Source organism: Gracilinanus agilis, chromosome 5 (assembly GCF_016433145.1).
Source record: "Gracilinanus agilis isolate LMUSP501 chromosome 5, AgileGrace, whole genome shotgun sequence".
Classification (NCBI taxonomy): Eukaryota; Metazoa; Chordata; class Mammalia; order Didelphimorphia; family Didelphidae; genus Gracilinanus; species Gracilinanus agilis.
The window spans coordinates 44,375,614-44,447,702 of record NC_058134.1 but is presented as its reverse complement, the minus strand read 5'-3'; the positions used below and the strand labels follow the sequence as shown (position 1 = coordinate 44,447,702).

The 72,089-nt window shown below is 40.1% G+C and overlaps 1 protein-coding gene across 1 annotated transcript; it reads right to left on the bottom strand.

The window, feature by feature from the left end:
• Positions 1 to 20,876: 20,876 nt before the first annotated feature.
• On the bottom strand, positions 20,877 to 67,876 carry CDCP1 (CUB domain containing protein 1). The gene is made up of 9 exons (XM_044678904.1): positions 67,798 to 67,876; positions 59,511 to 59,705; positions 55,856 to 56,212; positions 54,297 to 54,665; positions 43,041 to 43,262; positions 38,223 to 38,603; positions 37,131 to 37,496; positions 25,365 to 25,455; positions 20,877 to 21,312 (listed from the first exon to the last, which is right to left on the bottom strand). Exons 1-9 carry the CDS (start codon positions 67,874 to 67,876, stop codon positions 20,877 to 20,879), a joined length of 2,496 nt encoding a protein of 831 aa, XP_044534839.1.
• Between the last annotated feature and the right edge of the window lie 4,213 nt (positions 67,877 to 72,089).

The window sequence follows — 72,089 nt, the reverse complement described above, 5'->3', positions numbered from 1 at the left end:
CTGTAAAGAACTTTACAATATTCAATTAGGGATAAAGGAGATCTCCACTCCTGTCCTCCTTTGTGTCTTACTTTCTGCAAGAAGTCTTATCTAGTTTTTAATCTTAGTGCCTTCTCTCTGTTGATTATGTCTATATCTTGTTTGCCTGTTGTTGCCCGAATTAGACTGTAAGCTCCTTCAGGGCAGGGGAATTTTGTTTTCGTATCTTAAGACTTAGCACCATGCCTGGCACAAAATGGTCACTTCAAAGCTACGTGATTGACTGATAGGTGATCTAGAAGAAGTGAGAGGGACTTAAAGAGAAAATGCATGTCTGACTTTGGGTCACCCATCAATCTATTAAGTTTTTATTATTTATTTATTAAATTTATTAAGAATTTATTAAGTGCATTTACTACACCTCATTAAGAGTATTAGAATTCCTTGGAAGATGGAACAACATAAAAAATGCTCTTTTTAATAAATCTTTGATAATGAGCATCAAGAGAGGAGTAAAAAGGGAAATGTATACGTAATACCATTGTGAAGGAGATCCAGGGGATTTTTTTGTGGACAGTGAGATCTTCCAAATTCTTCTGTTTGGTGATGATGAGCTAGTTGCATCAAACTTCTGGCCATCGCAGAACCTCCTGAAAGAGATCTGTAATTATTTTAGGTATTTAGCCTGTCCATCTAAAGATTGAGTAGATGAAGAAATGCCCAGACCACCATGAACTTCAATAGGTAGGCATCCAATAATGCTTGTCCAATAGCACACATAGGACAGAAGCTACAGATGGACAGTGGACTATGACCATAGCTGAAAAGGAGGAAGAGAGCAGGATACACAGCTTTCAGGAAATTACATTGTTCTTTTACTGACCCCAGACTTCTAAAGAGAGCATAGGTGCATCTTTAATATTCATATTCTTCCAGTATTGCTTTATGGCAGTGGCTATTACATGTTAACACTATTAGTTTGGCAGAACTAAAGAGCATCCCAGAAGGGAACAGAGAGGTCCAGGGTGAGCATGAATTGGTTGCAATCTCTAACCAACATAAAGAAAAGGAGTAAAAGATGCCTTCAAAGGATGGGAGGAGAAGAAGATAGGCTGGTAAGCATCCACAGTGCTCCCCTGATACTGTTAAGAGAAAGTCAGAAAAGGCTTCTGCATTTTGGGTGGACCTCTGGGTTGACTTTTTGAGAGAATATAGAGGAGAATCCCACAGGAATGGGCAATCATGGTTGGGATGCGATTGTGATGCATTGTTGGATGGAATCCTCAGATCAAGGAGATCGCAGATCCATTTATATAGGCACCAGTCTTTGTGCCAGGTGTTAGGGACATCATGATAAAAAAAAAATGAGACATTTTGAAGGGCTTACAAGTCACCTAAATCCATATGTTCTACACTTAACTCTGTCTGTGTTTTTTCACCTGTAGGTTGTTAGAGGTGGACCAGATGACCTCTAAGATCCTTCTTAACTCTAAATCTATGCCTCCGTGCCCAGATGAGTAAATGGAAAGTAACTTCAGGAGGGTCGGTGCAGTAACAACTGGGGATGAAGGGCGAAGGTATGTGGGAAGGAAAGGGATCAGGGAGACTTCAGAGAAGAGCGAGCATCCTAGTTGATATATGAAAGAATCTAAGGATTCTAAGAGGAGAGAGTATTGGTAGGGAGGCATTCAAGGTATTGACCAGAGAAATGGCCACAAAAGCTTTAAAATTTTATTTATTGATTTTTATTCAGTCACTTTCCCCTCCCCACACCATAGAAGGCACCATCTAGAAAAATATATACATTGCATTTTTCATATTTTCACTTCTCTGTTCATTTTCTGGAGGTGAACATTCACAAGTTATCCTTCAAATATTAAATCCTTAGCTGTAGAGAATGTCCTCTTGGTCTTACTTGTTTTATTCTTCAGTGACAATAAGTTTAAATTTTAGTTTCCACCCCTTAGGTGCTCAACTGGCTCCCATGGAAGAACTTACTGGAAATATCTGCCTAAATGAGTGACTTCAAGTGCATTGAACCCCCTGATAAGTCTTCATGCCATTCGCTTATTACACCTCCCTGCTCTAGCTACCCTTCTGACTTAGTAAAGGAGTTGGGCACCAACCTAGAACTTGGGTATTTTGAATTTATCTTCTTTTTCTTTATCCTTTTATATGAAGGTAGGGCTGGACCTCTAGTTTCATTCACTCAGGAAAGAAACTCTTGGCCAGGAAATGCCTCCCACCAATGTATATCGTCATGCGCTTTGCAATTTAGGGATTTAGAAAGTTCCCTGGAAATTTAGAGGTTCCACAGTGACAAGCTCAAGGTCATACAACCCGGTTATGTGGGAGCCCAACAGATCTTCTTGACTCTAAGCCCTGCTATTTTATTCTCTATTCCCTTTGCTGCCTCTCTCATAATTTTCAAAACACATTTTTTTTTACTAATGGAACAAGATATTGTGAATATCCTTCTGTAACCTTGGGGAAAAAAGAGAATCTGAGGAAGAATGGTTTCTTATCAGTAGGACTGGAGCTGGTTATAAAGAAGAGGAAACAAGATATTTCTCTCCAGAACTCATCCCTGGTAATTTCCTCTTTCTTTCACAAAAGCCGCTTTCTCCTTTAGAAATTGGGGAGAGAAAAGGAAGAGAAATTGAAAGAGAAAGAGAACGAGGAGGGGAGAGTGAAGTAGAAGGCAAGTTTACCTACTGCATGGTAGTTTTTAAGGGTGGGATCTGGACCAATTGTCCCCTTAACCTCCAGGTGCCCAGACAACTCTCTGAGCCTACAAATGGCCTGGCACTGGCCAATTGGTAGACAGAGTTTCCTCTTTAAGAGTTTTGTTTCTACAGGAGTGAACTCACAGCTCTAGTTCAGAAAACAAAGGAACAAACAAACGAATGAATGAATGAATAAATGAATGCAAAAACAAATCATTAAATAAATCCCATACTTGGAATGCACTCCCCCGTATGGCCCCCTCCTCTTGGAAACATTAGCTTCTTTCAAGGATCAGCTCAGATGCCCTTCCCAGGTGATCCTGGCCCAGGGAGAGGATGGATTTGCACTTTTATGCACCTTTAAGCAGCTCTAGTCTTTGAATGCTTAATAAACTGCTACAGGAGCAAATCAGGGGAGGGACTCAGCAGGACCAAGGGCTGGATTTTTATTTTTGTCATGTAAGTACTTGAATCTATATTCGATTATTACAGGGCATGGCTTGGAAATGATTGTAGATCTAGAGAGGTATTATAGATTTCCTAATGGCTGTGTTTAAAATATATTATTTATTAAGATTATGTGTGCTGCTTGGTGGGGCAACTGTGTCCCCTTAGGATACTGCCAGGATTTTATGCTGCTTAAGGGTGGCATTCTTTGGGGGAGCTGGGATGGGCAGGGACAGGGCTCTGGTTGCCAAAGGGAGGGAGTACACCTGGGACTTAGCTGTTGGTTTCCTCTAAATTTTAACGCCCTGGGACAAAGATCCAGTTGTTCCACCCTGGTTACAACTCTGCCAAACATTACTGCGATTTTGGCTTCATAGCTGAAATTTTGGGAGGTTACACCCTGTTGGCCCTAATGGTCAATGTCTTTTGCTAGCTAATTAGGTAAAAAATATTTTTTTGTGAAAAATTCTATGCAGGCTTTACAAGTTTAAGATGCTAGAGTTTAGAGCTGGAAGGAATTTTAGGGAACTCTTCAGTTTCAGATGAAGAAACTGAGGCTCAGATTGATTAAGAGACTTCCCTAGAATTACAGTAGCAGAGCAGGGACTAGAAACCAGGTTTTCTGTGAGTTGCATTGGCTAGTAACCAACTGCCAATGACAGGCAGGGAAGCCGGTCTAGCTAAAGCAGCAAGGCAACCTAAAGGAGAGACAGGAGGTGGCATATGCCAGACACATGAAACTACTACCACCACCTCAATCGCCTCCTCTAATACCTCGATGGAAATGGCTCAGAACCCGCAACCTGAGAGCTTTGGGGACAGCAATGCCCCTCCATACCACAGGCACCCCAACATTGGCCCCACAACCATTATTCAGGGGAGCAAACACTTTGGAGAAGAGACTCCATTTCTTTGGCACCACTAACACCATCTGCTAGGCAACTACGATAGACTAGCCAGTGAGACCAAGAGTCCTAGGAGCGGCTCCCTCTCCCCCAGATTAGGGGTTCTGTCTCCAGCCCAGTCTCTGAAGCCATCAATCTGGAAAGCAAGTCCTGTGGAAACATCACAGCCCAATTGCTCTTTCAGTTGTTGCCACAGCTACCGAAAATCTAGTCGAGAAAGTTCTTGCCCTTCCAAGTCCTTGGCACTGTCAAATGGTTCAGCATCAGAAACTGGTGTAATTTTATCAGCAGAAATGACTGATGAGAGAAGAAGTACGACCATCTGCTTTGCTGCTGCATTCTAAAGATTATGGGATCTTTCCATCTGACTTCCTACATGTGTTATCTCCCTGTAGGCACTGGTCTTTGGCCACGCCTTAGCTGACAGAAGGGATGCCATATTTGCTCCCTGGTTGACCAGTTTCTATACCAGGACATTCCTGTGTACCCAATAATTGCTTTAGTCAGCTTCATTTAGACAACTTTTGTGAGGTTCTCCTAATCATAATCAATCTAATCCAGGTGGGCAAAATATGCAAGGCTCTCCTGGTCACAACTATTTTAGCAAACTTTCCTAATTAAAGTTTGGGAGAAGGATGCAATCTGGCCACTCACTGACTGACTATCCCTAAGGTCTCTTCTCTACTTGGATCTTGGGAACCCACCCAAAGACATAAAGAGAGAAATCCAGAATTCTGGGTTCTCAGCTCTAGTAGACATCCCACCATGTTTATCCTGGGACAAAAGTGTTGAAGAGCCACATTTTTGCATGCCTATGAGTAATAAACTGCTTGACTTGTGATGGTTGGGTACTTGTATTCCTTCTTAGAACTTCTCCCATGATCTTCTCATACTCCCATACTAGAATATGAACTCCTTGACAGCAGGGAATGTCTTACTTTTCTATTTCAATCCATAACACTTAGCACAGTGCTTCATACATTATAAGCACTTAATTAATGCTTTTTCATTCATTTATTCATTCATTCATTCATTCATTCATTCATTCATTCATTCATTCATTCATTATTTGTTCATTCATAGGCTGTAGGCAGGAAACCCGGTGATCTTCCAAGTCCCTTCTTCTCTCTAACCATTTGTGACTCCATGAATCTATATTAAAGCTCTCTTCTCACCAGTCTGTCTAAATTCTCCCTGGATGCCACTTTGGTTTTATTCAGGGGATTTTTCACCAATTGAATATCCTCAAGAAAGCTCGTGATGGAAGCAGCTCCCCCAGAAGATTAAATATTAAGCAGTCAAATGGTATGAGAGCCATGCTTTTTCAAGTAGACCAAAGCAGCTCTGGTGCCTTGTCCAATTACTAAGCAGCCCTTGGAAGTGATCCTGGAGATAAACAAACATCTTGATCTATCTGTGTGCACGTACCCAAGTGCCAGGAGCAGCTGTAGCAAGTGTAAATTTTCATCTAAAGATCAATGCTACTGGCCCAGAAAGGAGAAATTAGATTGATTTTTTTCAGACAAAGGATACCACTGTTTTATCTAAAAAAGAACTTAAGCACAAACTCTTATTTTATTTTTAGCACCAAAAAAAGTAAAGATCTACTCTCAATTGGACTGTATCAGAGCAAGTGAACACTGGAAGCTTTTTCATATGAAAGGCATTTTTATCTTGTTTTATTATCAGAAATCCATTTCCCCCTTCCAATTTGCCTCAGAAAAAAACCTCACTATCTGCAGAAAAGAAGCTAGCTTGTTTTTCCAAGAGAGGGCAAAGCTCATGTCATATTTCTAATCAGATCCTGGGGGGGGGGGGGATGATTTTTGAAGAGTAAATTTCCTGTTCATTTTATGAAAAATAGACTTTGTTACTATTTTTTTTTTACCTCATTTATGTTTCTCTCCATAGCCCTCTGTCTCTCCTTTCAGAGGGCCATCTCTTATAACAAAGAATATATTGAAAATAAGGAAAATTGGGGGTGGTGGTGAAGAGTATCAGCAGAGCCCTTCAAGATAAAAAAAACAAACAAAACCCCCCCATGGTGTTATATGTACTGTTCCATAGGGTGGAATCCAACCTCTGCAAAGGAGCAAGGGAGGTGTCTTCCTCATATTTTTTTGTTTAGGGCCGAACTTGTTTGAAGGATGTATTTTCTAACTGCTTTTCTCTTGTTATTGTATTAGAGTATAATTTCCTCATCTGTAAAATTAGGGGGTTGGACTAGCTAATGCCCTAAGGTCTTTTCTTTGTGAAATACTTAAAAAATTAGGTGAAATGGTGATTTCATCAGCTGGAACAGTAGGGACAAACACCTAATTTCTTCATCGAGCCTCTGTTCAGATCTCTGCTCTTGCTGCCAGGTGTTTACTTATTTGAAAGCTTCTGCCTCGATTAGGGATCATTAGCCCCAAAACTATATTTCCACCCGTGGCTGCGTTGTCTTCCATTTAGCCGTGGATCAAGTCTAATCAGGGGCGAGAGGAGGAAGCTTATCTGGGCTTCACCCAACAGTTGTGTGTGTACACATCACATTGTCAAGTCGAAACTAGACATTTGGCACAGGGAAGCCAGGGAAAATGATGAGGAAGTACGGCCACGCCAATGCACTGCCAACTACCCTCAATGAACGAGTGTGCCCTAGGGCTTTTGAATATATGGCAAATCTCAGGCCTTATTCATTTGGAATTCATGATCATTCCAGCAGGGAAATGTGGATCTTTTTGGTACCCTTGAAGAAGGTGAAGCAAACTCATGTAAACCAAATTATGAGAAAAGAGAGCTGAATTGACCTAATAATAGTGCACATTTATATAGAACTTTTAAGGTTTCTAAAGCATTGTAAATAGCTCATCTTATTTGAACCTCATGATGACCCTGGGAGAGAAGTGTTGTTATTATTCCCATTTTTCTCATTAGAAAACTGAGGCTCAGAGAACTTGACTTGCCCAGGATCACCCAGCTGGTAAGTGTTTGAGGCACAATTTGAACTCAGGTCTTCCTCATTCCAAGTTCAACTTTCTGTCTTCTCTACCATGCTGCCTCTACTTAATAGAACTAATATTAACCTTTATATAGTGCTTTAATGTTTGCCAAGCATTTTATGAATCTTATTATTTTATCTGTATAACAGTTCTAGGGTGTAAGTGCTATTGCCATCCTATTTTACAGGTGAAAAAATTACTAGTATCTTCTCTGTGTTGATTATTTCCAACTTATCTTGCCAATATCTTCTTGGTATGTTTTGTCAAACCCCTTCATTTTGCTGTAGGAGGGGTTGATCAGGGTTCCTCTAATCAAGTCTGCCCCAGAAGAGGACAGTAGAGACCAAAGTGACTTGCCAAAAGTCACAGAAGTCACAAGTGATGGAGCCCAGATTCCAAGTGGAATTCCAGGTCCAAGTGTTCCTTCCATCTGTTCATTAAAGCAGATCCTTTTCCTGAAAGCAGAACCTCTAATTAGTAATGCTTTGTTAACTGAATTACCAGGGAAAAGAATAGCAAGGTATTTGCCTGATAAAATGTCCTCTGATTCAGAAACTATTCATTCATTTCATCTATATGTTCATTCGTTTGTTTATTTGTTTACATATATAATATCTGGGTCTCCTTATCTTTCTTCCAGGTGGTATGCCTTTCGGCTAGTTATTTAACCTCTGTTGGCTTCAGTATCCTCATGGGTAAAAAGAGGAAGTTGGCCTTTATGACTTCTTCCTGGAACGTTCCTTGCAGCTATCATGACATAATCTTACGTTATACATAAATCCTACATTATACAAGGGGAACTGTAGAGTCAGACGCCAAAGGGAAGGAACAGAGACCAATGGGAAGGTTGACAGCATGACTTCCTCCTGGGGGCCTTTCCTGATTGCTAAACCTTGTAGCTCCCCTGAGATCAGAGTTACCTGACTGGTCTAAACCCCTAACGACTCTGCTGCTCTGACCTTCTGGCCACCTGAGATGTAGGTGAAGAAAGCGCCTGAACCCGGAAGGTTCAAAGATCTAGACATTCTGTAGGCAGCGAACAGGTACAGACAGGACCGTGTCGGGCAGGAGACCAAAGCAATTAGTTTCTTTTGAGAAGAAATGAAAACAAAACAAACCCCCAAACTGGATTGGTGGCTCTTGTTTGGATCTGGAGCCCAGGGGAGCTGTAGAGTTGATACGACCTTCATGATAGCTCGGCATTACAAAATCATAGATCTTGTGGGAAAAGAGACATCATTCTGTCCAATTCCCCTCATTTTACAGATGAAGAAACTGAGATTTAGGGAAGTGCAGCTCACACAGATAGTAAGTAGCAGAGCCAGGTTTGTGTCTTTGGCTATATATTCAAGGACAAATGGGTTCTTTTAAACCCTTACCTTCTGCCTTAAAATCAATCCTGTATATTGATTCTAAGGCAGAAGAACAGTATGGGTCAGGCAATGGGGACTTAAGTGACTGGTTCAGGATCATACAGTTATGAAGCCAGATTTGAACCCCAGACCTTCTACCCTCCACGTCTGGCTTTCTAAATGGATGCTTTTGTTGGAGGACTTTTCTTTATGCTAGAAACAGTGCTTCTATTCCTCTGAATTCTGGGAAAGTTGTAAGTTCCCATGCTCAGGGATCATTGCATTTTAGGGGGGACTGCAAAGGAGCCCAGTGGGTTTTGCTCATAGCCCTGTTAATCACTTCCAGGCATTAGCTAAAGAGGTAGCAAGCCAGAGAATCTAAGCCAAAGGGGTTGAAAACTCATCTCTAGCTTGTAAGACTGGTTTGTGCATCTTAGAGCAGTAGCTGAAAAAGAATGGAGCCGGCGGATTGATTTATAAGATCACAGATTTAGAACTGGAAGGAATAGTAGAGAATATCTAGTCCAAACTCCTCATTTTACTGAGGAATAAACTGAAGTTATTGAAGTAACCTACCAAAATGGCAATGAGGATTCGAACCCCAGACTGCTGACTCCAAATCCAGAATTCCTTCCACTCCATCAGGGAAATATTTGGGGGCATTTTAATAACCAGAGAATCACGTTGTGACTTCTTTTTTCTTTCATTTTCTCAAATTCTTTGGCTCTGTCTGACAGATACGTCCACATGCCTAGTCATAGTGGTATGGTTGAAAGAATAGCAACCAAGCACACTGAAGACTGAATATGGGGCATTATGTGCCACTGTATACACATGGCAGTTAAGTTATACCAAGTCTTTATGTGTCCTTACTCTATTTTTTTTTGGTGCTGGAGGAGGGACCTTCCTGAGACCATAGATCTAAACTCTGGTGAATCTGTTAGAGAACACAACTGAGCCTGCAAACATTTATTAAGCACCTCATACGTGAAAGATAATGCCAAGTGCTGGGCATACAAAGAAAAGCAAAGAGAGCTAAAAAAAGAACTGCTAAAGGAGTTCCTAGTCCAAAGGAGGAAACAATCTACAGACAACTATATACAGAATAAACTGGAGATAATCTGAGAAGGAGGAGATTAACATTATGGAAAGAGTAGATAGGTGGTACAATGGATGGAGTACTGGGCTTGTAATCAGGAATACACATCTTCATGAGGTCAAATTTGGCCTTAGATACTTGCTAGCTGTGTGACTCTGATCAAGTCACTTATTTAAGCCTGTTGGCCTCAGTTTCCTCATCTGTAAAATGAGCCAAAAAAGAAAAAGTCAAACCATTCTAGTATCTTTGCCAAGAAAACCCCAAACAGGGTCACAAAGAGTTGGACATGGCTGAAAAACAAGAATAATATTAGGAGGACTTGTAAAGGTTTCTTGCTTCTTGCTATTGAGATTGGTCAAGTCAGGAAACTCCAGAAGTGGTCCCAGAAATAGGGAACTGTAGATGTGCCATGGACTGTGACGAGTCAAGGATCGGATCTCTTTTCTTTTACCAATGGGTCTTAGAGAGAACTGCTCAATCAATCAATCAGCAAGTATCTTCTAAGGTTTTTTTTTAAAGCACCATTTTAGGGGCTGGGGATGCAAATGCAAAGAATAAAAGAATTTCCATGATCCAGGAACTAAAAAGTCCCTTAAAGGAGAACATGGGAAACAAAGGTAGGTCTTGGAGTTAGGCTGTGCCCAAAGTCAAGAGAAAATAAAAAACAAGATGAAACAATGATCAGCATAAATTATATTACAATTGGTAGCTGATAGAGGCTAATATTTATTTCCCTCATCAACTTGTCATTCCTAGACTGCCAAATCACAACGTGTACCTTTTAATTATCACATGAATAATGAACACCCCAAGTAAACATGGCAAAATGTGCTTTTCTTGCTAAGTCCAAGATAAGAGGATTTGAAGAGGTTCTATCATATTTTGAGGGGCAGTACAGTAAAGTGGATAGAGAGCTGGCCTTAGAATTAAGAAGATCTGGGACTTCAAGACTACAAAGTTAGGTATCAAGGTGGCATAGTAGATAGAATGCTGGGCTTGGAATTAGCAAGAACTAAATTCAAATCCAACCTCAAATAGTTACTAGCTATGTGATACTGGGCAAGTCATTTAATTCTTCTCAGCCTCAGTTTCTTCATCTGTAAAGTGAGAAAAAAATAGCACCAATCTTACAGGATTGTTGTGAGGATCAAGTGAAATAGCCTATTGGCAAACCTATGGCAGGTGTCCTGGAGTTCGCTGGAGGGGGCTGCTCTCTTTCCCCCTCTCCAAGTGTACCTGAGGATATTTCTCATATCACCTGCCCCTCTGCCCAGCAGACCAATGGGAATGCTTCCTTCCTCTCCTGTCTGGAGTAAGGCAGAGAGCTCACATGCAGTGTGAGGATTGTAGTTTGGGCATTTGGTCTCTAAAAGGTTCACCATCACTAGTCTATGTAAATAACTTTGCAAACTTTGAAGCATAATGTAATGTTAGCTATTATTACTAAGTTATAAAGGAGCTGCTGATCTGTATTTGTGCAGGAAGTTTTCATACCTGGAATTCTCTACACTAATGAAGTCAAAAGTTCCAGGTCAAATTTAAAAAAAAGACATTGAACTTTGGACACATGATTTCCTTGACTTTCTGAAGCTTAATTTGAACATTTTTTAACTTTCAAAAGACTGGAAAAGGAAACCAAAAGGCATGTCATACTTTCTAATGGCACTATTCCTTCAAACACAAAAAGATTAGACAAAATTATTTTAAATGTGGGAGTGATTTTTTTTCCCAAGTACAATTTAATTAGTTTGAGAAATCAGATAGAAGGAAAAAGAAAAAAAAAACCTCAGCTTTCAATGAGTCCTTAAAGACTCTTGAACTGATAAGGCATTAAGATGAAAGAAGTAATTACCCTGTAGAAAAAGTGCTTGTTTAGGGAGAGGGTGGCCAGAGAATCAAATGTGTTCACTAATTTGCATTGAGAATAAAATTTGTCATGTTTTAGGGGAGTCACAGTCACCCAAACCTCTAAATGTGGCATTCAGAAAAAATAATAACCAAAAAGGACCTTGTTTGGATTATGTTTTAAAAAAGGAATCAAAGGTAAACATGATGGAAAAAATGAAAAGGTTTCAAACAATTCAAAACCCAATCTATCTTAATTGAATGCTGCAGCTGGCATGGTGGTCTGACAAAGATAGAAACTAATAATAAACAAGCATCATTTTTGGCCTTTTAGGATAGATAACATTTTGAATAATATGAAGAACCTTTAACATTAGGGTAGCATTTAGGATAATTAAGAACATTTTGTTCTTCAAATGTGAGCAGATCGTTTTCTTCAGCCTTGGTAAAATATTTCAAAATGTCTAGGCTTCCTGTGTTCGTTTCTGGTCTTTTCTATTGACATCACCCAAAAGATGGCTTCTCCTCTCAGATGGAGAGGTGATGAGCCATCAGTAATTCCCACCTTCATTTTCCTTTCTCTAGAGCATCAGTATTCAAATGACATATTCAGCCAGGTACTTGGGGTTCAAGAATTCTTTTACTATAGTGTGAAGAATCTTGAGGGGAGACACTACATGTGAGCAGATGTGGAAACACAGAGTAGTTGCTGCATCTAGCTTTTTAAGATATCTAAATTTTACTTTTCTTCCTTACTTTACCAAACCAACCAGTCTCTCTATTTAAATATTTATGTGTATATGTATTGACAATTATACATAACTTTAATGTTTCATATAATATATACGATTTATGCAATAATTTATACATGAGCTAAATATATATTTAAATAGACTGGTTGGTTTGGTATTGTATGTATAACTAACATATATATATGTTGTTAATGAATTATTTTTATGAATCATTTTCATCTCTAGACTGAATCCTCTATTATAAGAAACAAAAGCAATTAAGCAAAAATATTTGATAGTGATTATATCTGAAAATGTATATAACTTCTGTCCTGAATGTTCCCTCTTTTTTTTTACCTTGAGGAGGACATATATTTCATGACCTGTTTTTAGACATCTTCACTGGTTTTTTGGTTACTCAGAGTTCGACTTTCTTTTGGTGATCTCTTCATGTATGTTGTCGTCATCACTCTTGGTTCTGCTTATTTTATTTTGTATATGTTCATATAAATCTTCCTGTGTTTCTCTGAATTCCTCATGCCCATTATTTCTTACTGCACATCAATAGTCATCTACCATAGTTTCTATGGATCTATCTATCTATCTGTCTGTCTATCTAAATTTCTATCTATGGACAGATTTCTATGGATAGATCTCTGATCACCTACCCACTTTGTTCCCACTTCTAGTAGCTAGATTCTTCTTCTCTGGACCCACAGTGCTTGAGAAAGCAAGATCTGCTTTGACGATTTACTCAGACATCACCTATAGATCCAGTTTGCACTGTTCTTCTATTCTAGTCCTTGGCATCCCAAGTTGGTTGCTGAATTCTCTGTGGTTTAGAATCTCTTGATTTCACTCAATCTTTTATATAAATCAAGAGCTACCAACAGTTACCTTCTTCCAGTTTTTGTTCTGATTAACTAAAGCTCTTCTTGGTTTATTTTTCTCACTGAAAAAAAAAAAAAAAGAAAACTCTCTTTTTTCCCCGATACTTCGGGTTTTTCTTTCCTGTTTGACTCATTTCGGTTTCTGACCCACCTTCAAAAACAACTAGGGATTGTCTGGGAAGAGGAGCAACAGTAACCAAGAACAAGGAGTTACATCTAATAATCTGCTGCCATGGGAATGCATCCCACCAGGATGGAAAAGCCGTTCTAACCTTGCTGATAAATGGATAAATGTTTTCATTTTCACATAGTCTGTTTCGTGCTTTAGTGGTGATTAAAGCTACACATATTGATTCTGTGTTCTCTTTCTATAAAAAGGTGACCAATAGTGTTTTTCTTCCTCATGTTATAAAAAGGAATCCTTTGGGTGGCTTGAAAAAACTAGATCTGTTAGTCAGATACTAAAATAATATAGTAATACAATGTACTGGTATTGCTCAGTATAAATTGCCCAGGGTCATGTAGCTAGAAAGTGTCTGAGGTCAGATTTGAACTCAGGACCTCCTATCTCCAGTCCTGGCTCTGTATCCATTGAGCTCCTTAACTGACCCCCCCCCCCAAATTATCATTTTAATTGGTGCCTTTGGTTTTTCTATCACATCTATATCATTTCCCTTCTTCTTAGTGAGCCATCCTTTGCAACATCGATTTTAAAAAGAAAAAGAAAGCATCAAACCTGAACGCTACATTGACAGAGCCTGACATCATATGAAATGTTCTTTACTCCTAGACTCTCACCTTTGCAAAGAAGGAAAAGAGCTCTGGTTTCTTCATCAAGGAGAAGAAATTTTCAGGAGAGAGATTGTAGAAAGAGAAAAGAGCAGAGGGAATAATGGAGAATTGGGGTATATCCCCACTTGGGGCTTGAGAGGAAGTGGGAATCAGTAAAGGAAACAGAGGGACCAACTCAAGAAGAAAGAGAACCTGCACAGGGTAGAATTAAAGAAGTAAGGGGGAGAGAAAATGATAATACCGATACTTAACATCTATATAGTGCTTTAGGGTTTGCAAAATAATATGTGCACATCTGTATATGTATAGACATATAGATGTGCATGCCTATGCATAATGCCAATATAAGCAGGGACACACATGCATGCATATATATACATTTATATATATATATATACATTTATATATACTCTCATTTAAAGTTCACAATGACCCTGTGAAGCAAGTGTTATTACTATCATCATTTTACAGATGTAGAAACTGAGGCTGAGTGACTTGTCTAGGGTTACACAGTTAAAGAGTATCTGAGAATGGCTCAGGTCATCCTGACCCCCTAGGCCAGCACTCTAACCATCCTCTGTAATCAGAGGCTGTCCTGCCCTCCTACTCCTTTTTTCAACAGGCAAAAGTAGACATGAAATTAAGAATAAAATAATGGAATTTTGAGCTGGAAGGTGTCTTAGAGATCAATTGGTTTGAGAAATGTGGAAACTTGAGGAGGATAAGGGAGGAAAAGCCTTTGGCTTTGAAAATATCGAAAATGAGCAAAATGCTGGAGAAAGGGAAATTAATGAAATCTATTTTGAGGCTCTTTATTATTATTTGAGAGAACACAGTGTGTAAAGGGGAGAGCTTTGGCCTTGATGTCTGATCATCTGAGTAGTACAGGTTGTACTAGACCTTTGAGGATTGCTTTAAGAACTTGTCTGACTCATTTTCCTCATCTGTAAATTGTGGATGATCCTTCCCTTTTAATGCACTCCAGCAAATGCTAATAAGGCATTTACTATGTGCAAGGAATTAGTGACAAGAACCAAATTAATCAGCAAGCATTAATTAAGTGTAATTGGAAGCATCCAGGATATAAAGAAAAAACCCAACCCAACCAAAGTTCAAACCAACCAGAAAAGATCCCTGCCTTCAGGGCTCTTACCTTCTAAGGTTAGGGGCTGAAGAACCACACAGATGTATATGGAATAGATGGGGGAGTTTATAATGAGGGGGGTGGTGAAGACAGATCACTCTATATGCAGAGAAATAAATATGGAGTAATTTCAAGTAGGGGAGAGGGAAGCCTGATACATGTCCTGCTGCGTCATTGACTGTGGGGTTGCCATGGGAAAAGGTCTTTGTGAATCTGAGAGAGCTAGAGAAGGCTCATCCTCTTTGCTGTTTTATCCTTGTAGTGAAACTCCTTTGTTGACTTCCTAAGACTGCTCATTTTTCTGGATCATGATTGATTGGTTCTATAGTTGCAAGGATAGGGAACAGCCCTAACTGGTCCAGTCCTGAGGATGCTGGCAGAATCCTCCAGGATCTAGGGGCTGTCGTATCCTTTGGTCCACTCTTAGCTCAGGCAGGGCTGGTAGAACTTGGTAGTAACTAGGGGACCCTACCTAAGATTTCACAAGATGCAAAGCTACTGGCTGGTGACAATCTAGAGGAGTATATGAATCCCAAAGGACTGTGCTCATCCCTCTCAGGCCATAGAAATTTAATCCTTACCACTGGTGGGGAATAGCCCAAGGCTTGAGTCTGGACTGTCACCATCCTGGAGGATTCTGCCACATCCTCAGGACAAAACAGCAAAGATCATTCTCTAGCTCTCTCAGATTCTTTACAAAAACACCAGTTTTAAGTCAGAAAACCCTGGCCATTAATCATTCATTCATAAGTGAGCTAAGCCTGGGTGCCCATGTGGCTTGGTACAATTCATTTGGATGCCATGTGACTAATTTAGTCATAATTCCAGCTGTTCTTGCCAGTGTATCCCCAGCCAAGTCTTAGTTGGCTACATCACCCTCCTGAACAACTCTTCAACTGTTTCTTCTGTGCATTCTTTTTTTTTTAAACCCTTAACTTTCATCTTGGAATAAATACTGTGTATTGATTGGTTCCAAGGCAGGAGAGCAGTGAGGATTAGGTAATCGGGGTTAAGAAACTTGCCCAGGGTCATGCAGTTAGAATGTGTCTAAGGCTATATTTGAACCCAGGACCTCCCATTTCTAGACCTGGCTCTCTATCCACTCAGCCACCTACCTTCCCCTTTTCTATGCATTATTCCCTGGTTGCTTTTCTTCCACTCACTTCCTTTCTTTCCCTCCAGAGTTAAAGTGAATTAAATCAGAGGGAAACTGGGATAGAAGAGAATTAAGTGGTATAGCAAATAGATAATGAAGTTTGGAGTCAGAGAGACAGGAGTTCAAATTTAACTTCAGATACTGAGTAGTTGTGTGACTCTAGACAAGTCACTTAACCTTTATGTGCCTTAATTTCCTTAATTGTAAAATGGGGATACTAACATCCACTTAACCTTTGTCTGCTTCAGTATCCCTAACTAAAGTAGGGTTCCCCATGCCAGGTGATCACTGAATCAACCCAGCCAGATTATTAGGCTTCCAAAGGACACCAGCTATCATGTGGGGAGCCAGAAGTGGTGTAGAACAAAGAGGGAATCTCACTCAGCACAGAAACCAGAGTCCAGTTACTGATCTCCCAGCGGCCCAGCTGCAATTGTCTCCCATCCTAAATCTTGCATCCAAGTGAGAAATGAAAGTAACTGGCTGCTAGACACCAAGTTTGGCCATTTAACATTTTTTTTTATTAAAAACAAAACATTAGCATACGGGATCAAGTGAAGGTGTTTCTGGCACTTGTGGAACACATAAAGGTGATGCCATTTGCCCCCACAAGTATTAGTCCTTTCAAAAGAAACGATCTGGAGAACGGAACACAAGCCGAACTAGAAAACAGCTGAACCATTCAGTCGGTGGAATGCACAAACTTACTGTAGATCGACTATTAAAAAATACAGGAAATAAACAACATGCAGCCTAAAAACAACACATATCTACAACAAATAAGTTATTCTCTCATTAACTAGTACAGACACCATTCCGATGGGTTCTCAAAGCACAAGTTCTCCAGGCTAAGGGTACATCGAGTGAAAATCCCCACCTGCCTCTGCCCCGAAAGTGTGAAAAGGGATCTTAGAGCAGAAGTAACATATTATGGGAGAACCAAAAGAGGTGAAGAAGCCTCAACTGGCATCAGATCTGTACAATTAGAAACCCAGCCTGATCAGCCAATCACAATATTTATTGAGTACACAATATGCCCTACTGGTTGATTCATGAACTGCCAGGGATTAGGCAGCTGGTTTGATGGATAAAGTAGAGGACTTAAGAGACAGGAAGACCTAAGTTCAAATCTTGCCGCCTGCACTTATTAGCTGTGTGTCCATGGGCACGTTATTTATTAAGTGCCTTCTATGTGCCAGGCACAGTGCTTGGCACGGGAGATACAAAGACAGAAATTAAATAATGCTTGTCCTCTGGGAGCTTTCACACTTACCTCTCTGAGCCCCAATTTTCAGCTCTATAAAATGGGGATAATACCTGGAGCCTTTGCCAAATCATTGTGAGGCTCAAATGAGATAATATAGGTAAGTCAATTTGTAGATCTTTTACTCAAACAGAGGACCTGGGCCTTGAAGGCAAGAGCTAGGATTATGGTTGGCTAGGGTACAATCTTCCTTGAGACATTTTTTCAAAACCCCCTACCTTCTGTTTTAGAATATTGGTTCTAAGGCAGAAGAGTGGTAAGGGCTAGGCAAAGGTAAAAGGCTTGCCTTGAGGCACTTTTTTTTTTAAACCGTACCTTCTTGGAGGTAATACTGTGTATTGGGTCCAAGGCAGAAGAGTGATGAGGGTGGGCAATGGGGTTCAAGTGACTTGCCCAGGGTCACACAGCTGAGAAGTGTCTGAGGCCAGATTTGAACCCAGGACTTCCCGTCTCTAGGTCTGGTTCTTGAGGCACTTTTAAAACAAAGAGAACTAACTCAACTTGGGCTCCAGATTTTCCCCTCAAGAAGACAGCAGAGTTTTTCTTGGTTTTCATTTTTTCAGTTGCAAGAATTTTGAATCATTTTGGTCATCTAGAAAATGGCAGTGATTCTGAGCACTGTGCCAATAACAGCAAAGCATGCCTCTAGAAAGAATCCAGATTACACTGCCATTGCGAGTAGCTTGATCATTCAGGCTTGCTCAATGCAGAGGAAAGAAATGGCAACCTTGACCTGCTCAGAAGAAAATTTTTAAAAATTGAATTAAGGATTAGGTAAGCCAATGCCTACCCAGTGACACATCTTGGCAAAGAGGTCCCTCACCCCCTGAGAATGAGGGAACAACAGCAATAGGGCAGCAGCAGCTGATAACTTTATCCAAATAGGCACAAAGCAAGCTTCAGGAAGAATTAAGGGTGCAGGGAAATCCCCCAACCTCAAAACAGTATCCGAGTGTGATGTTCACCATGACTGAAGTCTGAGCTAGAAGTGGGGAGGAGATTGCAAAAGTCCTTTTTTGGGTAAGGCAAGTCTGACCAGCAGAGACCACCAGATTGTCTAGAGTTGGTCCAGCCCTGAATTCCACAAAGGAACATTTAAATTCATTTCTTAAAAAGCACCACATGAATACTGTTCTTGGAAATGTGTAATGCTGACAAGTACCAAGGCAAGTAGGAAACCGTCCTCGTTTCCATTCCAATCAAGTCCCAGGTGCTCCCCAAAGAGAATAATCTCAGCTCGGCTCTTAAGAAGCTTCCATTCTACTGGAGGATATACTATATACATATGGAAGGAGAGACAGACAGACAGACTGAGGAGAGAGAGAGAGAGAGAGAGAGAGAGAGAGAGAGAGAGAGAGAGAGAGAGAGAGAGAGAGAGAGAGAGAGAGAGAGAGAGAGAAATATGGGGGGAAGTAAGGGAGGGAAAAAGGAGACAGAGAAAGGGAGAGAGAAAGAGAGGAGGAGGGAGGGGGAGAGATAGAGGGGAGAAAAGAGAAGGAGGAAGAAGGAGGGAGAAAGAGACAGAGACACACACCGAGAAAATGTGTGTGAAAATTGTTTCTGAATGGGGTAGCACTAAAAGGAGCGAGGGATTTTTATTAGGCAGAACTGAGAATTTTGGAGATAGCTTTGCAAATCTTATAGTGCTCCATAAGCTGCTATTCTCATGATTCTCATAACCCTTCTCCATTAAAGTGGGGTACACTTAGAGAGGCCCGCAGTTCAGGGCACAGAACAGGTTGCTCTTCTCTTCTCTTTTCTTTTTTTTTTTAACCCTTAACTTCTGTGTATTGGCTCCAAGGTGGAAGAGTGGTAAGGGCTAGGCAATAGGGGTCAAGTGACTTGCCCAGGGTCACACAGCTGGGAAGTGTCTGAGGCCAGATTTGAACCTAGGACCTCCCCTCTCTAGGCCTAACTCTCAATCCACTGAGCTACCCAGCTGCCCCCAGGTTGCTCTTCTGAAGAAATGGGCACAGAGAACTGTGTGCTCAGATGGAGTCCATTTGGATAAAATGCTAAGGTGACAATTTAAAAAAAAAATAAAACTTGAAGGAGTTAAAATAAAGCTATTACTTGAAGAAGCTTATGTTTGGCCACATTCTCTCCTCTTGCTCACTTCAAAATTATGTGTAAGCAGAAAAAAAACCCTTTAGTTTTAAATTTTTTATATGTATGTATGTATATGTATTTTACATGTGTATATACACACACACACATATATACTTAGATGTCAGATCTTCTACTTCCATGTCTCGTTACATCTTCCTGTATATATGTTCACATACACACAATGTATAGTAAGAACATGAGCTCCTTTAGGGCAGGTCCTTTTCCATTTTGTCTTTGTATCTTCAGCACTGAATGCACTTTGGGTGTGTGTCTATGTGTGGGCAGATCCTATGTAGGAAGCATCTGGCTAGGAAGCCTTCAGACCAGCAACTGATCTGCCACTCGTAGCCTCAAGCTGGGCAGAGAGGACGACTTCCTTCATCCTCCGCTGTTTCTGTGCCATAGCTGGCATGGTGCCCGATGGCCCTTTTAGGAGATCTTCCATCCTTTCTGGGATTCAAGGAAAAGGTCATTTCTAGGAGCTGTCCGAGGATGCGAGGGAGCTTATTCAAGCTGCTAAGGAGGGGAATGTTTCTTCTACTCTAGCAGGGGAAGTGTGGTGTATTCAAAAGATCATCTGATTTTGAGTCAGGGGGCCTGGCTCTGCTACTGCCTAGCTATGTGACCTTGGGCGAGTGCTTTCTCTTTGAGTCTCAGTTTCCTCATCTACAAAGTGATGAGGGACGGGTACTAGATGACTTCTAAAGTCCCTTCACCTTCTAAGTCTATAATAATAGTATGGATCCTATTTGTAGTGAAATGACATATCTAACTTGGCCTGCCAAACAGAACCCAAAATGCTTTAACCATTTTTTTTTGCCTCCAGGTTATTAGAATCTCAACTCCAGTCACCGCAGATAATCATCATTTCTTTCTTGCTAAGCTACTGGGGAGAATTCTTTACCCATTCTGACTTCTAAATTCACAGACAAATAAGTTAAAAAAAAGGCACTCCAAGTGGCACACAAAAAGTGCACCAAGAGGTCCCAGCAAGAAGAGAGACACACTCCCAAGAATTCACAAAAGGATCCAATGTGGGCACCTCGTTCCAAGCACGTGGCTCTCTACACGATGTGGAGAAGTCCCTTCACCCTTCAAAGCTTCTGGAGCAAAACTGATTCTGCCACATTCCTGGGATTTCACACTTTCTGGTTCCATCGTCTGCCATGCACAGGCTAGAGAATCTGTGATCCTTTAGTCATTGTTTCCCATGCAAGTTAATAAAACCATGAACTCTGATCACTGTATCCAAATTTTTTAAATGTGGTTATCAGTTTGACACCACTGGAATGAGTTCATCTGGAAATATTGTCAGGAAGTTTACCCTACTGTCTCTATCATAAAACCTCCTTTTTCCTTGCTTTCCTACAAGGATGATGACTCATGAGCCTCTTGGTGGAGTTACCCTGTGATTTCTGAGTGGATCTTTTGTGGGGCAAGAGCTGATTCCAGGTTATTCCACAACATCTTCTAGTTCCTTCTTTTCCAGCAGGGGTATATCATTGTCTCCATTCTCTTTGACCTCTACTGGTTTGGGGTGAGAGAAAGTATAAGGTTCCCCATCAGATTCAGGAAGGAGGAATGGGAGAGGGTCCTCTGGGTGTAGTTTCCTTGTAGAGACCCTGGAGCAGATGGGAGGTGGAGAAGGAGGTACATCTCCCATGGGGCCCTGGAAGGGTCGGTACACATCGACTTCCGGACCAGTAGAGGACCCATTTGAACCATTGAGCAAATGCCCATACACCATGGTGTCATCGATGACTGCATAAACATGGGAGTCATTGTCTTTTCGCCCTTTCTGGAACTTTCCAACATGACCAGGCATCTGAGTGTTGATGTTGCCATTGTATATACCCACTGCAGGGCCCTTGCTGACCTTCTTTTTCTTGCTAGAAAATAAGGAATAAAAAAGTGAGATAAAAAACAATCACTTTCCTATAGCTGTTCATGTTATGGTCTATCCATGCCTGGTACTAAATAAACACTCAGTAGGAACTTCTTTTTGTCATCAGGAACAGACTTTAATGGAGAATCAAAAAAAGGGGAAGGCTTTCAGTAACAGGGATAAATAGGGGTTTGGTTCAGAGGTGCCATTATTGGGGATATGTGGGTTCCTGTTTGCAGATAACACTATGTATATTGTATCAAGCAAAGCTTCCTGAAAGAGAGCTATAATACCTCAAAAGGGTTTGCTTGATCATCCACACAAGAAAGACCAAGTGGATGATGAATGTCTATTTCATAGGTTGCAACATACATTTAGATGGGCCTGAGATGGACAAGTTGGGTCTAGAACAAGAAGAAGAGAGTGGGCTTGACTGTCTTTGGGAAGTTTCAAATCTCGTTTAATGACGATGAACTTCCCATGGAAGCAAGTATCAACTTTTTGATACCAACGCTCTACTGATGCTTCTACATGGCAACAAAACAGAAGAGGAGAACAGTGTCTACACATTTAAAAATACGCATTACCCAAAGGACAATGAAAAGGTATGTAGTAGGTGTAAGCAGGTAGTAATGTATAATGATGAGGAACCTCAAGGAGAAGAGGAAAGGTTGTCATCAAAAAGTTGTATGATAGGATGAGAAGCTGAGCTGGTTATGCAGTGAGGGAAAGGGATGAAGGTACAGCTAGGGCGCTCCACCAGAACCCTTTTGCTATTAGAAGAAAGTGAGGAGAGGGGTAGCTAGGTGGTTCACTGGATTGAGAGTCAGGTCTAGAGATGGGAGGTCCTGGGTTCAAATCTGACCATAGATACTTCTTAGGTATGTGACTCTGGAGCAAGTCATTTAACCCCCATTGCCTAGTCTTTACTGCTCTTGTGTCTTGGAACCAATACTCAGGATTGATTCTAAGATGAAAGGTGAGGGTTTTTTTTTAAAAAAGAAGAAAATGTGGAAGAGCTCTGAAATACTGGGAGGACCCCCTGTGTAAAACTTATGGAAGATCATGGACAAGAGTCATGCAGGATGGACAGGCATGGATATCATTGTCGGAAACTCCCAAACTGATGAGATCCCAGATCAAGCTGAGTATGAAGCATGGGTTTAAATTATACATAGTACTCTCTTTGATGGTTAGGGACATGACCAGTATCATTTGGTTAATATTTCTTTTTTTTTTTTAAACCTTTACCTTCCGTCTTGGAGTCAATACTGTGTATTGGTTGTATTGGCAGATATTGGTCAATACTGTGTATTGGTAGAAGAGTGGTAAGGGTAGGCAATGGGGGTTAAGTGACTGCCCAGGGTCACACAGCTAGGAAGTGTTTGAGGCCAGATTTGAACCTAGGACCTCCCATCTCTAGGTCTCTAGGCTCTCAATCCACTGAGCTATCCAGCTGCCCCCCTTGGTTAATATTTCTAAGGATACTTTTACCTCCATCTTAACAGAGAATCAAGATGATGTAACTTTTCTAGAGATCATTAAGGCTCTGTGAATCTCTTTATGAAGGCTTGGTACTTTTATGTATATAATGCTAACTTTCTTTGAATCAGTTAAGGGCCTTGGGTGCCAGACTTCAAATGATAAGACATAAGACCCAGGAAGGAAAGTTTTGCCTTTTATTTTGAGGGTTAAGGGGAATGAGGAGTGGAGGTCTCAAGATTAGGAAGGAGATTCACGTCTTATTGTTGGCAGTACCCAAGAGAAGCAAAAAAGAAGAAATTCTAGTTCTCATCAGAATCTTTTAATGACATCATTAACACTCAATTTTTATTGCCGAATTTTTCTCTGTGGCTTTAATTGGATGTGAGAGTATACAAAAAGAAATTTCAGCACTGATAGAAAGCTTGACATCATCTGAGCCATCCAGAGGAGGAAATTAACTTTTAAGCCCATCAGTAACTGAAATGGCTGAAATTATTGTAAATGAACATAATGGATCATAGGCTGTACGAGTTATCTCTTCATTTATCCTGGACTGGTGCCACGTTCCTTATAGAGGCAGAATAAATCCATTCCATTTAGCTGTTAGTTTTGTGCTTTAGGTCATAATAAATTTCTCCAAAAGTCTCATTCTAAGTGGCATAATGGGCAGTTGTCTTCTCTCTTTCAATTCTTTAGAACAAGCCCATCCCAAACACAGGTAAGGGCTTTAATGCAGACAAGCCGTGGATATTTAGAACAAAACTAAGTGAACTATATTCATAAGTCATTAGATGCTAATTTTATAATGTTTTGGGACATGGAAAGAGAACTCATTGTACTTCACCCTCCATAGCATTTAGTCTGTGCCACATTCAGAGCATCTATCTTCCCCTGCTCTCTACTTTAGTTATAGCTTTGTTTATATCCATCCTACTAGACTTTTTTTTCTTCTGAACTTTTTTTTTTTAAATTAACAAGCATTTATTTTCTCTCCTTCTATCTTTTCATTTCCCGCTAGATAAGAATGTCCTCCTAGGTAGGGACTAGGTCCTAACTCACCTTTCATGCCTCCCTAACATCTTGTAAGTAATAGGTACTCAATGATTATTTGTGATTTTAATCAAAGCACACCACTAAGTTAAACATGGATTGATGCCAAGGTAAACATCGTGGTATAACGTCAAAAGCACTGAACTTGGAATTAGAGGCCCTGGATTCAAATCCGGTCTGGTGCTTGCTACCTGAATAACTCTGGGTGACCCACTTCACTTAGTAAAGGACCATAGTTTTGGAACCAGGAAGGACCATAGAGACTGTGGAGCCCAACCATTTCATTATTCAGATGAAGAATCTGAGGCCCAGAGAAATTAAGTGATTTGTTCAAGATCACAAAGTTGGCAAGTGCCTAAGGTGGAATTAGAACCCAAGTCTTCCTGATTGCAAGTTTAGCATTCTATACACTACTTCAAATTACCTCTCTGGGTCTCTTTCCTCACTTACAAAATGACAGGGTTGGACTGGATGGATATTGACATCCTTTATAGCTCTATATCTTTGAATTTATGAATCTTAGCTTCTTTGAGTAGAATATTTTAATTTAATGCAATTTTCCCAGATCAGACCTGAACATTCTGTATACTGCAGGGGACAGAAGTCTGCAGAGGAAAACCATCACAAAAATAATAATTAAAAAAGCCCAACTTCTTAAATGTGTTGTTTCACACACACCCACATTTCGGTAAAGGGAAAAATTCCACTGGGATTATCATTGTCCATTTTCACATTATTAGTTGAGAAATTTTTGGACAGTTCTCACTGAAGATTAGTCATTTCAATTGTTTATTCAGGATCACAACACCAGTTTTCAAAAAATGGTCTTTCAGCTTCCCAGAAGGACAAATATACCAAAGAAAGAGACCTTGCTCCCCATTTTCGGTGCACAAAGAAATCTGAATTTACATGATCTGGCTCCATACTATATTTTTTCAAGCTAAAGCTATTTTTTCTCTCTTAAAAGGAAGAACCATAAAAGGAAGAGTAGGAGGCTAAGACTAACTCAGTCAACTATGTCTTCTTTCTTCTGTCCATAGTCAGGGACCTAAACCAATTTTAGGATTGAGGATTCAGTAAAGTTAGCAATTAACAGTTATTTTATATCAGGGGTTAGATGAAAACCAGTAGTTAGGAATAAGCATTTGTTGGTACAAAGGGAAAGGGCTACTTTCAAAGTCAAGATCCAAGAGAAGGTATACCTTGAAACCACTTTGTGAAGACTGCAAAGAATGTGATCTGATTTATTAATAATTGATTGTGATGCATGGAAGCCCAACTCTCCAGACAGTCTGCAAGCCAGCTTAGGGGAAAATGGCAAAGTCTTTTCTTCTAGCATTCTTTCCCCCACTGATCTCTGCGGTGCCCACTTGACACTATTCTTATTCTCGTTTCCAGTTTGATTTTTGGTAGGGAAGTACAAGTAGTAGGAAGTATAAGATGATGAGGGAGATAATTGGGTTGGGCAATCCAAAGGAAACTCAAGGTAACCAAAGTAACCAGTTGAAAAATTGAACCTACCTCATTTTTTTAGCATAGCATACGAGGAGCCCCAGAGCAAACAACAGTGTTGCTCCACCGCCCACAGCAGCAAGGATGATCACCGTCATGTCTGTCACCGGAGACAAGAGGGAGACAAAGGTACATATTCAATGGGTTGAGCCAGTTTTAGACTGAACTATGGGGTTTTGGGTACCTACCACATCTGCTCCAAAAGGAGGTAGACGCTCAGGACATCCTAGATACTATGTCCCTACCCATAGTGGAAGGTCTTGAATAAGAAGGCAGCAGGGAAGCATTAAGAAGACAAGAAGACAGGCTCAGAAATGAAGGAGAAGTTCTGACAGGGATGTCCATTTTGTGTAACTGAATAAAAAGAGATGAGAAGAAACCACAGAGGATTTAATTGAGTCTTAAGAGGTTTTTTTTAAAAACTTGTTCACCAATTCAACAAACATCTATCATGTATCTAGCATATGTTAGACACAATTAAAATGCTGGAGAAAAAAGGTGAATGTTAGGTAAAAAAGAAAAAAGAAAACAAGGGAAAGAAAAATCACATGAATGGAAGACCCAAGAGCTAGTCTGATGCTATATTTTGAATTATTGTCCTATCTGTGGAACCAGAGTGAAAGCCCCTTCCTTCCTGGCCTCGGTTTCCTCATCTATAAAATTAAGGTATGGACTAGAGCAGGGGTTCATACTGTTTTTTGTGTCATGGACCCCTTTGGAAGTCTGATGAAGTCTATGGTTTCTTTCTCAGCATAATGTTTTTAAATGCATAAAAGAAACCATATGGGAAAACAAAAGGAAACCAATTTTATTGAAACACAGATATTTACATATTTTAACAAGTTCATGGACTTCAGATTTAGAACCCATGGACTAGATGAACTTTATCTGAAGTCCCTTCAAACTCTAAAACTCCTTTGATCCTAAATCCTTTAAAGTCTTTGAATTTTAGTTTTCTCTTCTATAGAACAAGAGGTTTCAGTGAACAAAAAAAAGCATTAAGTGCTTACTACAGGCCAAGCACTGTGCTAAGCACTAGGGGTACAGATACAAGGAAGCCACATGGGCCTTGCCTTGACGAGCTCCAAAATTCTTTCCACATCAAAGATTCTATGATTTATTTTTTTAGCACATTCTAGCAAGATGGCAAGAAACTGTACTTGACTGTTTGAACTATGGAACCCAAGGTGGCTCCTGAGATCAGATCAAGACTGGACAAGCTCTGCCATAGTTCGGTTATGAATTTGGTGATTTCCCTTGGTCTTAAAATGGTTCTACAACTTTGTGCTTTTTGTTGAACCCTATTTTCTGTGGTCATTGCAAAATGTCAAGGTGCTGACTCAAGTCCTTCTTTTCCTTTTCTACTCCAACCCCTCAATTCAGGCCCTATTACCTTTGTCGTAACAGTCTCCTAACTGGTCTTCCTACCTTTAGCCTCATCCCTTTTAATTCATTCTCTCTACGCCTGCCAGATTAATCATCCTAATGAAAGCTCCAATCATGTCACACCAACGTCTCAAAAACCTTCACTGCCTTCTCTTTGCCTAAAGAGCTCCATCTCTGAACCCAAGTCCTCATTGGTGATGTGATGATTAGATAAGCAACACATGTAAAGAGCTTTGTGATTATCAAGGGTTATACAAATGCTAGTTAATAGTATTAACAATAATAATTACTCTTTAATAACCTTCGAGGCACCTTTCCAGTTACATCTTTTACTATTCTCCTACAAATATCCTGCACTCCAGCCAAAATGTACATGTTCACTCATTCTCTGAATACAATCTTTATTCACTTTGTTTCTTAGTTTGGAATTCTCCCTTCTCTCATCATCCCTTAAGATTGAAATCTTCTTTGTTCTTTAAGTCTCATCTCAAATACTACCTTCTTTGAGGAGTATCTTTATTTAAATTAAAAAAAAAACCTTCTCTTCCATTTTAGAATGAATACTGTGTATTGGCTCCAAGGCAGAAGAATGGTAAGGGTAGGCAATGGGGGTCAAGTGACTTGCCCAGGGTCACACAGCTAGGAAGTGTCTGAGGCCATATTTGAACTTGGATCTCCCATCTCTAGGCCTGGCTCTCAAATCCATTGAGCTACCCAGCTGCCCTCCTGAGGAGTATCTTTTAATGCCTCCAAATTAATGCTTTCTCCAAATCCTATTCTGGTATTTACCATATACTGCCTTGCATTATGGCTTTTTGTACTCATTTTGTTCTCCTTGCTAGGTCATAAGCTTCATGAGGGCAGAGGCTGTGTCTTTTTCATTTCTGTACACCTGGAAGCTAGGAGGTATAGTGAATAGAGTACAGGTCTTGTCAGGAAGACTCATCTGTTTTAGATGCTGACTAGCTGTGTGACCCTGCACAAGTCACTCCTGTTTTCCTCAGTTCTTCATCTTATAAAATGAACCAGAGAAGGAAATGGCAAACCAATCCAGTGTCTTTGCCAAGAAAACTCCAAATGCGGTCATGAAGAATTGGGAACAATTGAAATGACTAAATAACAAAATTCCTGGCAGGGTCTAAGCAAATGGTAGGCAATCAATCGATATTTACTGAACCGTTAGGGCAACAGATCTGTAGTTCATTCGGCTCTCTCATGTTATACAGATCGGGAAACTGAACTCTAAAGGTTAAGTGACTTGGCCAAAGTCAAACAGCTAATGAAGGGGTGGCATCAAATCCATGTCTTCTGATGCCAAACCTGGAGCTCTTTCTATTGTCCGTGATAATGACAATTGCCTTCCCCCCATCTCCCACGGAATGCAATCACCTCGAAAGGAGAGACTGTATCACTTTTGTAGCTGTATCCTCAGTGCCTAGTGGAGTGCTTGGCATTTCCTAAATGCTTGGTAATTGTGCTTTACTGTCTTTATAATCTGAATTATAATGAGATTCCCTCTCCAAATGAGGCAGATTTAGACAGCTTCTAAAGTTCGTAAAAATATTCCATTCCTTCACCTTGACCTTGAGAATGTACTTAAAGCACTTTCTCATTCCTTCTCTCAGGAAAAGAAAAGTCTCGAATCCTGAGTGAGCCTCGGCTAGCTATGCCTATTGCTGAAAACTATTTGAGTGTTTGGGCAGAATCTTGCTGTATGTAGATGGTGCTGATGAGGCTGTTAGCATCCTGAGATGCCCCTCATCTGGTACTCTCATCTTGGAGCTCTGGGATTGGAGGCTTTTTTTTTCCCTACAAGGGTCCATCGGACTAGAGACTTAACTTCAGACTTAATGTGATTTTTAAACCTTTGATGTCTCAGATCACATGGCCTGGATGTTGAATTTCATTGTGGCTGTTTTTTGTCTTTTTTTTTTTTGTGAAAGATGAGCTTCCAGTTAAGAAAAATGCTAAAACCCCCCTAGGATTCTGGTCCTTAATCAAATGTCCACAACTCATAGGCCAGTCAGAACACACCGGCAATTATCCGTCTCTGTTGGCTCCTAAGCACTTGGCAAACACATTCATCTCCACATATAAATGTGCTTGTGTCAAGGTGTTAATTGAGCTGCAGATGAATGCATTAAGAAGTAGAAAGACAAAGTACGAAGGGAGAATTATGTTTGGGAAATTTTTATTCTGAGTAAAGAAGTGTCTTGGTAGGGGGCAGCTAGGTGGCTTATGGGATGGAGAATCAGGCCTAGAGATAGGAGGTCCTGGGTTCAAATCTGGACTGGGACACTTCCTAGCTACATAACTCTGTCTAGTTCTTACTGATCTTTTGTCTTGAGCCAATACTGCTGATTATAAGATGGAAGGTAAAGGTTTAAAAGACAAAAGAAAAAAGCAGTCTTGGGATGAAATATTATTCTCAAAAGGCATAATTATCTCATATATCTTTAGTGTTCTTTCATATCCACACACAACTACCATCCTGGTTCGGGTCCTCCTCACTTCTCACCTGGGACATTACTAGTGTTTCCTAATCGGTTTCTTTGCCTTTCCTCTCTCCCTTCTCTAATCTATCCTCCACACAGCTGCTCCGCTGTTTTTCCCAAAACACAAGTCTGATTATTTCACTGCCCCGCTCAAAGAACTTGAATCCAGGTATTCCTGATATTCTAGCCAAATTTCAATCTGCAGTAATACAAAGTCTCGTGCATTTATCAAGGACAGATGAATATTTCTCGGGTCCAATTCTTCTAACAGTATGAATCAATCAAGAATTTATTAAGCACCTATTTCACACTAGGCACTGGGAAGCCAAAGATAAAACTAAAATAGTCTCTCTCTGCCCTCAAGAAACTCACATTCTAGTATGCCTTCTTCAGACAAAGATTTTATATCAAAAAGAATTATAGTTAATGCTTGTAGAAGGTCTAAAAAACTGTGTGATTCTTAGCATCTCTCCCATAGATCAATGCAAATGGACAGGATGCTCACCCACCAACTTCATTTAACAAACAAAAACCAATGTAGAGAAAACAGAAGCAAGGGCAGGTAATAAAAGATAAGCAGAAGAATATGGTATGCCACTGTTCGAATAGTGTCTGAAATGCAAAAGCTCCGAATAAGTTGAGGTTAGCAAAGGAGGAGAGCAAAAGTGATTTTTACAAAGCAGTTGGGAGAAAGAGGAGGTTCAAAGAAGGGATGAGACCTTTGCTTGGGGTAGGTGGGATCATGACAGCTGACTGCAGAGAAAGTAAGGCTGCTAATTCTTCTCTTGTTTCTGTTTTCTCTGAAAAGATTTATTTTTACACTGGAAATCATAGCACAAAAATGCTTAACAGGGGGGTGATAAATAAAATAAGTACGAAGGTAATAAGAGAGTATCCAGTTTTCCTTGGTGAATTCACATCATCTGGTCTACACATACTCCATCCTTGAATCCTGAAAGAATGGACAGATATAATTCTACTATTCATGATTATCTCAAAGATCATGGGAAATGAGAAAAATACCACAAGATTGGAGAAGAGCAACTATTATCCTAGTTTTGAAGAGAATAGTCTAGAAAACGTCCAAACTATAGGCCATTGAGATTGTCTCTGAACCCTGGAAACATTTTAGGATGATTCAGGAGATGGTTGGCCAACATCTGGAAAGGAAAATGGTAATTAATTTTTTAAATTATCTATTTATTGGAAATTGTAATTAATTTCAAAATGCTGCATGGCTTGTCAAGGTCAGCTCATCCTAGACTCACCTCCTTTCCTTTTTTTTTTTTTTTTGATAGAATCATTAAACTGTTAGATGATGAGAAATACTGTGGACAAGTTTAAAGAACCTCATATTCTTGTGGAGAATATGGAATATATAGATTAGATAATACAATCAAATGGATTCAGAATTGGTCTGATGACTGGATATGAAGAGCAACTGGTAATGATTCAATGTCACTGTGGGCAGAGGTCTTCAGTAGAGGACTAAAGGGATTTGTGCTTGGCCCTGTGCTTTTCACATTTTTATCCATGACTTGGATAAAGGCTAAAATGGTATTCTGATCACATCTGCAAGTCATAGAAAGTTGGGAAGGGTACCTAATACAAAAGATGTCAGGGCCAGGATCCAGAAGGATCTTGATAGATCAAACCAATGGGCTTCAAATAATAAGATGAAATTCAACAAAGATAAATGAAAGATTCTTTGCTTTGAAATATCAACTTCCTAAATACGGGGTTGAGCAAGGTAGGGATATGTTTAAATAGCAATTATTAAAAAAAATTGGGGGTTTTAGTGGACCACAAGCTTAATATGATTCCACAATGTGATGTAATAGATAATAAAGCTAATGTAATCTTGAGTTGCATGAAGAAAGGAATTGGGAGGTCATAGCCCCACTGTACCCTGTCCTCATTGGACTCTACCTGTAGAACTGTGTTCAGTCCTGGGCACTGAAGTTTTAAAAAGACTCTGATAAACTAGAGTGTCCAGAGGGGGGAAGATGCTAAAGGGCCTTGAGTTTATGCTATATGAAAGGAAATAGAAATGTTTAGCCTGGAGAAGGGAGGACTTGGTGTATAGTTGCAGGGTATAGTTGTCCTTGAGTGTTTGAAAGTCCATCACATGGAGGAGGGATTAGGTTTGTTCTGGGTATAATCTGGGTATATAATCAGAGAGTATAATCAGGAAAAATGGGGTAGAAATTGTAAAGAGGCCAATTTAAGCTTCATGTCAGAAGAGACTTCCTAATAATGAGAGCTTATTATAAGGACAGCAAGGCAGGACAGTAGATAAAGTTCTGGACACGGAGACAGGAAGATGGGAGTTCAAATCCAACCTCAGACACTTAATAACTGTGGGACCCTGGACCAGTCACTAAATCCTGTTTACTGAAGTTTCCTAATCTGTAAAACGAATCAGAGAAGGATATAGCAAAGTACTCCATTATCTTTGTCAAAAATTCCAAAAGGGATCATGAAGAGTCAGATACAACTGAAAAATGGCTGAACAAATCATACATGGGATGGACTGCTCAGAAGGTGGCCAGTTCCCCCTCCTTGAAGGTCTTCAAGGACCTCTAGTCATCTGGGTTATATTGGGGTCTAGATGGCTGCTTGAGGTCCCTTCTAATTCTCAATATCTGTGATTCTATGAATCTGAATAATCTGTACATAATTGTATATGAAAAAAACAATATTTATGATAATAATTAAATGGCCAAAACACACTAATATCTAATAATACATAAGAAAAAGAGAAGAAACAAAAAAGCAAACATGATTTTTAAAAAAGCAATGTATATTTAAAGAAATAAAATTGTAATCAGCTTGAGATTTAAGGTTTTCTTTATGGTTAAATGAATGTTTTAGTTGATGGTTAGCTGTCATTTGAAAAAGACGGTGATACAACTAAAAATATTAAGAATGCCTTAAAGGTACTATTTCGTTTGTTTTCCTCTTCGATACACATCTGTGGATGACTATATCTCAGAAATCCCAAGAACCGGACCATGAGGTACAGTGGAAAATGTGCTGGCTGGAGTCAAATCTCTGCTTTTCTACTTACTTCCTGTGAAACTCTTGGCCAAGTGCCTTAGCTATAAAATGAGGGGGGCCGGATTAGATGACCCTTCAGGCTCTTCCAGCTTCAAATCTATGAGTCTATCCTATGAAACTCTATTAACTTAGACCTATGAATTTTCTCTGTTATATCAGAGAACTAGGCTCAGACAGAACAAACTTGAACTACTGGCTTTTGCTCCCATTACATAATTGCCTTTCATGATGGTGAGAGGGCTAGAAGAACATCATAAAAGAAAAGATTCTGACTCATAGCCATGGCTAAGAGTGACTAATAGAACCCCAGGCATCGTCTGGATTTGGTTTGTCTCTTTCAATGATGTCTGATTAGAGAACCTCAATATTCTGCCTGAGAAAGCTGCAGTACGTATGGACGTACATTTGGGGAGGGGGCAGAAAGCTTAACATAACTTTTTAGCAGGCAGCAATAATATGAGAAAACTGGTGACTACAGGTATTTGCAACACATTTTATAGGGGATATGTCCAAGATATTGTTGTTTTTTTAAGGCAAATATTTATCAAATACTCAATTGTAAGGAATATCTTTATTCAAACTTTATAATTCATTCTATTTTTAAGTAATTATCTTGAAGAAAACATTTTCAAAAAAATTACAACTGAAAATTTTAATTTAAAAAATACTGGGGCAACTGGGTGACTTGGTGTAGATAGGGGAAATCCTGGGTTCAAATCTAACCCTGGACATTTCCTAGTTGTGTGGCCATGGGCCACTTAACCCCCCATTGCCTAGCTCTTGTGCTCTTCAGCCTTGGAATTGATACCTAGTATTGGTAAGGATTTTAAAGAAAAAAATAATTTAAAATGAGACAAAATACCAATTTTCTGAAGTCATTTGAATGTGCCTTGGGAATATCTGGCATTCATATACATACATACACACACACGGACATATGGTATCCCATATACATATATAAACACATGCATATATATTTATGTGTATATATACTTATATATACACACATTGGGATATCTGGCATCCCATATATATACACACACACACATATTTATTTAGGTATATATGTATTCATGCAGAGACATCTGGCATCCCATATATATGTGTGTGTATATATATATACACACACACACACAGATATATTTATGTATTATTATGTATACACACATACACATGGCTTTGTTGATGATGAGTGAAGAGGATCTCAAACATCTAAGAAGTTTATTCTAAAAATGCATTCCTTTAGTCCAGATATTCTTTACCCTCAACTTTCTAAAAGAATATTTTGATAACTCTATTTTAATATAATGGTTTCCTTTGTAATCTTTTGTATTTTATTTTGTACATTTAAAGACCCTTATTCTGAGAAAGAGGCCCATTGGCTTTGCCAGATTGCCAAAGGAGTTCATAATACAAAAAAAAAACAAAAAAAACTAAGAATCCCAATTTGGAAAAAAAATCATTATAGAGTTAAAAAAATTCAGAGATTGCACAGAACAAATCCATTGCTATGAATTTTCATTTTGTAAAATTTTGTAATTTTTTTACAAATTTACAAAATTACAAAATTTTCATTTTGTAAAATAATCTGCTGAAAAACCAAACTTTCTCCTTGGACCTCCAAAGAGAACACCAGTAGAGAGTTCTCTGCGATATTGCCCAAGCAAAGAGAAAATAGAAGACATTTCTTAGTGTGCCAAGGTCACTCAAGCTCCCTCTTCCAACTCTCCAGGAGAAATGAAGCAACAGCCTCTCTTCACTTCCTCAGCCCCCTCCCAGCAATATCAGACACTGCTAGGAGGGCTGAACACACCCCTGAGAGCACAGGGAGTCGCCCTCCTGAGCCAGCAGGGTCCATCAGCAGGAGTGGTGATGGAGCCCAGGAGGGGTTGTGGGAGCCAGGAGGGGAAGGACGTGGCGATGCCTGCTGTAAAGTTTAATGATCTGATCCTACCTTCTACAAGCCACAGGAGAGCGGGAGCTCTGAATGGCAATGTGGGGGCGTCTCTGTTGGATGTACATCAGGAAAAGTAAACCCACAGAGCTCGTGGCATGAGGCCATGATTTATCGGTCACATGCACTCAGACTGTGACCATTTTCTAAGGTGGCCCACACTGGGGCCTGGGAAGGTGGACATCTGCAGTTCAGAATAGAAACCTGTATGAATTTGGGGTTGATGTCTTCCTCCTGATATATTATGAGTTAAGAAGGAAAGGGACACAAGTCAAACTTCACCGATTTTTCCTGGTTAAAAGGAATTCCAATCTAAGAATGGAAAATCTCAATTATAACACATTTTTACAACCTCAAACTAGGAGAAACATTGGTGTTTGAGGCCTTACTAATGGAGAAGAAGGATTTATAATCACTCAATCAGCTCCTCATAAATAAATGAATGATTCTTAAATCCTAAAATGGCTATTTAATAGCAATTTATGTTTGAATACAGAAAAACAACATCATCACAGAAGACGGCAGAAGGAAATTCAGAAGAGAACAAAGACTTGCTACCATGAACCTTTTATAATTTATTATACACTTTAAAAACCTATCAAATGATGTAAAGGTGTTTCCTACAATCCTCCCACTTCAAGCAATTTATATTTGTTTAGTGTTTTGTAGCTTGCAAAGCAATTTCATATATATGTATACATACATGTGTATAATTTCATTTGATTTTTTTTTAAACCCTCACCTTCCATCTTGGAGTCAATACTATGTATTGGCTCCTTGGTGGAAGAGTGGTAAGGGTAGGCAATGGGGGTCAAGTGACTTGCCCAGGGTCACACAGCTGGGAAGTGTCTGAGGCCGGATTTGAACCTAGGACCTCCTGTCTCTAGGTCTGGCTCTCAGTCCACTGAGCTACCCAGCTGCCCCCATTTGGTTTTCATATATATAATAATCCATTCAATAATAACCCAAAGAGGTTAGCAAAGGAGGAACTTGGCTCAGAGATATTAGTGATTTGTCTATGTTCACATAGCAAGTATCAGAGGCATATATCTTGGCTTTAAAAATATGTATTATTATTGTAAAAGATGCCTCTCTTAAAGGGATTTAGAAAGCCTAAATAGTTTGTTAAATAGACTAAAGAGCATCTCTGTAATTTATTTCCCCTCTTTGCCTCCTCACTCTTGAGTGAAACAAAGTTACTAAGAATGTTACATTAGCAGAGTATGAATTAAAAGTTGTTTTTTTTTCTAATGTAGAGTCTCATTACTTCTATGACAATGTGTCACGTTTCTAATTATCCTCACTTTGGAAAGAAGCCACCAGATATTGGAGGATAAAGAGTTCAGTGGCTAGATTTAGCATCAGGAGGACTCTGGTTCAAACACAGACCACTGGGAAGTCATTTAAGCTGAGATTCAGTTTCCTCATGTAGAAAATGGGTATTCCATCACAATTTTAGAGTTAGAAGAGATCTGAGTGGCCAATCACCCGATCGGCCTCTTCTTGAAGACCTCCAAGGAGGGAAGAACCCTGTCTCCCACTTTCTGGAACATCCCATTCACCTCGTAAATAACTCTCCTTGTTGGGAAGCTTTTCCTGACATGGAATTAAATTTTGCCTCTTACAGCATCTCCCCTCTGCTCCTAGTTTTGGCTATGGTATGTCTCTTGAGTTTTCTTTTCTCCAGGCTAATTCTGCCCAGTTTCTTACTCAAACTTCATGAAGCAACATCCAGCTGTCCTTCTCTGGACACTCTGTGAGTCATCAATGACTGCTGCTTCTTTTAAAAAAAAAAATCCAACAAACCCTTACTTTCCACTTTGGAACTAATACCACGTATCTTGGGTCCAAGGCAGAAGAGCACTAAGGGCTAAGCAATGGGGGTGAAGTGATTCTCCCAGAGTCACAGAGCTAGGAAGTGTCTACAGCCAGATTTAAACCCATAACCTCCCATCTTTAGGCTTGGCTATCAAACCATTGAGCCATCTCGCTGCCCCTATCCATGCCCTTCTTAAAATATGGCTCCAAGAATTCAGAAGTAGTTTGACTTGAGCAGAGTACTGAAGGACCATCACCTCTTGATTCCTGGAAGCCACGCTTCCTCAAGGCAGCCCAAAATCAAAGGAGATTTTTTTGGGGCGTGTGGCTAACCCATCACACTGCTCTTACACTGAGCTTGTGGTCCACTAACACTTTAGATTTTTTTCCCCCTTCAAATGACTCCTCCTTGTCCCTCCCTCATTTTCCCCTAATGAAACTTGTAGAACTTGTTTCACAGAGTTTTTCTGAGGCTCAAATCTCCAAAAAGTGCTCTGAAACCCTAAAGCGCATCAGCAGTTATTAATTCTTAGCTGAAAAGATGTACCCTCAGGGTAGATTTCATAATTAAGACCTTGTGAATAATCAATGATAAATGCTTACATGTATACATACACACATATAGACACACATAAAGTTATAAACGTGTGTCTATAGCTGCGTTCATAGTATGGTTTTAAGATCCACAACATACTTTACAAATATTATCTCAGTTGACTCTCACAACAACTCTGGGAGGTAAATGCTATTATTAACCCCAACTTATGGATGAGGAAACTAAGATTGAAGGAGGATAAGTGACTGCCCACAGAGCTAATAAATGTCTGAGGCAGGGTTTGAATGCAGATGTTCCTGACCCTCGGTCCAGTGCTCTATCCACTGAACCATCTAGCTGCCTGCCTTGTCCTTCTAAATGATGAATCAGTCAAGGGGCTCAGTGTAACGTTGCTACAATCTATATGAAGACCATTCAGAAATGGATGTGCTTTTCACCCAATGGTTTCAGCTCTAGGTCACTCTCCCTTCTTTCTGGTATCATAAAGAAAAAAATGTCTGCCTTACCCATCTTCTTTGGGGTCAAAGACACACAGAACTGGAGATCCAGCTGCTTGCCACTCATTGGGCTGCAGTTGGAGATGTTGACCCAGAAGTTGTGATGCAGGTCTTTGGGCTTAGGCAGCGGTTCATCATCTCTGCTTACAATCTCTTCGGCCTTTGCCTTTTGCTCCTGGATGATCATGAAGGCTCGGCCCGTCTCACAGGACACCCCCATTCGATCCTTGGAGAATGTCAGGTGGGCCACTTGATGGCTGGGGACAGAGATGTTCCAGGAGACTGAGGTTAAAGGGGGCAGACCCCGATCCGAGTTAGGGGTCCGCAAGTAAACTTTGGCTTTTGAATCTGGGGTCACGGTGAAAACGCCTTCATCTGCAGGAAAGAAAAGAGATCCAGCTGAATAATTTCCTTTTTTCCTTTAGGCATACAGTGGTGGCAAACTATTAAAGGTAGCGAAAACACTGTGTGGATCCTGGGTCCAAATTTGCCCTGGGCCTTTTTTAAAAAGACAATTCAATTTGTGAGTCCTTGACCCAACCTATCTCTCCAGTGTCACTGGACTTCACTCTCTTCCCAAGTTCCATGCAGATTGGCCTCACTATTTCTCAACACTCCATCTCCATGACTGGAAGGCGCTCCCCCTCGTTGAGTCCCTCTTTCCTTTGAAGATTTAGCTCAAGCATTATCTCCTTCATGAAGCCTTTCTTCATCCCACCAATTGCTAGTGCCCTCCCTCCCTTGTGTATACATTTTTTTTAACCCTTACCTTCTATCTTGGAGTCAATACTGTTACAGAGGCCTGGCTCTCAATCCACTGAGCTACCCAGCTGCCCCCCTGTATACATATTTTTATTTATTCACTGTGTTTTTGCTCTATGGACACATATTTGAACTTGCTGTCTCCCCCATTAAAATATAAGGTCCTTGTGATGGGGATGATTTCATTTCTGTACTTGTCTCCTCAGTGCCTAGAAATATGATATGTGGAAGGATTTTCCAGAGTTGTCTTGGGTGATCCCTTCCAACAACAACAAAGGACCCTCATTGTCAGGAAATCCTTCTTTACATTTTTTTTTACAGTAGAGAAAAGCATCTCACCTTTGAGAGAGTGTATAAATGTCACCGTCATCCCCTGTCTGAAAGATTCATTAGAGAACCCTGGTGAGAATGTTCTGAGGACCACAGAGATGTTTGTTTTCACCTGAATCTTCTCAATTGCCCCACCAGGACAAAAGGAGCCAAAATAGAGGTTCTGGCCTTGACCAGCACTGGATAGCACATAACTGAAGGTGGTGTTACAGTTCTTCTCATGAGTGTGCTGCTGAAGCTTCTGGGTTGGTGTCAACTGGAGGCTAATTTTATCCTTTGGAACTAGCAGCTTCCAGGCATAGTCATGTAACTCAACAGGTAGCTGGATGATGTCACTGGGGACAAGAAGAGGGTAGCTCTTCCTGGTACAGTACCCAATGTCTGTACAACCTACACAAATAAGGGGAGAAGACCAATCAATAAGACAAGCATGAATTGAATCCCTACTTTGTGCCAGGCATTGGGGTACAGATTTAAAAGAAAAAAGTAACTTCATATCCTCAAGGAGCTTCAAACTCTATTGGGGGAGATTAAATATTGAATTGTTAATATAGCAATACATTAAATATTAAACAGACCAAACTTATTTAAAGATATTTTAGAGGGTGATTCTTTCCTCTTTTTCTAAAGTCATAGGGTAGGGGGCAAATCACAAAGTAATTAAATACCAGGACTTAGTAAAAGTAAAATCTTTTGTTGTTGTTTTTTTCATAATCTGTGAGAAATTTGGATTTGGGTAATGATTCAGTTATTTACTAACTGTGTATGATCTTGGACAAATAAGTTGACTTTTGTGGGTTCCAGTTTCTCCATCTTTAAATGGAGAAGGTGGACTAAGTTTTTGTTCAATTCAAGTAAACGACTTAACGCTTTTATTAATCACTTACTATATACAAGGGAGAGAAAAATGAAAAACGATAGTTGCTTCAATCAAGGTAGCTTAATCTAAAAAAAAAAAAAAAGGAGAAGTATGAGAAGCCCAGAAATAAACCCAGTGCCTTGAAGAATGTCACTGGGGCACAGGAAAGATCTTGACACAATACAATAAGAAATGTGAAGGAGGAGGGAGAACTTGCTTTTATTTAGGAGGTGAGGGAAGGTATATATCAGTGGAGATAGTACCTGAGCTGTGCTTTAAAACAGTAATTCCCAAAGTGGGCACCACCGCCCCCTGGTGGGTGCTGCAGCAATCCAGGGAGGCGGTGATGGCCACATTTTTTTTTTTTGTATTACATTCTATTCTGAGTTCAATAAATAGTTTCATAATTTCCAGGGGTGCTAAGTACTATTTTTTCTGGAAAGGGGGCAGTAGGCCAAAAAGTTTGGGAACCACTGCTTTAGAAGATTCAACAGTTGGTGATGTCAAAGGCATGACTTTTAAACATAGGGTTCAATCTGTGTGAAGGTAGAAGGGTAGAAGAAGAATAGTATGATGTGGAAAGACTTGAATGTCAAATTGAGGTTCTCAAGCAGAGGAGTGGAATTTTGTGCTTTTAGAAGATTATGATGGCAGAAGAATGAAGGGAATCGAGAAGGAAGAGATCAAAGATAAGGAGTCCAGGAAAGAGGTAATGAAGGTTTCCCTTAAGAACAGGGCCACTTGAGTGGAAATGAAGGGCTATGAGGGTGTGAGAGCTTTAGTGTAGAGAGACTCAACAAGTATTGGGACTTGACAACTGACTGAATATTGAGGGAGAAGGCATAGTTGAAGATGACATACAGTAGGCACCTAATAAATGCCAGTTGACTAACTTAAGTTATTTTTAAAGTCTGAGTGATTGAAAGGGATGGTGGTCCCATCAGCAGAAATAGGAAAGTTAGATAGAGTTGCAGGTTTCAAGGGAAGAGGGACTTTGAGTAGGATAGCCAAGTGGAGATGTCCAACAGGAAGTAGAGAGAGAATTGACAGCTGGAATTCAAGAGAAAGAGTAGGGGTAGAGATGTAGATTTGGATAGAGGTGATAACTGAAGTCACAAGAGTGAATGGGATCAAAAAGAAAAATAACGGATTGAGGGGAGAGAAGAGAGCCAAGGACCAAAAGTCACAGATACTATTGGAAGTTGGGAGAAAGAAGACAAAGATAAGGAGCTCTCAAAGGACTTGTTGGACAGATAGGAAGACAAAGACCATTTTAATAGAAGCCAAGTTCAGAAAGAGTATAAATTAGGAGAAAATGGTTGATAGTTGAAAAGAAAAAGTGAGGTCAAGAAAAAAAAGACTTAGAAAAGGCCTTTGTAGCCAATAATTATGAGGCTGTTGGCAACCCTGGAAAGAAGTTTTAGCACAAAAATGGTGTGGATACTGATTGCAGACAGTTAAGGTGTGAGTGGGTAGTAAATTTCTGGAGGAATAGAGTGATAACCTGAAAGGGAAGCAGGGCAAAGGACAGTTTTTAAGACAGGTGGAACTAGAGCATGCTTGTAAGGCAGAGGCAAAGGAGCCAGCAGTGAGTAAGAATTTAGGGAGAAGAAAAAGAAGAGACAAAGAATCATGGAGCGAGATCTTGGAGGAAATGGAAGGGGGTAGAATAGAAGAGACAGGTAGAAGGAGTCCAACTCTGCCATGGAAAGGACAGAGAACAAGATAGATGAAAAAAAATGTGGTGGAATGGAGTTAAGGAACTCCTTACTAGTCTTTAATCTTCTCAATAAAGTAAAAAGAGAAGTTAGAGGCAGGGAAAAAGTTGGGAGCTTGAGGGAAGGTCTGGAACAGCCACTGTAGGGAATATGGTAGACGGTCCATAAGAGATGAAGAGAGGGATTGTCCTGAAGTAATGAGGATCCAGTTGAAGTTAGAGAACTGAATTTGAAGGGCCCCAGTCAGCATAGCTTCAAAATTTCCACTAGCCATGCCTGGTGTCTCTGGGTTTATAGCACAAAGGTGGACTGTGGAGGTTGTTCAGAGTTGGGAATTAGCAGGGACAGGAAAAATAGAGAATCAAGAGGGTAAAGGATTCAAGATTGTCAGATAGAAGCACATCACTGAGACTAGTCATAACAAGGGCAAAGAGTAGTTTCAAGAGATGGGAGATAGGCAAGGGCAGGAAATTATGATGACAGCAGGGGATTTGAGAGGTTAGGATTGGGAAGTAGAGTAGATGCAAAAAGATGAGTGAGTCCAAGATATGACCACTCCCTGAGAGTCAGGCTAAGGCTAAGTGTCTTTGGTGCTGAGCGAGTTGATTAACTGAAAGGCCAGACTGTTAGAAACATCATTGATATTAATTTTTTTTCAAACTCTTAACTTCCATCTTGGACTCAATACTAAATATTGGTTCCATGGCAGAAGAGTAGTAAGGACTAGGCAATGGGAGTTAAGTGACTTACTCAGAAGTGTCTGAGGTTAGATTTGAACCCAGGACTTCCCATCTCTAAATCTGGCTCTCAATCCATTGAACCACCTAGTTGCTCCCATTGATATTAATTTTGATGAAGGCAGGGTTCAAGGTAGAGTGAAAGAGGTCAAACTCACTTGGGTGGGTAGAAACGTCCTGGAAGTCTTTGGGATAGAGTGATATAAGATGGTGGGAGATCCCATCTCTAAAATTCTGTGATTCTATTTTCTAAAAGTTGTTTTTTGAAATTTATCAACTTCATTTCTCCGGGCAAAGATTCTTAACTTTTTTACGTTATGGGACTCCTCTGGCAGTCTGGTGAAGCCTCGAGTCCCCTTCTCAGAATTCCATTTTTAAGTAATTGAAGGAAATATTAAATTTTGATGAAAACAAAGATGGATTTTTTCCCATCCAAGTTCATGGACCTCTTGAAATCTATCAGCCTGGCTCTAAGGTGTCTCAAGCTGAGGGTTTATGATGCCTGGGATCTTTGGCTTTGGGGTCATTCCATTACTATGGGAACCAACGAAAACACGAGATTTATTCCTCCCCACCCAAAGCATATTAGATATTCAGGGCTCATCTATAATGACTACCTCTTAAGAGTCAACGTCTGTGATGGCTCCACCATCTCATTCATTGCATATGACCTGGGCAAAAAGATGGGTGACGAGAATGAGCCTCCTCACTTTAAAGATTATCCTTTCCAACATTCATTCCTGCACTCTGTAAATGAGGCAACTGACCCCCAGAGAGGCTCCAGTGCCTCATCCCAGGTCACATAGCGAGCTATGCAGGCACTGAAACTACCTAGGAATGCAGGTGGCCTGACAGGTGGCTACTTTTTGAATACCACCATATTGAAGAGACCATAGAAGCAGCTGACCTCGCCGCAGAACTGCATAAAAGGGCCATCAGGTAGTGTGAAAGAACATTTGCTTCTGATAATGTTCCTCTTGTTATGGCAGATACAGTAAGTCCCCACTTTCTTTAAATCCTTACTTTCTGTCTTAGTATTAATTCTTTTTTTAAAAACATTTATTAATATTTATATTTTAGAAAAGTTAACATGGTTACATGATTATGCTCTTACTTTCCCCCTTACCCCCCACTTAGTATTAATTCTAAGACAGATGAATGGTAAGTGCTGGCAATTGGAGTTAAATGACTTGACCAAGGTCACATAGCTGAGATCTTCCTGAGGCCATATTTGAACCCAGGTCCTCTCAGCTCCAGGCCAGGCACATAGTACACAGGTGTCTAATGAGTATTAATGAATTAGAGCACTACATTTTGAGCTTGTTGGGTCATTATTTTTGTAGAAATGAATGCTCCCTTTCTTTCTTTCCTTCCTTCCCCTTCCACCACCAGAAAACAAGAAAGTGGGGTGCAGAGTAGGTAGAGTGAAAGAAGTCCAGAGAAATAGAACAGAAGAGACCCGGATCCTCCAAGGGTAAGGAGAAGACACCAAGAACAGGAAAACACATCCTACTTATCGTTTTTTCCGCGTTGATCCACAGGCGAGTCATGTCGTCACAAAGGAAAGAAATCTCATGTTTGCTGCCGGCCGTCAGGGTCACGTTGGGGTTGCATTTTCTGGGCCCCTCGCAGATTAAGCAGGCACGGACAAAGCGTCGGCTCATCTTGACTGGTCTCGGCTCAATGGTCAACGACATGGCTTTTTCTTTGCTCAAATCAACTGTGTAGACCTTGTCTGAAAAAAATAAAGGAAAAAAAAAAAACCCCATGAGTAGCCACCAAAGAAATGCCAAGGTAGACCGAATAATAGAGTGGGGAATATGATGGCTTTGGAGGCGGGAAGAAGACCTGGCCTTGATTTCTTTTTAAACCCTTATTTTCTGTCTTTGTATTGGTTCCAAGGCAGACTTAAAGTGGCAAAGGCAGGGCCAGCAGAGGCAAGTAGCTTGCCAACGGTCACATAGCTAGGAAGTGTCTGAGGCCACATTTGAACCCAGGACCTCCCAACTCTAAGTCTGATGCTCTATTGGCTTTGAATTTTGCTTTGGATAATAACTACCTGTGCAACTCTAGACAAGTGATTTCAATATCTGTAAAATATGTAAAATGTAAAAATCTGAAAAAAATGTAAAAAAAAAAAACGGGCCTAACAATAGCACCTTGCTCTTAGGGTTATTGTGTGGATCAAATGATCCTTTGTACTCTGAAACTTAGAGACGGCAGGCCAGAGTGGACTCTGAGTCAGGAAGAATTGAATTCAAACCTGAGATGTACCATTCCGTGTCTTTGGGTCCAAGTTTCCTCATCTGTAAGATCAGATTGTAAGACCCATTAAATTGTAAGCTCCTTGAGGGCAGGGGCTGTCTTTGGTCTCTTTTGTATCCTCAGTGCTAAGCAATAAGCCTGGCACATAAGAGGCATTTAAAAAATGTTTAATGAATGGAATTAATATAAAAGAGGTGCTATGGCCATTTGCAGTATGAAAGTTTAGTGGAAAAGAAACAGGAAAGGGGGCAGCTGGGTGGCTCAGTGGATGGAGAGTCAGTCCTGGAGAGAGGAGGTCCTGGGTTCAAACCTGGCCTCAGATGCTTCCCAGCTGTGTGACCCTGGGCAAGTCACTTGACCCCCATTGCCCAGCCCTTACCACTCTTCTGCCTTGGAACCAATACACAGTATTGATTCTAAGATGGAAGGTGAGGGTCTAAAAAAAGAAAAGAAATAGGAAAGCTTTTCTCCCACCACCAAAGTCACCCTCCCATATTCCATATCATAACTGTGCAAAGTCAGCCTGAAACTCCCAACAAATGACTGGAGTAGGGAGAAGGCTAGGAGAAAAACTGCCAAAAGTAGGGCTAGAAACTGAAGGTGATGCAAGACTCTCTCAGAGATGATGAGATACAATTCATATCTTCCGATCTTATTTGTACTAGCAGTCCGAAGGGGATTAATCAGGGGGACAGTCTTTGCTTTCTGTTTTTTATCACCAGTCAGCCATTAGCTAAGTAAAAAATGCTCCTGTTGAAATATCAAGTACTCTCATCAGTCGCTTTCCAATCACAGCAAGATCCAAGAGATGGAAATGTGGCAATAGCTATAGAGAAGAGTAACTAGATTGGGAATAAAATCTAGTGATGGAGGGTATTCCCCTCTCAACTCACTCAGTTTTCCAATGGTGTGTACTTTTCAGACTCTAAGACTTCACAAATTCTTGTGAATTCTTGTGAAATTTACTGGCCACCATTTTGTTTCAAGATGGTGTATAAGCCCAAATCAAATTTAAAATATATTATGATATACTTATCACAAAAGTTGTTGTGTCTGACTCTGTGGTCCTATGGACTGTCTATAGGATTTTCTTGTGGTTTGCCATTTCCTTCTCCAGTGGAATAAAGCAAAAAGGTTAAGAGACTTTCCCAGGGTCACACAGTAAGTATCTGAGGCTGGATTTGAACTCAGGTTTTTCTGACCACAGGAACAACACTTTATGCACCGAGTGAGATGGCTCAGTGGACAGAGAGCCAGGCCTAGAGAATAAAGATCCTGGGTTCAGATCTGACCTCAGACACTTCCCAGCTGTGTGATCCTGGGCAAGTTACTTAATCCCCATTGTCTAGCCCTTACTACTTTCTGCCTGGGAATCAATACAGAAAGTAAGAGATTGTTAAAAAAGTTTTTTTTTGTATTGTGCAGTTTTATATTTATACTTGTCTTAACTAAGCCCATCAAATCCATGCCATCATATACAAGATAGGTTTAACCTGGGAGTTCTTCACTTTTTTGTATTATGCCCCCCTATGGCACTCTAGTGAAGCTTATAGGTCCTTCTTCAGGATAATGTTTTTAAATGCAAAATATTATAAAAGAAATAAAATAGTTATCAAAATATAAGAAAAGAAACCCAAGTTCATGGAATCCAGATTAAGAACCCCAGATTTAACTTGAGGAAATTCCCACACTAGAAATATCTGAAAAGCCTATTTTTTAGGCAAATAGAAAATGTTAAGTATTTATTATGTGTCAGGAACTATGCTAAATTAAATAAAAAACCTTATGAAATTCTCCAAATATTTTAATATAATTTTAGCAATATAAAATTCCCTCTTTGAAGACCAGAGTATTTTCTTCTATTTTTGACCTTTCTTTTGGCTTTATCAGATAAATAGCCTTCAGGGTTTCTTAGGAGTCACACAGTTGGAACACACTCAATGCTACTAGCTGCCCTAAAGCAAATTTATTAGGGCTGAAAGAATTCCAGGTACACAGTATGGAAATTGTCAAAACACACCCAGCAGCCACATACAAATTCTTTTAAGTATAACAAGGGAGAACAAGAAAGACTGCTATTCTCTGTCTGAACTATGGTTGCCCTGAATTGTTTGGATAAGACTGTTTTTGTAACTTAAAGTTTTTTCTCTTAGTCTAAGAAAAAATGTTGAAAACAGACTTTACATGAGGCGAATCTATTCAGGATACTGCTAGCTACTGTATTGTGTACAAAGATGCCACATATCCCACCTATGAGGCTATTCTCTTAGTATTCATTATTCTCCTCTATAAATCGTTGGGAGAATGATCTATAGACACACTGAGGGTAACCTTGATGAAAGTCCTCAGAGACAGACAGACAGACAGACAGACATTGGATTGCACTGAGTAAACTGTGCATTGCTTCTGATGATTCCACCATGCTTTCCCAGTCTATCCTCTCATGAAAAAAAAACCCTCCAAAGTGTAGTACAAATAGTGCTGAATTTTCCAGGTGAACACAGTCATAGGAGCCAAGTCTGAATTCTGGTTCTGCCTGGATTCTTCCTGTTTGACCTTGAGTGAGTCATGATGACCTCTCAGGGATCCAATTTTCCCATCTATAAAATAGTGTTGGAATAGATGGTTTCTATGATTTTTATGCTCCTAATAAATGTTCTCCCCATTGCAGATCTTGAATTGATAATATTTACATACATTTGATAAAAATTCTTTGAAAATATTATCTCATTTTATCCTCCCAATGACTTGGGGAGGTAGATACAATTATTATCCCCATTTTCTACATGAGGAAGCAGGGGCTGAAAGAGGTTAAAACTGATTTGCCTAGAGTCACCCAGTGTGTGTCTGAGGTGAGATCTGAACACAGGTATTTCTGACTCTGGTTGGAGTGGTCTACCTGGAAGCCAATATCTGCATAGCTCAAGGTATGAGTGACTCAGTGAGTAATGAAGAGACATATGGAGAGCACATAAAATATTTCCAAGGACGATCCATGTGCAAAAAGTGGAGAAAGGGAGGTTTTTTTTAATAAGATTTAGAATTGGACAGCCCTTTTATTTTATTGTTTTATACCCTTAACTTCTGTGTATTGGCTCATAGGTGGAAGAGTGGTAAGGGTAAGCAATGGGGGCCAAGTGACTTGCCCAGGGTCACACAGATGGGAAGTGGCTGAGGCCAGGTTTGAACCTAGGACCTCCCGTCTCTAGGCCTGACTCTCAATCCACTGAGCTACCCTACTGCCCCCAGAAAGGGAGGTTTTTGAGGGAATATGTGATCAAAAAAGGAGGTATGAGGAATAAGGTTATTACCGTATTGTTACTCACACTTACTGTATGAGGAGTAAGAGAGCAAGGGTGGATGACTGGGGAATCATGCTGGTGCCTAGGAAATTTAACAAGAACTTGAGAGAGCCTTTCAGGATCTTGGCTAGATACTCTGGGGAAAGATCATGGGAGAATTAAGGATAGGAATAGAACGGGTTAAGGGGACATGGATGGAAAAAGATGTAGACTTGAGAGAACAAAGATCTCAGTTAATGACATTATGGATTCACAGCAGTATTGAAGTAACCCAGCATTCCCAAGAAGTTGAAAGTCTTTTAGAATGTCCAAATGAACTGAAATCAGGAAGACCTGGGTTCAAATCAATCTTGCCTCAGACTTCCTAGCTATGTGAATCTGGGCAACACCCTTAATATCTCAGCCTCAATGTGCTCATCTGTAAAATGGGGTTAATAATAGCATCCCTCACTGAGTTGTTGGAGGGTCATTCAAATGAGAGGATATGTACAAAGGGCTTCGCAAACCTTAAATCTTTCTATAAATATAATGCCCTAAGATCTATTATTTTTTTAAACCCTTGTACTTCGGTGTATTGTCTCATAGGTGGAAGATTGGTAAGGGTGGGCAATGGGGGTCAAGTGACTTGCCCAGGGTCACACAGCTGGGAAGTGGCTGAGGCCGGGTTTGAACCTAGGACCTCCTGTCTCTAGGCCTGACTCTCACTCCACTGAGCTACCCAGCTGCCCCCGTAAGATCTATTATTTTTAAAAAACCTACATGATAAGATATCAAGCAGGTACCCAGTTTTCTCTGAGGAGTAAGGGAAGGAGTTATTGGCTTACATGGGCTTGTTATTTCATTAATATGAAGGACTCCTGGTATGAGAACTCCCTCACCAATACAGATCAGGAACTCATTTATAATCATCTTAGAGATGTAGCCTGGGGCACTGAGAGATTATTAAGTGATTTTGCCCAGGGTCACACAGTTGTTATGTGTTTGAGGCAGGGATTGAACCTAGGACTTTCTGTTCCTGATTCTACTCTCTCTATTTTTACATGCTCCTCAGTGGAACATGTTTCAGAGCACTCTTGCTCTAAAGAGTAGCATATTGAAGCAGAGAATATCAAAATTCAAACCACCTCTGAGCTCTCAGAGCTAATTCCATCACATAAGAAGGAGACACCCTCTGAACAGTTTGAAATGGAGTTGTACCTGGTGGGGGGAGGAGAGGAGGTTATACAGAGCTGGAATGCTTCTAGGATGCAATGAAAGGGGCATATACTTCAGCACTGACAAAAATGATTGCTCTGTGACTACCTCTGAGTCCCCAGACATGAAAACAAGGCTCTCTGGGGGATCTCTTGGGAAAGCAGAGTGCATTATGGGGCATTTCACAACAGCAAGACTTGTCTTGAAAGGTGAGGTGACAAGCGTAAAAGGGAGCCCTTAACATTAGTCAATCCCACCTTGGACAGCTCCAGGTGAACCACACTCTCTTACTGGTTCACAGCTGACCTCCTCCCTATTTCCAAGCGCCCCAGGAAGATCACACATTACTCTTCTAAAACACAGCATGTTTGTTTCTCAAGAATGCTCCCCCTTGCTTGGTACTGAGCTATCAGAATTTTCCAGGAAAAGTGGAGATACATTTCCAAATATTATTTTAATATAAATCTGAGTCCCTTCCAAAGACCAAACTCAAGGGTGTAAATTAGCTAGTGCAGCTGAGGGTCAGCCCTTGTCAGACCGAATGAGCACTAAACAGTTACTGATTCTATGAATGAGGTCCAGTGTTTAGACATCAGAAAGATGGAACAAATAGAGCCAGCTCCCTCAAATTTGCCTTTGGATTACCCTAGATGCAATGTGTTTTAGTAGAAGGAGTCAAGACACCTGGATTTCAGCTGAGTGATCTTGGGCAAGTCACTTCTTTTGATCTGTCTGGACCTTAGTTCCATCATCTATAAAATGAGGATAACAACACTCACTCTACCTCACAGGGTCCTGATGAAGGACAAATGAGATAACTAATGGGAAAATGCTGTGAATTCTAAGGAACTATGCCAATACAGAGCACTGTGCCTCTTTTATTTCTCAATCTCATTGATGAGAAGAGAGAAAAATGAAAGATGAATCTCATCTGAATGGTATTCAAGGCCATTCACCCTAGTGCCATGCCATCTTCCCAGTCTAAATGTGTTCCAGGTGGTAGGATGCCCTATTGGCCTTTGCTAGTTCTAGCATCTAACTGTACTAAATGAAGGTGATTAACAGTGTAATGATTCTGGTATCACTTGTGCCATAGTTCTTGCCTATAAACATAGATAACTGAATTGAGTAGACTTTCCACACCTCTTCCCCAAATAATCTTTTCAAAATGTAGAAATCCAGTTATGCCAGTCCCTTACTCAGAAATATTCAATGGTCCCTCACTGCCTCTAGAATATAGTTCCAACTGTTTTTGCCTTACAATCAAGGCCCCCCCATAACCTAGTGCCACATTATACTTCTAAGATCATTGATTAGAACTGGAAGGGACTTCAGAGGTTATGGAGTTCAGCCCCACTCAATTTAACAGATTAGGAAACTGAGATCAAGTGACCTATCCCGAGTCACACAGTTAGTACATGATTTATTTAGGAGATGAACTCATGTTCTTGACTCCAAGCCAAGTGTCCTATCCTCTATAATAGAAGTGTCAAGCATTTGACCATAGGTTACAATATTCTCTAGTGTGACAGAACCAGAATGAAATATAATTGAGAAACATTTAATAAGATAAATAAAAATATGATAGAATACAGATAATGTTAGTATGTGGTTTTCCAAGTTAATATGCAGCCCATAGGGGTTCTTATGTACCTTTAGTGGTCCCTGTTTCTATTTGAGTTTAACATCATTGCTTTATACCACTTGTCTGTGCCGTAATCTTTGTCATAGTTGTAGTAGTAGTGGTGGTGGTGGTGGTGGTATTGGTGATGGCCATAGTGATGGTGATGGCGATGCCCATGAAGATTGTGATGGTGGTCGTGGTAGTGGTGATGATGGTGATGGCCATGGTGGCAACGGTAGTGGTAGTGGTAGTGGTAGTGGTAGTGGTAGTGGTAGTGATGGTGATGGCCATCAAGATTGTGATGGTGGTGGTGGTGTTGGTGTAAGTGATGGTGATAGTGGTGATGGCAGTGGCAGCAATGGTAGTAGTAGTAGCAGCAGCAGTGTAAGAATAGCTAGTGTTAAGATAGCACTTTATGGTTTCCAACAGTCTTTGTATAAATGATCTCATTGGAGACCTTCTCTTTTAGGTACCCACATTACTTGCTTCCTATCAAACATGGCCCTGCATGCCTTCCTCACATATCCAACCCCTCCCCATCTTTAGCTGTTGAACCCCCAGCTCTCTGTTAATGATCACACTTCCTGCCAGAAGTCTTCCCTGCTCAGCCTGGCTCTTACAACTCCTCTTCCTCTTTATCACATAAATCCTGGGTTTTGTAAACCACTAGTGAGAGTGTCATCTCTCTACCAGATTGTAAGCTCCTTCAGCATAGGTACTATGTCTTATTTAAATTTTATATCCTTCTAGGACCCAGCAGAGGCTTAATATTTGCTAATTGACACAGGATTGCATTTTAGGGGCTGCTCTCCCAGTGTGGGTTCAGAAAGGGGGCAGTTCTTGGGATACAGTACACCTGGGGATAGAAGAATTGTAATAAGAATCTTTGGAAAAGAGGGATATCAGTTTGTCTAGCTCAGGAGTTTTTAAACCTAGGATTTATGAACTTAAAAAAATTAGACAGCTGCATTTCATTATACATTTCAATATGAGCAAGTAAGTGGTATAGTGGATAAAGTGCCAAGAAGGCCTCAGTTCAAATCAGGGCTCAGGCACTTACTAGCTATGTGACCCTGGACAACTCATTTCACCCTGTTTGCCTCAGTTTCCTCATCTATCAAATGAGTTGTAGAAGAAAGTGGCAAACCACTCCAGTATCTTTGCCAAGAAAACCCCAAATGGGAAGAGTCAGACATGACTGAAAACAACTAAAGAAAAACAATTTACTGTGATTAATTTCTGTGGATTTTATACATTTAAAAATGTTAATCCATGGCCTAAAAATAAATTAAGGATCTCTTGTCTAATCCTCAGAGTCATAGAGAAAAATCTTTCAAAATAAAAGCTATCTCATATTCCTTGATAGGGGAAGGAAAGAAGGGAACATTTAAAAATATCTACAAGGTAGCTGCTAGGTGGCACAGTGGACAGAAAGCTAGGCTTAGAGTGAGGAAGAACTGGGTTTAAATTTGGCCTCTAGCAACTTCCTAGCTGTGTGACCCTGGGCAAGTCACTTAATCCTGTTTCTCCAGCTCTTGCCCTTCTGTCTTAGAGCAAAAACAAAGTTTTTTTTAAAAGCATTTTACAATGTGCCAGACACAGTGCTAAGTGCTCTTCAGATTTTATCCTACTTGACTCACAACAACTCTGTGAAGTAGGTGCTATTATCCCCATTTTACAAGAAAACGGAAGCAAATAGGTTTAAGTGATTGATTTGCGCAGCATCATCCACCCAGTAAATGTCTGAGGCTGAATCGGCACTCAGGTCTTTCCAGCTCCAGGTCCAGGACTCTGTTCACCTTGCAACAAACAACATTTTTTGTTAATTGAATGGCCTCTAAAGTTCATTTAACTATTTTTTAATTTGGATCAAAATGAAAAAAAAAATTATGATGTTAGAAAAAACACAGAGAAGCCACAGAGAATAGCAGAATGAGAGGCAGCCTTGGAGTTAGGAAAACCTGAATTCAAGTCCTGCCTCTAATACATACTGGCCCTGTGACTATGGCCAAGCTCCCAGGCTACTCTCTAAGACTCTTTTATGATGCAGAGGAGCAGGGTGCATCCCCCACACTGAGAATTCTTGGTCCAGACCAAGAAGAGAAATATCCTTTTTGGCAACTGGATCTATTTTAGATATAAAGCATAGGTTTAAAAAGATTTTGAAGGGTGTAGAGAAACTTGGAAGACCTTTTTAGTAGAGTTTCAGCAAAACTATTATAAACAAATCAAAAATCTACATTCATATCCTCCCCCAAATCTTTTCACATCTGTTTTCAATTTAGTATTTTGCTTACAAAACTGTCAACACAGAATAATAGAAAAGATCATATAAAAATCTGCATGTGACCAAATGAAAAATCCAAGCCTGAGAGGGGTACATGGAGGGGGAAAATGTCTTCTGCTGACTTATTCCTGGCACCAATTCAGGTCAAGACACCAGAGAAGCCCAGGTTTCATTTCTTAAGATGTCTGCTGAAAAATTCACAAGTTCCCCTGTAGCTACAGTTTCTTGGAGTTTGAAGACCCATCAAATTCTTAAGGCCCATTTAAAAGACTATCTACCAGGGGCAGCTGGGTAGCTCAGTGGAGTGAGAGTCAGGCCTAGAGACAGGAGGTCCTAGGTTCAAACCCGGCCTCAGACACTTCCCAGCTGTGTGACCCTGGGCAAGTCACTTGACCCCCATTGCCCACCCTTACCAATCTTCCACCTATGAGACAATACACCGAAGTACAAGGGTTTAAAAAAAAAAGACTATCTACCTTTTGATCCAGCCATAGAACTGCTTGGATTATACCCCAAAAGAGATAATAAGGAAAAAGACTTGTACAAAAATATTTATAGCCGTGCTCTTTGTGGCGGCAAAAAATTGGAAAATGAGAGAATGTCCTTTGATTGGGGAATGGCTGAACAAATGGTGGTATCTGTTGGTGATGGAATACTATTGTGCTCAAAGGAATAAAGAACTGGAGGAATTCCATGTGAACTGGACAACCTCCAGGAATTGATGCAGAGTGAAAGGAGCAGAACCAGAAGAACATTGTACACAGAGACCTAATACACTGTGGTACAATTGAACATATTGGACTTCTCTACTAGCAGCAATGCAAAAATTCAGAGTAAGGCTGAGGAACTTATGAGAAAGAAAACTAGCTACATTCTACATTCAGAGGAAGAACTGTGGGAGGAGAAACACAGAAGAAAAACAACTGCTTGAACACATGGGCTGAGGGGGATATTATTGGGGATGAAGACACTAAATGATAACTAGTCCAACTATCAATAATATGGAATTAGATCTTGATCAATGAAAAATGTAAAACCCAGTGGAATTGTGCATTGGCTAAGGGGGCTGGGGAGTTTGGGGAAGAGGGAAAAGAATATGAAATATGTAACAATGGGAAAATATTCAAAATAAAAATTTAAAAAAACCATATTCATCAAATTCTTAAGGCCCAAAGTGTTGAACAAATACTTCTCCCTTAGGATCCAAGAATCCACAGAAATTATGTTCCCTGGCTGACACTCGCTGTGCAAATCGCCATGTGGTTTTCACATGCTCATTGGACAGATGCCTGGTCTTGCAAAAAAAAAAAAAAAGCCACCCCACCATCCCATCTGTATATTTTAAAACTTTCTCTCTTGCCTCTAGGGAAATGTACCAGAAGTAAAATAAAGTCTCATCATTCTTCAGTGATCCGGCATCCAGGACAAATCATTCTTCACCTGGGCAAGTGGTTATTTACAAGGCTGCTCAACACAGCTGACCCTTTCAACCCTCACTTCCTTAGTGCTGAGCCTTGCTTCTTGAACTGATTTAGCACCTTCCATCTCACTATACACACTATGGACATAAAGGGCCAATCCAATTCCCTTTTTAGTGCTTAAGAAACTAAATCTACAAGCTAATTTTCCTGGAACTTGAAACAAGACCCTGGCAGAACTTGGAGATGGACAGAACTGGAAAAGGCCCTAAAATCATCTATCTGACCCCCTCATTTTACAGAGGAGGAAGATGAAGATGAATTCTTATCTACTCAAAGCAGTTTCTGTCTCCCACAATTGGAGTCCTTCCTCTTATGCCAACCGGGTGACTTATGTTATCAAAGCAGAACTGTGGCAGAGATAGCATTCCAGCCAGGGCTTGGGCATGTGCCTAGCAACCTACTTCCCGGAACCCTTGAAGGGTCCAGAGTCCAAGAGAGTTTTGAGAAAACACACCCATGTTACTGCACCATTTCAGTCTCACTGTTCATAAGATGAGTCAGGAAAAGAGAACTCCCAACTGCTCTTCATACACCTCCCACCCCACTCTCCACCCCAAGCTGAGTAAGAGGCTTGAAGAGCGATGAGAAAGAAATAGAGGAGCCGAGTTTTACTTACTGCCTTCATTCTGAAGGTGCTGAACCAAAACTTGAAAGAGCAAGCGGAGGGCTCCAGGGTTTTGGGAATCCTGATCACAGCCTTGCAGGGACAGGTTGAAATTTCCAGCCATGTTACCTGGCTGCTGATCTCCAAGCTGAAACACCTCTGGATTACTGTGTGATCCTGGGATGTAGTACTCGACCCTTTCCTCCTTCCTCTCGCAGTTGGAGAGGGTATAGTTGAGGAAAGAGACACTGGCTCGGAGGTGAGGGGGGATGACAAACTGCCATGACATGAGCTCGTCTTCTGGGAAGCCCTCGGGGTAGTTGGCAGACATGAGGGTGGCTGAGCCCTCTCCTTCAAACACAGATTCAATGATGCAGAGTCCTATTGGGAGGATGAAGCAAATTAGAATGAATCAAGGAGTGCTGAGAACATGCCTTCCTCCATCCCGAATATTCGTGGTCATGGAGATTAAACCTTGGCAATTGTGAGTCTAATATCCTGGTTGTCTTTCAGATCACAAATAGCATATTTAACTAAGGCATGCTCATGCCGCAAGGAGATAAACTCTGTTTATTAGAAATGGTGGATAATGGGAATTCAGAGAAAGGGAATATAAAGGATAAGATAAAAATAAATAATAATAATTATTTATTAAAATTAAAAATAAATGGATAAGATAAAAATAAGCAGGAAAGAAAGAAAATGACTACAGAATTTCAGAGTGGGAAAGGCCCATCGAGTTCAGAGGCATCTAACATGCAATCTGTGGGCTAAGTGTGGCCCAAGCCAGATTACCGTGTAATTGGGAAATCTCTAACAAAATAAATTCAAATATAATAAAACACAGATGATATTACATTTAAAAATTAATATTTAGCCCACAGGGATGTTCATCTTCAAATTACTAGTGTTCCCATTCTCCACCCCATTTCTATTTGAGTTTGACACCATTGATTGCATACTCAAACAAAAATCCTTTCTAGGACATAGCTGACAAATGATTGTATGACAAACATAATCACCGAGTGGTCGTTTGGCCTTTCCTTGAAGAACTCCACTGAAAAGGAGCCCCTCCCAGTGGCCCATTCTGCTTCTGGACAGCATTGTTTGTTAGGAAGTTTTTCCTAATACCAAATTTTACTTTGCTTCCTTTTAATTTCCAACCTGTTGCTCCTAGTTCTGTCCTTCCGGACCAAATGGGACCAAACTAAAACCTTTTTTTGACATACTTGGAAGACAATAATCACAGCTCCCCTAAACTGTCTCCTTTCTAGGCTGACCCCATCCTTATGATTTACTTATGGGTCTTATCCCCAACCTGGGTCCTCAATGATATCCACAAGTTTCGTTCACCTCCTCAGATCTCTAATTTATCTTGGTATAAATGAGTTTGCTGGCCCTCATTTCATTAAAACAACAACCAACAACAACAAACAAATGTATAAAGAAAAAATGGTAATCAACGTTTAAGAGAAAATGGCGGCATTGAAATGGTATTTTCCTATAAGAAGCAGTAGCATAATGCCACCCAATCTCACAATGGGACAACAGCAGTTTAATAGCATACTTACGTTTTATAGAAGAGCGGTTTGTAATGTTAAAGCCAGAAAAGTTTCTATTTTGATCCCATGGTAAGTACAAGGCCAACTTGACTCCTCCTTGCACCTTGATTCGTGAGATCGTGCCATTGCTACAGAAGGTTCCAATGTTGACGACTGTCTTCTCAATAGAGCCACTGATGGCATAGGTCACCGAGTCTGGGCAGGTGTCTCCTGGGCGAATTTGTCTCAGTCGAGGTCTGGAGAACTGTAGTTCAAGGCCAACCCTTGGGTTAGCCTTCACATTCCAGATGAACGTCCTATTGAGGGCAGGTAATCTCGAAGGCTGGAGCTGTACTTCCCCAAAAGGACAGGAACCTGACATGCAGTCTAAAAATACAGCAAGGGAAACACGTGACTGACATTTTAACAGTGATGTTAGCACAGCTTCTCATCTCTCTGCTTATTTCTTCCTCCCTTCTCACTCTCGATGCCAAATTTCCCATATAAAATTACAGGATTGTGGTTATTATGTCTCCATCTTCCATGAAGCAGACATATTCTTGGAATATCTCAGCTTTAGAGCTAGGAGGGGTCTTAATGGTCATCAGGATCAACCTCTTCATTTCATAGTTGAGGGACTGAGTCCCAAGGAGTCACTGACTTGCTTAAGGTCAGTTTAATCTCATCCATATTGGGGGGGGCAATAATATGGATCAACTGCCTAGAGGTAATAAGCGGCAGAACTGGGATTTGAATCCAGGTCCTTGGACTCCAGATCCAACATCTGCACCATGCTTACCTGCCTAAGCTAGTTCCTTTATGCAGAGAGTTAAATTTTTGTAGCTTTTAGAAGACAGTGCTAAGCCCATTTATGATCAACAAAGAACTCCCAAGAGTCATCTGACTGCGTGTGGGAACTCCATTACAGGTAAAATGAGGAGCCAACTGTCTCCATGCTCTGCATGTTTAGTTCTGCTGTTTTATTATCATTGCAGTTAGATGTTGTAAAAGTTAACAACTAATGACATGCTTTAGTGTGCTTTGTACCTTGAGCCTTTTCAAATAAGGACCAAAGTGTCAGAGTTTGGCTAAACTTAAAGGGAAAGATTGGAGAAAGACTAAAAAAAGGGAGGAAAAATCCAACATCAGTTAAGAGCAATGGTAAGATTTCTGATGTGCAAAATAAGAAACACGAATAGGAGTGTGATTCTTTCCAGTTATTGTCATATACCACAAATCCTCATCAGCACCATGCCAAAACGTCACGGATTTCCAATGGGCATACTCTCCAATGAATCGCTTTATATCATATTTTACATTATATTCTATAAATGGCTAATATTGCTGTTATCATTCAAAGACAGGCTCAGGGGCAGGTAGGTGGCTCAGTGGGTTGAGGGCCAGGCCTGGAATTGGGAGGTCCTGGGTTCAAATTTAATCTCGGACACTTCCTACCTGTGCAATCCTGGCAAGTCACTTAACCCCTCTGTCCCCATTGCCTAGCCTTACTGCTCTTCTGCCTTGGAACTGACACTTGATCGTAAGGCAGTAGGCAGGGGTTTAAAAGAAAAAAAAAAAGACACTATCAATAACTCAACAGTTTATTAAGTATTTACTACATGCTAGTCACTGTGATAAGCCCTTGGGATACAAAGAAAGATAAAAGCAGTCCCTGACTTCCTTTAGCTTACATTCGAATGTGGAGAAACCATATAAATAGCAATGTACATGAAACTACAGACAATATATGGAAAATAATCTCAGAGGTTCTTGTGATCCATGAGTTCAGGGAAACTCAGCACTAGATTTCACTTAAAATTGTTTTTTTCGTCTAAGAAAGGAAATTTTATTACTGAAGTTCCTTAATAGCAAGATAATATCTATTTGATTATGGAGAACAGGGAAAGCAGAAATAAGAAAGGTATCAGCTTTTTATCTCAAACTACCTCTTTCCTCTTTCTTTTGCATGACACCCACAAGGCATCTCCAAGAACTCTTAATCTGAAGATCTGGTCCAGCCACCAAAAAAAGTCCATGCTACCATGGTAGCATCAATTTATTAATTAATGACTTCAGGTTATTATTAATTATAGTAATGAAATTCTATAAATAATACTATTAGTAGTACATTTATTAATGAATACCTTCAGACCAATTAATACCTTCAGATGCGTGACAGCTGGCAATCTTTTGAGTCCCGTCTGGTGGCTTTACCATTTAGATCAACAAACTGATACATGTTTTTCGGTAAGGCACTATGCCAAGCATTAGGGATACAAAGATGTTTGGACCTATCATTAACTCCATACAGGATGAATAGGAAGTAATTAAGAGAGGGAAGGCACTAGAATTAAGATGAGGTAGAAAAAGCTTTCTGTAGTAAATGAGATTTTAGTTGGGACATAAAGTCAGGATGTAGAGCAGAAAGAAGATCATTCCATACATGGGGAACAGCCAGAGGAAATGTTTGGACCTAAAAGATGGGGTCTCTTGTTCAATGAAGTTGGTGTCATTGGTTTGAAGAATATGTGGTGGGGAATTATAAGAATAAGAAAACTGAAAAAGTGTTGGGGGGTAGGTTATAGAGGACTTTGAACCCCAGACAAAAGATTTTATCTTTGATCTTGGGGAAAATGGGAACAAGTAGGATTTATTAAGGAGAAGAATGACATTGTCAGGTGTGTATTTTTGAAAAATTCTTTGGTGGCTGAACGGAAGATGGACTACAGTGAAGAGAGCCTCGAGGCAGGCAAACCCTTAGTAGCTATTGCAATAATCTAAATGTGTGGTGATGAGGGTCTGTACCAGAGGGTCACAGTGTCAGAGGAGAGAAAGGGCCATATTCTAAAGAGGCTGCAAAGGTGAAATCTACAGATCTTGACAACAGCTTAAATATGGAGGGTGAGAAAGAGGCAAGAATCCAGGGTGACTCCTAGGATATACATCTTGGGGACTAGGAATATGGTAACAGATGGAATATGGGTTTTTAATGTCAGCTGAATCAATTAAATTTTTTTATAATTCTCCTGACTCTTTTTTCCTGCCTACCATGAATTCCTCACATAAATAACATAGGTAGCATGGTCCAATCATATAATGTAGATGTCATCTTACTAAGACCACTATGGACCATCCTCTCAGCAAGGCTCACTGGAATTCCTCTTGATCGAAAGTTTAGTGTAAATGTTCTTAACCTTTTTTGTGTGTTGTGAACCTTTATAGAAGTCTGGTGAAGGGTATGGATCCTTTCTCTTGATTAATTTTTAGAGGTATAAAGTGAAATCCTTAGGATTATAAAGGAAACTAAAAGTTAGTAAAGATGGACAAAATTTTTTTTCCTCAACTAAGTTCTGTCCTAGGCCTGTGGTGGCAAACCTATGGCACTTGTGCCAGTGGGGGCATTTAGAGCCCTCTCTATGGCCATGTCTGCCATCACCCCAGCACAGAGTTTACCAGAGTTTATTATTAGAAAGCCAGAGGGACATGGGGCCAAGCTGCTCCTCTCTCCTCCACATGCATCTGAGGACATCACCCTCCCCTCTAAAAGGTTTCCCATCACTACCGTAGGTTAACAATTCTGATTTAGTACCACATTAAAAGAGAGTTAGCATAGAGATGCAGAAACTTTAAATTATATTTATACATATGTATATATACATGTACGTGCATATGTATATTTATTTACCAATATTCTTCTGGACTTCTAGGACAAAATGCTTCTCTGGATAAGGGCAGTCAAAGCTAAAGATGGCTCTTTCACCAGGATTGATCGTCAATGAAGAGAGGCGTCTTCTCTGATAAATAATGTTGCAGAGTGTTATGGTCCCACACTTTATAAGAACTGTGATGTTATTTCCACGTGGGAGAAAAATATCAAATTCTGAAAAATAAGGGAAGGAAAAAATCTTAATAAATTAAGCAATTTAATAGATTGAAACTAACAGGTCCCATCTTATGTTGCATGGGAAGGCTCCAACCTTTTGGCACACTGAGCTCCTTTTCTCCTGATTTGAGGCAAGGGGTGGCCCAAATGATCAATGATGACTACATAAATGAGGAAGAACCTTCAGTCAGTCATTACATTGGCTTTTCAGGAATTGTCTTTTTTTAGCTTTAAAACCTACCCACTCTAAACACTAAGATGTGCTCTTAAATAAAATCACTGAAAATTGGATGTCTTGAGGAATACTTCTCCATTAGTTGCCCAATTTTTGAAGAGTTAAACTATTGACGAAGAAGCAGTCTATCTGCTGTGGCAATTCTGCTATGTACTCAGAGAATAAAAAGGATTTTTCACTCACAGGGGTAACATTTGCCTAAAATGGCTACACTGTAACACAACCTCATTATTGGTATTAAATATATAACCCCTGACATCTTCAGAACCAAGAAGGTAGCATCTTTCATGTCCATATTCCTGAAACCCACTTTTTAATGATATGGAAAAAGGAAAGGCAATATGGAATAATGGAAAGAGTGTAGTCAATGGAATCTGGAGGTTTAAATTAAAATCCTGCTTCTGATGATTACTAGTTGTGTGAACCTCAGAAAGTCTCTCTGAGCCTCAGTTTCATCATCTCTAAAATGAGGACAATAATATTTACTCTACTAGCTCATTTATGTTAAAAACAAATCAATACCACAATTAAAGAATGGGAAAAGAGTAGCTAGACCAGAGTTTTCATGGAAAAAACCTCTGTGAATTATAGTGGAAACCATATTCAAATTAAGCCCATTGTGTGGCCTGATACTACAAGAGACCCAAGGTGATTTTAGATTAAATTACTAGAAGAATAGTGGAAAGAAGGAAGGAAGGAAGGACAGAAGGAAAGAAAAAAGAAAGAATAGAAGGAAAGGAAGAAGGGAAAAAAGAAGGGAAAAAAGAAAAGAAAGAAAGAGAGAGAGAAAGGAAGGAAGGAAGGNAGGAGTCACAAACCCATTGGTAAGTTAGGAGGGTATTTTCCCCAAACGTGGAGATTTCCCTACAGTGGAATTAGGATCATTTCATTCCAGTGCAATGGCCATAAAGGTAGCTGAAATAGGAACCGTGGAACACACAGAGTTTGGTCAGACACCCAAGAATCTAAGCTCCTCCATTACATTCCAGGTTATTGCCAGGCTTCCTGAGCTTGGATGATGCTGGAAGAGAAAGTGAGGCAACTCTGCCTCACTTAAATCCAATTCACTCTCAAGGCAAGACATCACCTCATGATGTCATTGGTCCTCTTCAAAAATGAGGTCAAACAGCAACAATGCATTATATTTATCTATATCTATTCTTGGTTTTATATATAATAAACAGAAATAGAAATAAAGTTAATAAATATATATGTAACCAAGACTAGAAACAGAGAGGGGGGAAGAGTTTAGAAAAACACATCCCTCTAGTCTGATTGTGTCTGCAGTGTTCCAAACTCATAGTCATGCTCCTCTTGAAAGGAGAGAAGAGAGTACATTTTCTTATCTTTTTCTAAGTTTTTGGAAATTTTGAACTTAAATATCAAATAAAATAAGCATTTTTATATACAAAAAAAGGAACAAAAGAGACTGTGACTGGATAGCTGGCTTTTTCTTTTAAATATATAAAAAGCTTTAACAGCTCATTATCATTCTAATTCAAGCAGTTGACAAATGTGAAGAGCTATTGTTATTAATTGTCTAATTCCTTCAAGACGACATTAAAATGTAAAGCTGATTCACCCAAATGGAAAAGCTCATTTTTAAGAGAAAAATTGGGGAAAGGACATGAATATTTAACCCAACATGGTTTTGTGCTTAAGTTAATAATAAATAGTAACAATAGCTAGCAATTACGTAACATCTTAATGTTTCTAAATTAATGTTTATAAAGTTATAATGGTTATAAAATCTTTTTTTATCTTTGCAACAACCTGGGAAGTAGGTGTCATCATCATCCCCATTTTCCAGTGGAGGACACCAAGGCAGACAGAGGTTAATTGGTTTGCTCAGGGTCACATGGCTAGGAAGTGTCTGAGGCAGGATTTGAACTCGCATCTTCCTAACTCCAGTCCCAGCACTCTGTCCACTTTGCCACCTAGCTGCCTCACCAAAGAAGGTGAGGTAGCGATGGACATCCAAAGAAAACATTATGTTTGGCAAAAAGTATGTTTGCTTTAATCCCCAAACGCCGTTCTCTCTGATGTTGTTGCTCTCGTGATTGCAAATAGCTGTGCACCAGAGTAGACAGCATGGAAGAAGGCAGTAGAGCTAAAGAGATACAAGGAAGGTTCTACATTGGGATGAAATTCTAAAAGGAGATGGTCTCCAAGAGGAGATTACAACAGGGGAATTGGAAATCCTTAGCCTAAGCAGTCTTGGTGATTGAAAGGAATGACCATAAAGATGGGGAAGGAATTGTAAGGTCCCAATCACCATGGCTGAGTCAGGTGGAGGAAGAGTAGAACCATCCCATAACCATGCTGACACATCAAAGACTGGAAGGTGGGGGGGAGGGAGAGGGAGAACAACTGGTAGCTTATTTAAAAGTCCAAAGTTGGGGGATAGAGATTGAAGGTATAGCAGTCAGCTCTCTGACACTATCTGTATATGCCTCTTTTTTTTTTTTTTTTTTTAAATATCTCTTACCTTATGTCTTCGAATCTGTATTATTCCCAAGGCAGAAGGGTTGTAAGGAGCTAGGCAATGGGGATTAAATGGTCACAGGGTCACACAGCTAGAAAGGATCTGAGGTCGCATTTGAACACAAGATCTCTCATCTCTAAACCTGGCTTTCAATCCTGCCTCCCTGTATTTGCCTCTTGATCCAGTCCTGACTTTCCCAGGCTGTACCTCATTGCCCTTACAACTAACTGGCTGATTATAAATTCTAAAAAAACACTATTAATGTCAACGTAGTTTTGTTTGTGTATGCTTGCTTGGGTCCTCTTCCTCTTTGACACATCTAGCCCATACCATGACCCAAAAGCCTGGAACTTTCTTTCTGTAACATCAATGTCATAGAAAGGCACAAAGAGGCTTCCTCTTCTCTTTACATAGCTGTGCTCTAGAAAAAACCATGGAATATGCCACTGGCCCCCACAACTCATTGGCCACTGACCCCCTCTTCCAACTCAATGGCCACTGACCACCTCCCCAACTCACTGGCCACTGACCACCCTTCCAACTCATTGGCCACTGACCACCCCCCCACTCATTGGCCACTGACCCCCCCCTTCCAATTCATTGGCCACTGGCCACCACCCCAAATCGATAGCCACTGACCACCACCTCAACTTGGTAAAGGAAGTGATTTTACCATTTATTTTCATAGCCTGAGAATAGCAAATCCAGGTGATGATTTGCATACTGGTGAATAGAGCTTAATCATATCTAGAGAACAAAGCTTTTCCTCTTCATGCTCAATGAAGGTGGAAGCAACTTAGTGTTCTGGTACTTGAAGATAATGAGTCAAAATCTTCCTCCCCGTAACTTCCATCCTCATTGGTCCTAATTATGCTCTCTGGAGCAAAAAGGTCAGTTCATTCTCTCTTCCACAGGATAACTCCTTAAATGTTTTGGGATGATTAAGTCCCCCAATAGCCTTTTAGCCTTCTCTTTTCAATTTTCATCTCAATTTCATTTCCCTTCTCTGTCATGCTGGCAAAGAGGTTAAAATGAGCCATGAACATTTGAGTCTTCCCCCAAACAGAAGAGACTACATATATGTCCAGGTTTATGGCCACTGACAAGTCACTTCACCTCATCTAAAAGGAGAAGGTTGGCCTCAATCAAGGGTTCTTAACCTTTGTGTCTGAGATTATCCCCTACTGATCCTGTATATGGAGCTGGTTTGGACCTAGTGGTTTGCCAGTTGTCTTCTCCCATTAGATTTTCAGCTCCTTAAGAGCAGGGACCATTCTTATTTTCCTCCCCAGCTCTAGTAGTTAGCACAGTGCTTGGCCTATAGTAGGATACAAAGAGGCAGAGCACTCTAAAGAAGACCTGAAATCAAATCCAGTCTCAGATCCTTATAAACTGTGTGACCCTTGGCATGTCACTTAATCTCTGTCTACCTTAGTTTCTTTACCTGTAGAATGAGAATAATACCACCACCTACCTTTCTGAGTTGTTGTAAAGATAAAATGAGATGATACTTTTAAATGTTTTGAAAAGTTTTAAGTGCTATATATTAATATATTTTGATATATTTTATATTATGTGCAATATTAATATTTGCATGATATCTATTATTACTTAATAATATATTATTAATATATTAATAAATGCATGTTGAGGAGCAGCTAGGGGACACAGTGGATAGAACACCAGGCCTAGAGACGGGAGGTTGTAGGTTCAAATCTGGCCTCAGACACTGCTTAGCTATGTGATCCTGGGTAAGTCACTTAACCCCATTTGCCTAGCCTTTACCCTTCCATCTTAGAGTTGTCACTAAAACATAAGATAAAGGTTTGATTTTTTTTTCTAAAATGAATGCATGTTGACTTGACTTGACTCAAAGATCCTTTCGGAAGTCTGATGAAACCAATCTATGAATGTCTCAGAATAGCACTTTTAAAATAAAAAATAAAATTCATGAAGATTATACATAAGATTATGAAGGAAACTAAAGGTTGGTGAAAATAAAGATATGACATTTTCCCTCCTACGTTCACAGAACCTCTGAAATCACTATCCTTGGATTCCTTGGAAATTCCTGAATCCAACATCAATAACAATAGATGACTTCTAAGAAGGTCCCTTTTAAAGCTGTAATTAACCCCGGAGTAGCTGAAAGGTAACCACAGGTCTTCATCTATACAAAGAAGTCCAAATATTGTGAACTTTGCATAAACTTTCTGGGGATAGTTTCTTCTTGCTGGGTAGGGTAGGTCTGATTACTAAACAATATCTAAACTTTTCCCAGAAAGCCCTTCTAACACAGATCTTAACTTCATGTCTAGCATTTTAGTTTGGTTTATTTTTTTTGATCAAGCTGGCTCTCCCACTGTGGAGACTGAACTCTGGGAGAGACATAAGCCTCTGTTCTGCTGGCAAAGAGGACCTTTGACCACAAGAAAATCGACAGTCTCTTTTAGAAAGCCATTCCAGGATTTTATGGCATCCAAAGCTGTCCAGCTCCCCATAACAGCCTACTCAAACTTAATGAACAGTAATAAAATTGTTTTTTCTTGTTTGGCTTAATCAAAACATGGAAACAGTTGATGATGACAAAAAATCATTCTCCCCTTTTCATACAGTCAAAGATCTTCATCGAGCAACTACATTTTCCTAACCTTGTCATGGCCAATGATCATTCCTGCCAAAGTAGGGCATGGCGTTCAGGAATCATGAGAAATAGGAAAAAAGCAAAGACAAGTCTTTTCTTCCATTAATTCTAGGCAACCTAATGTTCTCCCACTTCTGGTGGCTTGACAAATGGATGGTGAACTTAATGAGGACACTCATGCAGCAGAGCCAGGGACAGGATAAAATTCTTGAGCTCAAGGTGATTGTTGATATTTTACTCCAAAGCCTCACTGAGGCACAAAGGTGACTCTAGGTTCTACCAATGCTAGAAAATTTGTAGCTTGGACACTGTGAGTAAAATTTAAAGAGTTCTGGAGGCTCAATGAAATGACTTTAAAAGAAAAAAAAATAAACTAGAATTGTTTGTAACCTCTGGATTGTTTCCTTTTATGTTACATAGGGATGACTTAATTAAAAAAATGTTTAAAAATCTGTTTTCATATCATTTACATTTCCTAGTCTATTACCCCAAAGTCATCCTTTATTGTAATGAATCTAAAAAAGAACAAAAAAGTTCAACAAAACTAATCAACAAATTGAGAAAGTCTGATGTATGTAGCATTCTACACCCATGATACGCCACCTCTACAAAGAATCACAGATGACTTCCTGATTAATAATCACCAAAAAGAATCTCTACTTGTAGATTTCTAACATGGTAGTGGCATTGGTCCATAAATTAAGCTTTTTAGTCTTGGTGATCCTGAGGAAGGAGGCTTTTACTGCTTTGGTCTAAAAGACAACAAGTCCTCTGGCAGCTTCTGGAGCAACTGATGCCACAGACCACTCTCTGAAGGCTTTGACCAGAGCCTGTAGACCAAAAGCGGGGAGTGCTTGGTGAAGTCTATGGACCCCTTCTCAGAATGATGCTTTTAAGTGCATCACATAAACCACAGAGGATTGCCAAGTAATTTATGTAATGTAATTTAATTTAATTTAAAAATTCAATTATCCAAATATTTTTTTTAAAAACAAGTTCATGGACCCCCAGATAATGAACCTCTGTTCTAGAGAGTTTAATTGTGCTAATCCTTTGATTTCTGTCCTCAGTATTAGTATATTGACTTCTTTTTTTTTAACCCTTCCCTACCATCTTAGAATCAATGCTATGTATTGGTTACAAGGCAGAAGAATGGTAAGGGCTAAGCAATGGGGCTTAAGTGACTTACTTAAGGTCACACAGCAAGGAAGGTTCTGAGGCCAGATTTCATTCCAGGATCTCAAGTCTCTAGGTCTGGTTCTCAATTCACTGAGCCACCCAGATACCTCCATTGACTTATTTTTTAAAAGAACGATGTTTATTTTTTTCCTGAATTTAAGCACCGAAAAAGTATATAAGGTCCATAATAGAACAGAAAAAGCAGGTATTATGTGAAGCTCTCTTATCTATAGTTTGCTTTTATTTTATATATCTAATAAGATCAACCAATAGCTTTCAAAGTTGTCTTCCCTGCCCAGCCTCTTCCCATAAGCCTTTTAGGTGCTGCTTTTATCCTGTAGCTGGGGAAGACTTTTCACCCTTGCCCTACCTGGCATACTGAGATACCAAACCCATCTGGCCAATAACTCTTTATTCATTTCACTTCCCGCCCCCAATGACTGGCCATGCAGGCTGATCCAGGTACAATCCTGGCTTCCAATAAAGTGAGCTCCAGCCAAGCTTTTAAAAGTAGGAGACTCTAGTCTCCAGCTGCACCCAGGGATTTCCACTTAGAATTATACAGAGTTGGGCAGCTAGGTAGCTCAGTGGATTGAGAGCCAGGCTTTGAAAGGAGGAGACCCTGGGTTCAAATCTAGCCTCAGATACTTCCTAGCTATGTGACCCTGGGCACATCACTTAACCCCTATTGCCTCTCCCTTATTGCTCTTCCCCCTTGGAACAATACACAGTATTGATTCTAAGATGGAAGGGGAGGGTTTAAAAAAAAGCTTGTTGGATGACTGACAAGTTTTCCACTCAAGCCATTGCTTTGGGGGGCAACTGGGTGGCTCAGTGGACTGAGAGCCAGATCTAGAGATGTTCAGAAGCTGGCCTCTCCCCATTCATTTTTCTTCTCTTTCCCTCTTACTCTTAAGCCAGAACAATGTGATAAAATAGTTCAGAGAAGTCACTTTTCCATTAAGAAAATGACTGGTGAAATATCATTATCCTAAATCTACAGCTTAGAAACTATGCTTTGCTTTTACAGTCTTTCTTTACCTATATTGATCCATCTCCTTTTCCCCTAGAAACTAGAAAGCCCAACCCAGAAGAAAACCACTACTTCCAGTACCTCAATGTACATTACATGTGGCCTATTTGGATGCTTGTAATATTTAATTTGAGGGTGATGGATGAGTACGTCTCCCAATTACCCCAGATTATTTTATTTTTACCTTCTGCCAACAGCTGTGATTTTAACTTTATTAGATTTCATGAGATCTAGTTTATAATATCTTAGAATATGCATGGGACAAGAAAAGAAATGAATTCAAGCACTCTGCTATCTACCAGCATTCAGAAGAAGACTTTCATTAATCCTCCTGGAAAGAGGGTCTTAGAACACATTCTCGATGGCTGACAAAGCCCTAATATTTTTTATTGAGTCATAACTTTACCTCGGAAGGCAGGCACTGGTTGCCCTGCCCTCCCCAACTCCTGTCTTTCCTTTTTAGGATTCCTCATAAGTGGTTTGTTGGGTGGGAATTTCCAGTCTTTTACTCACCGCTCACTATGACACACCGGATATTATACAAATATCCTGATGAGTTCTCCTTGCCATCCCATTTCTTTGCAAACCACATATAACAGGAATTGAAGACTCATGAAAGGAGGCTGATTTGATCAGGCTAGCACTGGGAAAGTTAATTCCCCCCCCCCCTGGATTTACTAGCACAACCCAATGAAATGCAGTTCTCTATTGTTTCCAGGATTAAATATAATCTCCTTAGTTTGCAATTAAAGCCTTTCACTGTCTGGTTCTAGAACATCTATTCAGGTTTAGTTCACTGGAATCCTGTTGGCTTGGCCCAACCCGCCTTCTCGCTGCTCCCCAAACTTGGTTTCCCATCCCTCCTGGCCAAGAATGGCCCTTCTCACTATTACCTTTCAGAATCCCTAGCTTCCTTCCAAGCCTGACCCCATGTATTTCCTACCTAACTAGGGAAGGAGTGGATAGAGCGCTTGGTCCAGTCTGGAAAATCTGAGTTCCAATCCAGCCTTAGACACTAACTAGCTGTATGGCTCTGGGCAAGTCACTTAACCCGGCCTGCCTCAGTTTCCTCAATTGTAAAGTGAGAATCATAATAGCACCAACCCCCTAACCCCTGCCCCCCACCCCGGGGTTGTTGTCAGGATCAAATGAAATGTCTGTAAAGTGCTTAGCACACTGCCTGATGTATAATTCACTGTTGTTGCTCAGTGGTTTAGTTGTGTCTAACTCTGTGATCCCTTTTGGGGTTTTCTTGGAAGAGATACTAGAGTAGTTTGCCATTTCCTTCTAGCTCATTTTACAGATGAAGAAACTGAGGCAAACGGAGCTAAGTGACTTGTCCAGGGATTACACAGCTAGATGCCTGAGGCTGGATTTGAATTTAAGAATATGAATCTTCATGACTCTACCATCTCGTTGCCCTCTGGCTTAGATCAGGGCTTCATAAATGTTTGATGCTTTCTCTCTTCCTTTGGGAAGTTCTACCTGATCTCATTTTCTTTTCAGATGATGCTGTGCGTATATAAAGGGAGGTGGCATATTGACATTCAAATCATCTGACAAATACTAGCTGTAACTAAGCAAGACTAAGCTCTCTGCTTCCTTTCCTCATTGTAAAATGGGGTTAACTAAAATATTTACACTCCAAGGTTGTTGTGAAGAGCAAATAAGACATCTTTTGTAAGGCGATTTGCAGGCTTTAAAGTATTCCATAAATGCTAGCTCTGATGGCTATTTTTTGTTTATTTGCTAGCTCCCCAACACCCTCTCCTCATCATGTAAGCTCCTTGAGGGCAGGGACTGGTTTTCATTTTGTCCTGTATTCCTAGTGTCCTGGCAAAGCTTTGTATACAATAGGAGCTTAATAAATGCTGTTGGCATTAGACTGGGCAAAGATTAATGAGTGTAATTTTTATTAAAAACCAAAACAACGCAGGTTCTACAGGTGGGAGTAGCAGTAATAGGTTGGCTGCTCAGAATCAGGTTCTTGGCTCTTTGTCCACACAAAGAAGACAAGTGGGGATGCATGTAGTGCGACTGCCTCCTCCAGGGAAGCCCCTTGGAGACAGATCATCCCTAGGTCAACACCCCTCATTCTAGGATTCATAGGTGACATGACTTGTCCAAAGACACACAGTCACGCGAGTGATCCTGAGTAGTTCTGCAGCCCTTCCATCATCATCTTTTCATACTAAACAATGCTGTTAAAAGTGAAGATCATGTTGGTTTTCCCTCAGATCCTGCTAATTCCAAATGATGATGGAAAAACTTTGACTCTTTATTATTAAAACCTTTACCCTCCATATTAGAATTGAGTGGCACACAACTGCCATGCTATAGGACAAAAGCCTTCATTCTTATACTTTTTTTTTTTAAAGACTCTGGGTTTCCAAAACGTAGAAGCTCAAAGACAATGATTTTTTTCAATCAGCAAGGCATAAAATCAATTAATCAGATAAAAATATTTAATAAGTCCTTACTAGACCCTGGGCAAGTTACTTAACCCATTGAGCCTCAGTTTCTTCATCTGTAAAATGAGCTGGAGAAGGATACGGTAAACTACTTTAGCATCTTTGCGAAGAAAATCCAAAATGGAGTCATGTAGTTGTAGCCAGACACTACTGAAATGACTCAAGAACAACAAATTTTGAATCTCTAAGTTTGAAGAGCTTGAAACATCTAAATTCATTTGAATTTCACATTGAGATTGTTTTGGTTTGAATTTTGATTTCAAATTTACAGCTCTTCTCAGTGTAGCACAATGACTTTTCCAATTCCTCACTCTTAGGTCTACCTTTCACTTTGCATTAGTCTGTGTAGACTTTTAAAAATGTTATTCTCATGTTACCCATTTATCAATCTTCATAGCAATGAAACCCCTTTGTGCATAGCCCCACTCCTACTTAATCTATGACACCTATTTAGCCATTCCCCAAACACTGGACATTTAGGTTATTTCCAGTTTTTTCAATAATATAAACATCCCACTCATAGATGCCTTGGCACAGATAAGTTTTCCCCCTTACTTTCACATCATTTCTTTCAACCAAAGATTCTTAAGAAAAGATCTGGAGCCTGCCCTATGTTAATCCCCAAAAACGAAATATTGAAATACCTGTTTTTGCAATATTCATCTTCCCTCTGGGTTCATCTCTTAACAAGTCCATGAAATTGCAAGGAAATTATTAAAATGGTAAAGAAACCCAAAGAAGGACCATAAGCACTCAGAGGATCAGGGCCAGGCAACTGATTACTCACAGGCATGCAAGCACGTGGCTCCCCAACCCTACGTCCAACAGGGAATCACAGGAGATGTCTCAGGCATGCAGAAGGATGGATAACCTGATCGGAAGCCCAGATGGCCAGGTCGAAGCTCTTACATCTGAGTGTTGCTGTGGCCCTGAGAGCCAGAGCAATCAGTGGTAATCGGGACTGTGATCTATCTACCTTCCACTCCTGATTAATCACCTGGATTAGATGGAGTTTGATCCTCCTGACTATGTTCAGAAGAATCTCATTCCTCATCTAAATCAAGATGGCAGCACCCACTTCCCAACACATAAGTGAGTCAATCAGTGGCCCAAAAAGGAGACCATGGAGACACTTCTGTTCATTAACAACAGTATAGAAGTCTCTTCCCTCCAAGCCACCTTTGTCCGAAAAATGGTCTGGCGATGCTGGACTTTGGGGATCTGCATTATCTAGTTCTGTAATGTTGTGATATAATGAGAAAAACATTAAGCCAAGAGTCATAGATGCTGGACCCGAAGGCCTACTCAGACACTTAATAATTGTGGGAACTGGGGGCACAGTCTCTTGGAACCTCAGTTTCCTTAGCTATAAAATGGACATCATATTTGCATGGTCCACCTTACAGTAAAAGCCTGAAAACTACAAAGTGCTACATAAGGGTGAATTATTGTTACTGCTATCGATAACCAATCGGGTGAACCCAGCCCAAAGCTAAGTTTAATTTAGGGTTAAATCAAACTGCATTGATTCAGAGCAGCAGAAAGTGACGAAAAGAATAAATACAGAAAACAGGAACTCAGCCATGGAGAAACCTATAAAACATCCTGGCTTTGAACACTGAGGGATATTAAGTTGGGAACTTTGATTTGAATTAAACAACAAACATAATTCAGTTTATGACCACTGTAAATAATTCATGATTACACAGTAAAGTGCCTTAGGGCCATTTTATATCGCATTCATATTTTATGAAATGTTAAAAAGATTTGATTTGCTAAAACCTTGAAGTGTGAAATCAACATGAACTTGAAAGTCAATGAAGGTTATGAAGATGGATGGAGAAGAAACTATGTAGAAGATGAAAAAATGAACCTGTACCTCCTCTTAGGAACATCAACTAGAGCCCCACTCCCATATCTCTCCTCTTTCCCATAGGGAGGACATTGGTAATGGCACAGAACTGAGTGGATTTCCATCATTCTCAAGCCGTTTTAGTCCCAGGCTATTCATCTAAGACTGAACCAATCTTGCAAGTCACAGTGAATCAAAACAGCGATTTCACTCTTACCTAAAGGAAAGTAATGGGCCCAAGAGAAACATAAAATACTCTGCCAATCACTTTTATAATAGATGATTAATTATGCAGCATGTTTGAGGAATGGACTACTTCTGCAATATTTCAATGAAGCTGCGATTTTGTTAATATGGCAATCCATACCAATGATACAGGCTAAAATGGATCCATGCTTCTTCATCCTATGTGACTCTTGTTCATATATTCCCTTGAATTGTCCATACCAGCTCCACCTAATAGGCTGAAAATCTTCCTCTGG

Coding starts and splice junctions, on each gene's coding strand:
- CDCP1 (XM_044678904.1), bottom strand. CDS start 67,876: ATGTGGTTTGCAAAGAAATGGGATGGCAAGGAGAACTCATCAGGATAT. Junction 56,213..59,510: donor AGAAGTCCAGAAGAATATTG/GTAAATAAATAT, acceptor CTGTATTTTTAG/ACTGCATGTCAGGTTCCTGT. Junction 25,456..37,130: donor TTTGACCCCAAAGAAGATGG/GTAAGGCAGACA, acceptor CTCCGGTGACAG/ACATGACGGTGATCATCCTT.